Source organism: Homo sapiens, chromosome X, assembly GCF_000001405.40.
Source record: "Homo sapiens chromosome X, GRCh38.p14 Primary Assembly".
Classification (NCBI taxonomy): Eukaryota; Metazoa; Chordata; class Mammalia; order Primates; family Hominidae; genus Homo; species Homo sapiens.
The window spans coordinates 93593556-93658650 of NC_000023.11; the positions used below are offsets into that span (position 1 = coordinate 93593556).

Sequence of the window (65095 nt, forward strand, 5' to 3'; positions counted from 1 at the left end):
TAGAAGCCTTTGCCTTTGAAATCTTCTTGAATAATAATTTATTTTGAGACAGTTTTTAAATTCTAACAAGTAGATATTAATTCATTTGCTCTCTTTTAAAATACAAAGTTTCTCTGGGGGAGCTATCATCTATTTAACCTCCTGGAAGGAGTGATCTGACTAAATAGTAAAATGAGCTCTAAAATGTGACTCAGTATGAAGATAGAGTGGAGAGAGGAGGAGAGAATTTGGAAGCATGAAGAGATTTGGCCTGGATGAATGATATCATTGAAAAGTTTGGGCAACAAAAGGGGAATCAGCTAAACGGGGGATGAAGGGAGAGAGCACCAAGTGATGGTAGAGACACTTTTTTCACTGTACGTATGCACAACAGAAGGTCGTTTTGATATACCCCATTTTCTAATGTCTCCAGAATAAGTTTTCCTTTGATTATGAGCAACATAAAGAAGTGAGCTATTTTATGCATTCATGACATTGGTTTGTGTAAGAGTCAGTTTTTAAAACTAGTTTGAGTTAAGAGCTCTTGATTCACATACAAAAGAATTCCTAGAAGGGGCTAAGATTCTCTCTATGACAGTTATTTTTCCCTTATGTTCGTAAAGATTCTAAACTCCATATGGCTTGCAATCTGATTCATAGGATGAAAAAAAATCGGATAGGACCAATTTTGTCTCCATTTTTAATCATATATTCAACTTTATTCTAAGCCAAAGAATAAACTCATATTGGTAAGAAAATGAGCATCTTAATTTACTACTTTTTTACTGGGGTGGTGGCACTATCTTATGCCACATCTCTATAAGTAGAACTGCTGTATTAAAATTTACATTTGGATTTCCAACAAACAACAAAACTATAATCATCTGTTAAATTATTTAAAATAAATAACGAAATAACATTCATTAGGAGAAACGCACTCACCTAGAGAAGGGCTAAATACTTTGAAGCTGATCATCCAAAGTATTGACAGGAGACAAACAGTTCTGTGATGGATATATTCTTGTTGACCTTGTAATGTGACTGTCACTAAGCCTCCAAATGTAAATATGCTCTTCTTTACTCTTTTTCTGAACAGACAGAAACTAATTTGTCAGCATGTCAGCTTTAACTAGCCTAGATGAAGCTAAGCTAATTTAATAGAAACTGTTCAATAGCTTTGACCGACCTGACAGTGTCAGTTAAAGTGGCTCTACGCCCCACTGTCTTTCATTATTCTCAATTCTTTCATTAGAATGCTTGAATACCAAGTAAAATAATATGCTGAGTAGCCAATAGGCCCTACGTTTTTCTCAAGGACATTCTTTTGGTATCAAAAACTGTCAAGTGGGAAAACATGTACTGTGAAGGTGAGAGGACACTAATTAAATATACATAGCTCTAGCCAAAGAAGCATGAGGCACAGCTTGCAGAATGAAAACACTGCCTGCTTGACTGAGGTCACAGCTGTTTACTGGCCTCAGTTCCTAAGCTGCAGTTTTCTCTGGGATATCATTTAACATTCTTGTATTTAGATTAGGCACAGGCCATCTTCAAGGAATGCTGCACAGTGCCAAGTGCAAATATTCTTGTTCAGTTAAGCGTATTTTATCCTTAGGTCACTGAACTTCTCTACCTCTTTAGATTCATGTACTGTTTTTGAAGTATTAGAAGTTATTCTGACCCATGCTAGATATGTAATGAGAGCAAGAAATAAACTTTGGTTGGGTAAGCCAGAAAATAAAATAAAGGTTGTTCTTTGGCAGTGCTTATAGGGAGGGATAATCCTCCTTATCCATGGGTTCAGCATCTTTGTATTCAACAAACCATGGATCGAAAATACTGTTAAAAAAAAAAAAATCCACAAAGTTCCAAAAAGCAAAACTTGAATTTGCTGCACACCAAGTACTATGTTGAATTCATGCAAATGAAGTGATGTGTAGGAATTATATTAGGTATTACACGTAATCTAGAGATGATTTAAAGTATATGGGAGGATGCACATAGGTTATATGCAAATACTCCACTATTGTATATAAGGGACTTGAGCATTTGTGGATTTTGGTAACCAAAGCAGGGGCCTAGAATTAATCCCTTACAGATACTAAGACATGATTTTGTAATGTAGTGATGCTCTAGAGTCGAGCAAACTTCTTTTGAAACCCTAATAATATTTAATCATGGGAATGTCTATGCCTCAGTTTCCCCATTTTTAACAGGCTAATGGTAATAAGTTACCTTACCTCAGAATTATTGTGAAAACTAAAAGAGAAAATACATGTAAAACTTTTAGCACAATGCCTGGCACGTAGCATGTTCTCTAAAAGCTGTAACTACTAGTATAGGTTGGAATTTAAGAAACAACACTTTGAAACAGGACAGTCTAGATGGCCCTTCCTCTTTCTTAATTAAATCTACCTTTCGCCTCTGCCTTAAACACTCCACCTTTGGTGTGACTGACCTAAAAACAGTTGGTTTGATCATCTTTAAGCATCACAAGACCAGTGGCTTTTTTCAACCTAAAATAGCTCCTAAAATTTGACCATTTTAGAGGCATAGTAATCTGATTTCATTAAGTCTATTACAGAAGAGTGACTTATAGGTGAAAATAAGATATGTCTATGCTAGACATTTTGATTATATTTATACTCTGATTCTCAAGGAACAAAATGTCTTTAAAATAAGCTCTGTATTTAAGAAACAATACAAATTATCAAACACAAAATTCATTTCTGTGCTCTGGAAGCCAAGCATAGCCAAAACACTATTGTATAGATTATGTTTGTCCATTTCCAATTCAGGGTAAACAACACCAACTGTAAGTCAAATAAAGCCAACACTTCCAAGTCCTCTTCCCTAAACTCCCAAATGCACACTGGATATTTTACAAACCATTTGCCTATTATTTAATATATCCAAATATAAACCCTTGTATTTGTGAGGTCAACATACACTGCTATGTTATTTATAAAGTTGATCCCTGGTAAAGACATTCTGGTTGAAGAAGCATATCATAAGAATGTGATGCTTTGACTAACAAAAGTGGCAGATATAATTTTTCATAAAGGATTACTCCAGTTTACTTTAGACAAGTGGTGAACATTTACTCTCTTCTCTGATTCTTGAATTAGGCTTTCTTTTTTTCCCAAAGTATCAATGGTTTTCTTATTTAAGAAGAATAAAGAGTTTTATCTGTATACTCTGAATTTTAAAATATTGCATACATTTTAAGAAATAAGAGTAAATAACCTAGAATATGCCACTCAGAACACTCAAAGATAAATGCTGTTAACATCTTAATCATTTACCTTCCATATTTTTTAAAGATACATTTACATGTAAAAATACATTCACAGAGAGTTTAAAAGAATGCGTTTATTCCATAAATATACATATTTTAACTTTTTTTTCAAATTAACAACAGACTTGAGACATCTTTTCATGACTGTACTCATAAAACTACATCATCACTTTAGCCCTTTACTTTTTCTTTTTTGAGACGGAATTTCGCTCTTGTTGCCCAGGCTGGAGTGCAATGGCGCAATCACGGCTCACCGCAACCTCCGCCTCCCGGGTTCAGGTGATTCTCCTGCCTCAGCCTCCTGAGTAGCTGTGATTACAGGCATGGACCTCCACGCCCGGCTATAGGCCTTTACTTAAAAAGATATGTGGAATACTAAAAAGCTGAACTCATAGTAGTAGGGAATAGAATGTGGTGGTTAACCAGAGACTGAGGGATGTAGAGGTGGTTGGGGCAAGGAAAGACATTGATCATAGGGAACAAAGTTTCCATTTTAAACAGGGGAATAAGTTCTGGTGATCTATTGCACAGCATGGTGACTACAGTTAAAAATAACGTATCGGCCAGGAGCAGTGGCTCGCGCCTGTAATCCTAACACTCTGGGAGGCCAAGACGGGCGGATCACCTGAGGTCAGGAGATCGAGACAAGCCTGGCCAACATGGTGAAACCCCGTCTCTACTAAAAATACAAAAAGTAGCCAGGATTATGCCTGTAATCACAGGTACTCGGGAGGCTGAGGCAGGAGAATCGCTGGAATCCAGGAAGCAGAGGTTGCAGTGAACTGAGACTGTGCCACTGCACTCCAGCCTGGGCAACAAAGCAAGACTCTGTCTCAAAAAAAAAAAAAAAAAAAAAATTATGTATCCTGTATTTCAAAATTTAATGAATTTTAAATATTCTCACCACAAAGAAATAATCAGTATGTGATGTGATGAATATGTTAATTAGCCTGATTTGATCTTTCCACAATGTATTCATGTACCATAAGTATGTAAAAGTATTATTTGTCAATTAAAAATTAATTTTAAATAAATAAATTAGAGAACATGTAAAAACTGCTTCTTATTTTCAAGACTATTGTTTCAAAATATTCTCCTCCTAAATTTCTGATGTAATTTCTACTTTCTGTATTTTAGATAGTTCACATCTCCTTTACTTTTATACTCTAACACTTTGGCTATGGCTAAGGTTTTATAAATCAATACCCAAATATAGGCAGAACCTGAAACTGATTTAAACATCAGTAAAAAAAATTAAAAACTTCTCTGTCATGTATTAAAAGAGCTAATTAGATTTTACTATGTAGCAAGTACCATGCCAAAGTTTTTCACAGATTAATTCGTTTAATCTTTTCAACAGTCATGTAAGGTAAGTAGTATCCTCATTTAACAGATGAGGAATCAGAGTTTAAACAACTTGCCAGCAGCCAGATGGCTAGGAAGTTGTGGAGCCAGAATTTAAACCAAAATAGCTTGAATTCAGAGCCCACATGCATAACAACTCTGCCTTAGTGCAAGAGATAGCTGCACAACAGTATGCAAATGAATGATATATGATCTGCAATATAAAACAATAAGTGGTAACTGAACATGGTGGTGCATACCTGTAGTCCCAGCTACTCAGGAGCCTGTGGTAGGAGAATCCCTTGAGCCCAAGGGTTCCAGGCTAGCCTGGGCAAAATAGCAAGACCCTGTCTCTAAGGAAATAATTTTTAAGAGTCAGTAAGTGGTATTGTGAAGTCCACTGTAGTGGAATTTCAAAGAAGATTCTGTAATGTGTTATAAAGAATAATAACGTATTAGATGCAAGTTTTCTGAAGAAGAAACAGTACCTGTCTCATTCCTACTTTGCCCTCATAGTAATGCACCGTTTCTGCTCATGTGTGAGTTTCCAAGTTACAGGTTGTTTTTTGGTTTGTTTTGCAAGAACAACTAATAGCTGCCAGCTTCTCGACTTATCAACATTGTATATTTTAGGTATCTTGGTTGGCATATAGCAAGCTTAAGAAAGGGGAAGAAAAGGGGTTTATATATTTTGTGTTAATATCATAAGTGAAAATGCTGCTATATACACTGTACATTGAAATCTAAGCAGCTCAACAAGATTAGAGTACACAAATAGTTTTAATCATCCACTTTTAATTTCACTAATAGTTCTCTTTATTTTACTGTAGCTGAAGTGAAATGCCCTATTATTTTTCACACTTGATAGCTAAAAGATAAAGAGACAAGGGAGGAGAAATTTCAATAAGATTTCAAGAAAATGCCTAAAAATTATGACCTCCAATACTTATATTAAATGTTCTAACCCCAGTACAAATGAACACTTTTTTTTCTGGATGAAATCTGATAGCCTCTAGCTATTACTAAAGCTTAGCGGATATTGGATGTATCAAGCATGTCACTGAGATCTGTGAATAACAAAAACAGGATTCAGATATAGAAACATTAATAAAAAAGCCTATAGCAAGATTTTTCTTAAAAAAAAGATAGATGGTATAATTATAAATAAAAAATGAAATATGGGCACAGTTAAAGAAGATATTAGAAAGGTTTTTCAAAAACCTTATGTCAGTAAACTTGAAAAGTTAGATGAAATGAAAAACTTCCTGGAAATATATAAATTACCAAAACTGACTCAAGAAGAAATAAAAGTATGTGAAGATTTAAATTAGTGTGACAGAAATTAAAGCAGTTACTTAAAAACTTCACACAAATTAAGCACCAGGCCCAGATAAAATTTACAAGCAAAACGTTCAAGGAACTTTTCAATATTATGCAAACTCTTCCAAAAAAATAGAATAAGAAGAAATTTTACACAACGTATTATGTGAGGCTGGTATAATCATGACAATAAATTCAAAGAAGGATAGGAAGAGAAAACACAATTATAGGTGATTTCAATTATGACTACAGATGCTATAATCCTAAACAAAAAGATAACTAAATCTTACAGTGTATGAAAAAGAAAACACACCATGACCAAACAAGATAATATATAATATTATACGTAATAATTAGATGATAAACAGTAGTTTCCAATAGCACAAAAATATGCAATAGTTAGGTAAACGTCTAACAAAATACATGCAATAGCTACATGTTAAAAAACACAAAACACTGATGAAACAATCAAAAATACCTTAAAATTGTTCATATGTTGGAACATTCAATGTTTTCCAGATGTAAGTTCCCTAAAAATGATCTGTAATTGCAATGCGATTCTGATAAAATTGTCAGAAAAAATATTTATAGAAATCAACAAGCTTATTCTAAAATTGACATTGAATAGCAAAGGAATTAGAATAGCCAAAAAAAAAATTGAAATTCATTAAGTTGGAAATCTTTAACTGTCTTATTTCGAGACTACCATAAACTAAAGTAATCAAGATAGCATGGTGTTGATGAAAGGAAAAATATATAGATTAATGGAGCATAATAAAGATTCCAGAAATAGATTCACAGATAAATATCCAATTAATTTTTGACCAAGGTGCAACAAATAGTGTTTGAATTATTGGAAAGCCATATCCCAAACAATGACCCTTGATTCATACATCCCACTACATACAAAATTTAAGTCTAAATAGACAACAAACCTAAATATAAAACCTAAATTATAAAACATTTAGCTGAAAATATAAGGGAAATTCTTCATGATCTCGAGTTAGGCAAAGATTTCTTAGATATGACACCAAAAGCAAAATCTATAAAAGTAATGGATACACTGGATTTCATCAATATTTGAACTTTTTTCCTGTATCGAGGTAAAAATAATAAATAAATAAATAAATAAACAAACAGAAAAACAAATAAGTAAAAGATTTTAAAACTTCCACTCTTTGAAACAGAATGAAAAGATAATACAGACTAAGATAGCAAATTTGAAGAACGCATAACTGATAAATGACTGATACCTAAAATAGATAAAGGAATTTAAAAATTAAAAAAAGTATAAAATATAAAGGTGAATGAAAAGTGGGCAAAATATTTGAACAGATACTTCAGCAAAGAAGATAAATAAACATCAAATAAGCACATTGCTTTACTTTGGTTTTACCTCTCCAAATCTCATGCTATAATTTGATCTCTGATGTTGCAGGTGGAGACTAATGGAAGCTGTTTCGGTCATGGGGGAAGATCTCTCATTAATGGCTTTGTTCAGTCCTTTAGGTAATGAGTGAGTTTCCACTCTACTAGTTCCCTCAAGAGCTACTTGATAAAAAGAGCCTGATATCTCCCTTCCCTCTCTCTCTTGCTTTCTCTTGGATGTGATCTCTGCCCATGTGGGCTCCTCTTCCTCTTCTGCCATGAGTGGAAGCAGCCTGAGGCTCTCAGCAGATGCATATGTTGGTGCCGTGATTTTATACAGTCTAAAGAACTATGAGCCAAATAATTTTTTTTCTTTTTAAATACCCAATCTTAGATATTCCTTTATAATAACACAAATAGGACTAAGACAGACACGAAAAAAAAAAGTTCAAAATTTTTAGTCATTAGAAAGAAGCAAATTAGGCCGGGCGTGGTGGCTCACGCCTGTAATCCCAGCACTTTGAGAGGCCGAGGCGCGCAGATCACAAGATCATGAGATCGGGACCATCCTGGCTAACACGGTGAAACCCCGTCTCTACCAAAAATACAAAAAAATTAGCTGGGCGTGGTGGTGGGCGCCTGTAGTCCCAGCTACTCGGGAGGCTGAGGCAGGAGAATGGCACGAACCCGGGAGGCGGAGCTTGCAGTGAGCCAAGATAGCGCCACTGCACTCCAGCCTGGGTGACAGAGCGAGACTCCATCTCAAAAAAAAAAAAAAAAAGCAAGTGCTAGTAAGTATTTAGAGCATCTGGAATTCTGTCAAAGATAAAGCATTGAAACTAGGTTTTATTCAGCAAGTAATGGAGACTGGGGGAAAGAGTTGACCTCTCTAAATTTTTCCAGAGGTGACTGGCCTTTTAAAGGAACAATGAGGCAGTAGGGATGGGAGGGAGATCAGGGTTGATGTGAAAAATAACCAGGGGTTGTTCTGGGTAAATGTGATTTGGCCAGCTGTGTCTGCTAACTGGCAGTTATGGAAGTCAGGATTCTATCCTCCCATAGAAACTGAGAGAGAGAAGCTCCATCTTTCCTGATGATTACATTTCAAACGAATGGCTTTCAGATCCTTGATAAAGACCTTCTAGAGTCTTAGAAGATACATATACATCTCAAAGGGACAGAGAAAGGATTCACAATTTTAAGTCCTTTTCAGCAAATGTTCTAAGAAAGGGAGGTCAAGGGCATATCATCAACTGTTGGCTAAAAAAACCAGAACATTCTGAGCTTTCTCAGGCAGGAATTTTAATGTGGGGCTGGGGTCATCTTAAGGACACAACTTTGCACTGCTAGAAGACATGCTAGAAAGCTGGTCATCACTTAGTGCAGAAGTTTGGATGAAGTCACGTGCCCTGAGTTAGTGCAAAATACAGTCTCTTTGGAAAACAGTTTAACACTTTCTTTTACAAAGTTGAAACATGCACTGTTAGTTGGGCATGGTGGTGCATGCTTGTAATCCCAGCTACTCAAGCGGCTGAGGTGGAAGGATAGCTTGAGCCTCAGAGATCTAGGCTGCAGCGAGCTGTGATTGTGCCACTGCACTCCAACCTGGGCAACAGAATAAGACCTTGTCTTTAAAAAAGTGAAATATACACTTACCATACAACCCTGCAATCCTACTCCTAAGTATTTACCAAAGAGATATAAAACATATTTTTATAAAAAAACCTACATGTGAATATTTTAATGGCTTTATTCTAGCCCAACACTAGAAACAATTGGTAAATGAATGAGTATGATGTGTGGTACATCCAAACAATGGAATACTACTCAGCAAGAAAAATGAACACACTACCGAGGCACACAACAATGTAAACAGACCTCAGATGCATGTTGCTAAGTGAAAGAAACCTGACTTAAAAGGCTACTATATGATTTCATTTAAATCATATTTTTAAAAATGCAAAATGATAGGCTTCTGGTTGCCAGAAGCAAGAGTTAATTGTAAAGGGGCATATAAGGGAATTTTGGAGGGTGATTGAACTCTCTTATATCTTAATTTTGGTAGTGTTTTTGAAAACTCATAAAATCATATATTTTTCATAAGGGTGGATTTTAATTGGTGTCATTTATGCCTCCATAACCCTGACTGAAAAAAGGGTGAATTTACAAATGTTAATTCTACGTTTGTATACATGCACAAACAACTAGAAAGTACAATTTTCTTAAAAGGCAATACTTACAATAGCAACATAAACTATAAAGTACTTGCCAGTAAATCTCACAAAATATGTGCATGGCCTAAATAAAAAAAAGTATTAAAAAGCATTGAAATATATTACATAAGACAGATAAATGGAGAAATATCACATCTTCATTAATTAGAAGACATCCTTGTAGGTATGTCTGTTCTCTCCAAATTTATCTATAATTGAATTTTAATGCAACTCTATTCAAAACCCTAGCAGGGTTTTCCTCTAGAACTTAATAAGCTTACTAAAATTTAAATACAAATAGAAAGAGTAAGAATAGAGATAATACCATACCAGATGTTAGGTATAATTATGATGCTATAATAATCAGGACACTGTGGTATTACCACTGGAAAAGAAAATTTTCCAAAGGAATATAATAGAGATCCAAAAACAGACCCATGCATGCATGGAATGGTGATTTATGACACAGGTAGTGTTTAAAGATAAATTTAGGTGGCCAGGCATGGTGGCTCAGGCCTGTAATCCCAGCACTTTGGGAGGCCGAGATGGGCGGATCACAAGGTCAAGAGATCAAGACCATCCTGGCCAACGTGGTGAAACCCCGTCTCTACTAAAAATCCAAAAATTATCTGGGCATGGTGGCGTGTGCCTGTAGTCCCACCTACTCAGGATGCTGAGGCAGGAGAATCACTTGAACCCAGGAGGCAGAGGTTGCAATGAGCCAAGGTCATGCCACTGTACTCCAGCCTGGTGACAAAGTGAGACTCCATCTCAAAACAAAAACAAAACAAAACAAACAAACAAAAAGATAAATTTGGGCATTTTTAAATGCTAAAGAGTTTATTTGAGCAGACAGAGATTCATGAATTGGGCAGCACCAGACCACAAGCAGTTGGGGCTCCACCAAAGAGGTACGAGGGAAAAACTTTCAAAAGGTAGTCTACAAAATAAGATTTTAAAATATATATATTTGATTATTTAAAGTGAGACCATAGCCTTAAAATCCCAAGTGAGAGGTTAGTTTATGATTGGTTAAGCTTAAGTTTTCTTGCCTTAGGCTATGACCACCTACGCTGAGATGAGCACTTATTTCCTTACATATAAACCAAGAGTACTGGAGCCACCTCAGCCTAGTCATCTCCCAATTAATTTTTTTAAACAGTTGCATAGAAGATCAGTGGGGAAAAAGAAACCATTCAATAAATGGATCTGAAAAAGACTTATCCATGTGGAAAAAATGAAATTGCATTCTGTCCTCATTCTATAAATAAAAATAAATTCCAAATGTATTTCATATGTCATTATCAAAAGCAAAATTTTAAAACTTTTAGCAGAAAATATGAGTAAAGAACTTGGTCTTTTAACCTCAAGCATGTCTTATACATTGCTCAAGAGAGTATAAATAAGTATACATGTAGAAAAAGATCAATATTACCTTGTAAGTTTAAAATTCACATACCAAACAATGCAGCAATTCCATATATACACATTTATAGGTTCACACATATTATACAACAGCAACATTTCATAACTAGTGGTATTTGAGGAGGTTCATTTAATTATTGTTAATTTTAAAAATAAAATTTCATTAAAATATTGCCCTTAAAAATTGAACAGCTGAAGACTCCATGTCAATACGGAGTAAGCATATGTGGCAGTTAGAGGAGAACAGATAAGCATATTCATCATGTCCACAACCCAGATTATCAAATAGTTTATCATACATTTGAGCAATTCTTGCTTTGGCAATGGTTTTGGATATTGTTTTATTTTAATTTTTTTTTATTCTTAGCCACATTGTTTTCAAAATGTGAACTTATATTGGCCAATACTTACATACATGTAGCATAAGAATCAGTAGTGTTCAAAGGCAAAAGGAATAAGGAGCATAATACTGACAATAGCTATGCAAATTTGCTTTGGGATCATCTCCATAAAACCATACATTGAAATAATCTAATCAAAATTCTTATTCAGCAGGTTAAGATACCTCTTTTTCAAACCCACTTTTTTTTTATTTGTTGGGAACAATAAAAATTTCACATTTCTAATTAATAATTTTGTAAAGAACCTCCTGCAAAAAACATCAGCCTCAATTCTGAGTTGGAACTTAAAGAATTTGGGCAGACTTAACATATCTCTGCCTTATCTTCCTTATTTTGACGATGAGAATAACAATAGTACTTACTTCATGAGGTTGTAAGGATTAGATAAGTTATTACATGCAAAGTACTTGGAAGAGTGCCTGGGAATAATTTATATTAGCATTAGCTACTGTTAGTATTATCTCATTATTTTGACATATAAAAAGAAAATTATAAAAAATAAAACAGTCAAATTTTTAAGACCAACATGTAAGAGTTCTATACATTATTTGAAAAATCAGAGGGGTGGAGCAAGATGGCGGAATATATGCCTACACCATTTGTCACTCTTACTGGTACACCAAATTTTAACAATTATATGCACAAAGAAAAGTACCGTCACAAGATCTGAAAATCAGGTGAGAAATCACAGTACTTGGTTTTCATTTCATATCATGGACATATGCATTGAGGAGAGCTGGAGAGACAGTCTTGGATTATCACGATGCCACCCCTTTCTAACCCCTGTCAGGAGCTATGCAGCACATAAAGATAATCTGTGCACTTTTGGGAGGCAGAGCACAGTGAATGGGGAACTTTACATTGAACTCAGTGCTGCTCCGTCACAGTGAAGAATAAGCTAAGCAATGCTGGGCTCAGCTAGCACCCAGGCATGGAGGGAGCATCTGGAACAGGCTTAGTCAGAGAGGAGTCACAATTCCAGTGGTAGGAACTAGAGTTTCTAGGAAAGTCTTGCCACCACAAGCTGAAGTGCTCTGGGGGTTCTAGGTAAACTTGAAAGGCAGTCTAGAACACAAGGATTGCAATTCTTATGCAACTCCTAGTACTAGGTTGGGCTTAGAACCAGTGAACTCGGATGGCATGTGATCTAGGGAGATGCCAGCTGGCATGGCTAAGGGAGGGCTTTACCACCCCTCTGCCAATCCCAGGAAGTACAGCTCGCAACAAGAAAAGTGAATCCTTTCTTCTGCTTAAGGAGAGGAGTGAAAAGAGTAAAGAGGACTTTGACTTGCATCTTGGATACCAGCTCAGCCACAACAGGATTGGGCATTGGGAAAAGTTGTGAGGACCTCATTTTAGGCCCTAACTCCTGAAAAACATTTTTAGACACAACCTGAGCAGAAAGGGAACCCACTGCCTTGAAGGGAAGAACCCATTCCTGGCAGGAATGGTTACCTGCTGAGTAAACAGCCTTTGAGTCCTGAATAACCAACAGCCCCAGGGAGTATGCAATGGGCCTTGGGCTCTGAGACATGTTGGCTTTTGGGGGGTACCTGGCATGTTCCAGGCTGTGGCGGCTATGGTGCAAGCTCCTTCTGTTTGAGAAAAGCAAAGAGAAAAGTAAAGGAGACTCTGTCTTGCACCTTAGGTACCACCTCGGGCACAGTGAGGTAGGACAACAACTAGGCTCTTGAAGTCCCCAAGTCCAGGCCTTGGCTCTTGGACAGCATTTCTGGACCTGCCTTGGGCCAGAGGGGAGTCCACTGCCCTAAAGCGTGAGTCCCAGTCCTGCAAGCATTCAACATAAGCTGATGGAAGAACTCTTGGTCTATAATCAAGCGTCAGTGGTGGTCTGGTAGAACACCCTGTGGACAGGTGGTGGTGGTGGCCATAGGGAGAGGCCTGCAGAAACTAGAAGGAAGAATGGGAAAAACTTTGTACTGTGGTTTGAGTGCCAGTTTAGCCACAATGAACATGTGGTAATTACTAAGATTTTAGACTCCAATCACTGGTTCTCAGAAATATTTTTGGACAGCCCCAGGGCCTGGGGGAGCTCACCAACCTGAAGAGAAGGGTCTTGGCTAAGGCCCAGTGCTGTGCTGGCTTCAGGTCTGACCCAGCACAGTCCCAGTTGTGGTGGCCACAGAAATGCTTGCATCACCATACCACCAAGTCCAGTGGCTCAGCAGAAAAACAGGCTCTATGTTCTGGGTGGAGAAAGGAAGGGAAAAGAATAAGATCCTCTGTCTGGTAAGTCAGAGAATTCTTTGAGATCTTATCCAAGGCCATCAAGATGGAGGTACCTCTATGAGTCTGCAAGAATTGGGCTTGGGGCCCAAGTCCCTGTGAATACCTGAAAAGTCTTCCCAAGAAGGACAGGCACAAACAAGCCCAGACTGTAAAGACTACAATAAATACCTAACCCTTTAATGCCCAGACACCAAGGAACATCTATAGGCATCAACACCATATAGGAAAACATAACTCCAACAAATGAACTAAACAAAGAAGCAGCAGCCAATCTTGAAGAAACAGAGATATGTGACCTTTCAGACAGAAAATTCAAAATAGCTGTATTGTGGAAACTCAACTCTAAGATAACACAGAGAAGGAATTCAAAATATTATCAGATATATTTAACAGAGAAGAAAATAAGAAGAATCAAGCAGAAATGCTGGAGCTGAACAATTGAACTGACATACTGAAGAATGCATCAGAGTCTCTTAATAGCAGAAATGATCAAGCATAAGAAAGAATTAATGAGCTTGAAGGCAAGCTATTTGAAAATACAGTCAGAGGAGACATAAGAAAAAAGAATAAAGAACAATGAAGCAAGCCTACAAGATCTAGAAAATAGCTTCAAAAGAGCAAATCTAAGTTATTGGTCTTAAAAAGGAAGTAGAGAAACAGGCATAGGCAGAATGTTTATTCAATGGGAAAATCTCAGAGAACATTCCAAACCTAGAGAAGTATACCAACATTCAAGTGCAAGAAGGTTGTACAACACCAAGCAGATTTAACTCAAAGAAGACTACCTCAAGGCATTTAATAATCAAACTTCCAAAAGCTGACGATAATAAAAAAACCCTAAAAGCAGCAAGGGAAAAGAAATAAATAGCATACAATGGAGCTCCAATATGTATGGCAGAAGACTTTTCAGTAGAAACCTTACAGGCCAGGAGAGAGTGGCATAACATATTTAAAGTTCTGAAAAAACATTTTTACTCTGGAATTGTATATCCATACAAAAATATCCTTTAAGCAAGAAGGAGCAATTAAGACATTCACAGACAAACAAGTCACAGAGATTTTGTCAGCACCAGAACTGTCTTACAAGAAATATTAAAGACAGTTTTGTAATCTAAAAGAAAAGTACATTAATGAGAAAGAAGAAATCATTTGAAAATAAAAAACTCACTGGTAATAGTAAGCACACAGAAAAACATGGAATATAATAATGCTGAAATTGTGGTGTGTAAACTACTCTTAAGTACAAACACTAAATGATGAACCAATAAAAATAATAACTACATCAACTTTTCAAGACATAGTACAATAAGACACAAATAACAAAAAAAATAAAAAGCAAGGGACAAAGTAAAAGTGTAGTTTTTATTAGTTTTCTTTTTGTATGTTTGCTTGTTTATTTGTGCAATCAGTGTTAAGTTGTCATCAGTTTAAAATAATGGGTTATGAAATATTTTCAAGCCTCAGGGTAACCCCACATCAAAAAACATAAACTGGATACACAAAAAATAAAAAGAAAGAAATTAAAACATAAAAAATCACTTCACTAAAACAGGAAGAAAGGAAAGAAGAGAAGACTGCAAATAATAAAACACAGTAAACAAATTAATAAAATCACAAGAGTAAGTCCCTACTTATCGATAACAACATTGAATGTAAATGGATTAAACTCTACAATCAAAGGACATAGAGTGACTGAATAATGGATGAAAAACAAGACCCAATGATTTGTTGCCTACAAGAAATGTACTTCACCTGCACATCAAGAGTGATATAGAAAAATGTGTATAGCTTTCCTCAGATAATAAATACATGAGACAATCCAAATATCCTTCAACTGTGAAACACATAAATTGTGGTATATTAAAAAAACTGAATATGATAGCGAAAATGAATTACCTCTGTATGTATTAATATGGATGAATTGCAATAACATAATAGTCAAAAAAGTAAACCACAGAGGAATAAATAGATGTGATATTTAATATTATGTGTCAAATTGGCTGGGCCACAGGGTGATCAAATATGTGGTCAAACATTATTCGGGTGTTTCTATGAGGGTGCCTTTGGACATGATTAACATTTAAATAGGTAGATTTTGAGTAAAGCAGAATGCTTTCCATAGCGTGAATTGGCCTCATCCAATCAGTTGAATGTATAAATAGAACAAAAAGGCTGCCCTCTTCCAAGTAAGAGAAAATTCTCCAGCAGAGCAGACTGCCTTCAGACTTCATCTGCAGCATCATCACTTCTTTCTGGTTCTGTAGCAGATGGCATTCAGACTCAAACTGGAGCATAAGCGCTCCTGAGTCTCCGGTCTGCTGATATTTGGACCGAAACTGAAGCATTGGCTCTCTGGGATTTCCAGTTGCTGGCCCACCCTGCAGAGTTTGGGATTACCAGCCTCCATAATTGTGTGAGTCAATTTCTTATAATAAATTACTTTCTATATAAATTCATATCCTATTGGTCCTGTTTTTCTGCAAAACCTGGACAAATAAAATGTAGTATGATTCCATTTATACAAAGTCCCAAAATAAGAAAAATAAACAGTATATTATTTTGGGATATATACACAAGTGGCAATACTATAAACAAAAACAAGCGACTAATTAAAACCAAATTCACGGCAGTGGTTACCTCTTGGGGGAAAGCAGGAGGATATAATCAGACATAGGCCCACAAGGGCCTTCCAGAGTACTGGTAACATTCCATTTCTGAACCTGAGTGTCAAGTACATAGCCATTTTTTTCATTATATTCTTTAGCTTATGGAGATGTATTTCACACAGAGATACCCCAATGCACACACGCTCACATGTGCATGCAAACACACACACACTTTTAAAAAGCAAATATAAGGAAGCATTAAAATAAAACATAGGATAACATTTTTTATAATCCTGGGATAATCCTGAGATGGGGAAGATTTTATTAAACTAGACAATAGATCCCAGAAACTGTAAAGTAAAGGGATAAAGGACTTGAATATATAAAACTGGTAGATTATTTATGATATTATACACTGTTTGTGGGAGTGTAACTTAGTCCAACCATTCTGGAAAGCAGTATGGTGATTTCTCCAAAACCTAAAAACAGAACTACCATTCCACCCAGCAATCCAGTTACTGGGTATATACCCAAAGGCATATAAATCCTTCTACCATAAAGATACATGTATGCACATGTTCGCTGCAGCACTATTCACTATAGCAAAGACATGGAAACAATCTAAATTTCCATCAATGGTAGACTGGATAAAGAACATATGTACATGTACACCATGGAATATTACATGACCATAAAAAGAACAAGATCATGTTCTTTGTAGCAACATGGATGGAGCTGGAGGCCATTAACCTTAGCAAAGTAATGCAGGAACAGAAAATCAAATACCACATGTTTTCACTTATATGTGGGAGCCAAATGATGAGAAAACATAGACACAAAAAGGGAGACAACAGACACTGGGGCCTACTTGAGGGTGGAGGGTGGGGGAAGGAAGACGATCAGAAAAATTAACTATTGGGTACTAAGTTTAGCACCTGAGTAATGAAATAATCTCTACACCAAATCTCAATGACACGAGTTTACCTATATAACAATGATGTGCATGTACCTGTGAACCTAAAATAACAATTAAAAAAAATCTCTGGGGTTTAAGACATCTATCTAATTTTCTTTTTTTGACAAGACTAATCCATAAAATGTGCAACATGGAAGTATTTGAAATATAGCTCACAGTAGAAAAAGAATGGTTTCTTTTATTTGCTAATACACTAAAACCAATAATAGTTTTAAAAACAAATAAAAATAGCATGCATTTAACCTAAAAAAAAAAAAAGAAGAAACCAGGGGAAAGAGAAGAGGGAGATACCTTTACTACAGAGGAACAAAGATAAGAATTACAGTAGGCTTCTAATCTAAAACCCTGCAAGCAAAAAGAGAGTGAAATGAAGTATTGAAAATGTTGAAAGAAAAGAAAAATAATAAGATAAAACTATTTTCAACATATATGTTACAGCTAAACATCAAAGCTTAATATCCTCAAAAATAAGTAAGTGCCTACAAATTGATGAGAAAAAAACAAACCATCAGGAAAAACAAATGAACAAACAACATAAATAAGCATTCTAAAGAAAAATACACTTGGCCATTAAAGATAGGAAAATATGTTCAATCTTACTAGTAATCAAAGGAAATGCAAACTACAATTAGATAGCATGTTTGTTTTTTTCCTTCTAATTGTAAAAACTGTAACAATATTTCAGTTGGCTAGGTTGTACAGAAATGGGAATTTCGACATAGGACTTGTTGGGGTATGATTTTGAAGGGCAATTTGATAGTATCCTTTAAAGTTAAAAGTGGGCATACCCTTAAGCCCAGCAATTCTGCTCTTGAGATTTTATCTTATGAAGAAATGTTTGCACTGTGTCCAAAGATACATTTACAAGGTTGTTCACTGCAGCATTCATTGTTTTTACTTAACTTTTATTTATGTTCGGGGGAATATGTGCAGGTTTGTTATACAGGTAAATTTGTTTCACATGGGTTTGTTGTACAGATTATTTCGTCACCCAGGTATTAAGCTTAGTAACCATTAGTTATTTTTCCTGATCCTGTCCTTCATTCCACCCTCCACCCTCAAGCAGGCCACAGTGTGTGTTGTTCCCCTTTATGTGTCCAAGTGTTCTCATCATTTAACTCCCACTCATGCATGAGAACATGTGGTATTTGGTTTTCTATTCCTGAATTAGTTTGCTAAGGGTAATGATTTCCAGCTCCATCCATGTTCCTGCAAAGAACATAATTGTGTTCTTTTTTATGGTGCATACTATTCCATGGTGTATATGCACCATATTTATTTATTCAGTTTACCATTGATGGGCTTTTAGGTTGATTCCATGTCTTTGCTATAGTGCATAGTGCTGCAATGAACATATATGTGCATGTCTCTTTCTAATAGAACAATTTATATTCCTTTGGTATATGCCCAATAATGGGATTGCTGGGTCAAATGGTAGTTCTGTCTTTAGGTTTTTGAGGAATTGCCACGCTGTCTTCCACAGCGGCTGAACTAATTTATACTCCAAACAACAGTATATAAGTATTACTTTGTCTCCACAACCTTGACAGCATCTATTATTTTTTGACTTTTTAATAATAGCCATTCTAAATGGTGTGAAATGGTATCTCATTGTGGTTTTGATTTGCAGTTCTCTAATAATCAGTGACGTTGAGGTTTTTCTTTTCATATGCTTGTTGGCCACATGTATATCTTCTTTTGAAAAGTGTCTGTTCATGTCCTTTGCCCAGTTTTTTTATGGGGTTGTCTGTTTTTTTTCTTGTAAATTTGTTGAAGTTTTTTATGAATGCTGGATATTAGACATTTGTCATATTCATAGTTTGTAAAATTTTTCTCCCATTCTGTAGGTTATCTACTCACCTTGTTGATAGTTTCTTTTGGTGTACAGATGCTCCTTAGTTTAACAAGATCCTATTTGTCAATTTTTGCTATTGTTGCAATTATTTTTGGTATCTTCATCAGTAAATCTTTGCTCATTCCTATGTCCAGAATGGTATTGCCTAGGTTGTCTTCCAAGGTTTTTATAGTTTTAGGTTTTACGTCCTTAACCTATCTTGAGTTTTTTGTTTGTTTGTTTGTTTTTGTATATAGTGTAAGGAAGAGGCCCAGTGTCAATTTTCTGCATATGGCTAGCCAGTTATCCTAGCATCATTTATTGAATAGGGAAACACTGCTACATTTTCCCAAATAATTGGCTTTGTGAGGGATGGCTGAGAATGAACCTTTTGGGGATTTTAGAACGGAAGGAATAAATAACTTACAGCCCTGTCTTTGACACCTGAGTTCAGGAACAAGTGAGAGAAAGAGATCACAATCATATCTATTCATGATAAATGCTGGAAGACAGGACTTGACTTATATAAGCAGTCATAATGGACTTTCTAATATTTTATTCTTGAGGAAGATAAACCAACTGATCTAGCCACAGTCACAGGTAGATAACTAAAGGCCTCCACACATACACACACCAGAGAGTACCTCCATGGAAAACCAGGTCCCAGAAAGCATTAAGGCAAGTATTTGTTTCTACTTGTCAATCCACCAGTCAGGGAAGTCACTCCACCTCCTCTGGGGAGGAGTGAATGAAAAGGTAAAGAGTGTACTTTCTATGTTTCCATTTAGAAGAAAAGGAGTGGAAAGTTATTCCCTTTCCATATGATACTATGAGGCCTGGGGAATAAGGGTTTCACTTGCAAATCTCTCCAGTGAGTCTTGATTTGGTTGTGTACTCTTCTGTTGGTTGAGCAAGCTTCTCTGGTGGTAGATGCAGATGCAAGTCTACCATGGTTTGGAGGAACTTCTACTTAAATGATTAGTTATCCTCACAACCATTCTGAAAGGTATGTAAGATATTCATACTATTTCCATTTCACAAATAAGGTATTAGGGGTTCAGAGACATACAATAATTTACTGTGTGACAGGGTTGGAACTAGACCAACAGACTCCTGTGTAAAGCTTTTATGCAAATGCATGAGTTATTTCATTCATTCAACTTCCCACTGTCTCACTTATTCACTCTGATTTATTCACTTATTCATTTATTTGTCACTTTTTAATATGTCAGACATGGAAGCACATACTAGATTTATTTTGTATATATTTCAATGCAGAAATTTGTTGTATTAAGTGTTTGTGACTTGACTATGTAGGTTATCAGTTTCTATTATTTAATGAGTTAATGTGTGCTTTAATTTCATAGGCATTGATTTTACACCAGTAAGCTGAGATTTCACACATTATAGAGATTTCTTATGTTAACATTTGTGAGGAATAGTAATGGTAGTTATTTCTCTGGCTGATAGGAGTATTAGCATTTTCTCCTTTCTCCTTTTGTGTGCTTTCCAATTTTTTCCAGGGAACAAATATTTTTATAACATCCATGAAAATATATTCTTTTTGAAGAAGGATCTAGACATAGGAGTCATTAGCATTTAAGTTGCAGATTAAGCTGGGTATATGGATGAGATAGTATATGAGAGTAAATTAGATGAAAAGTGAGCTAATAACAATCTTGAGGAATATTAATGTTTAGGAACCCAGATGAAGAGAAAGCCCACCACACACACACACACACAAATTCTGATAATAAGCTGTCAGAGTGGTAAAAGAAATAGGAGTGATTCTTTTCATCTAAACTAAGGGAAAACAAGACTTTCAAGAAGGGAAGGATTGAGGATATCAATCTCTACAGAGCAGCAGTCAACTATAATAAATACAGGAAATTGCCTATGAGATTTGGTGCTTCTGGGGTCACAAGTGACATTTTCAAGAGCAGCTTTAATAGACTGACTGTAGAAGAGGCCAGGCTGTTGTGAATTGAAGAGTTAAGGGGAAGTAAGATGAGGATAGTAGAAGAGAGTTTTTGTTTGTTTGTTTGTTTGTTTGTTTTGTTTTTGAAAATGTGGCTGTGCCTTCTCTAGAAAGAACTTGTTACTTAGCAGCTATTTAGCCTATCTACATAGAAAACAAATATAAGTTTCCTTCTCTCTCCTTGAAAATTTACAATTAATTTCTAGAATGGAACTAGTTTGCTCATGATGGAGATTTGCTCAGCAAGAATTACAAGGATGAATTAAATAAAATATGAAAATGCCTAACACGAGGCCTGATACACAGGAGAAACCCAACCAATGTTAGTTTTCATAAAGAAATGGATCAAAACAATAGCAGTGGTTATGTCAAAGAAATGATAAATGCTTTTCTTTTCTGTTTTGTCCTATTTTTTAAAAAATATGTTACTTTTATATTTTGATGTTTCACTTTTTTGCCTTTCAGAGAACCCATTCAAACCAGCTGCCAAATTGCCAACACTCAGAGGAATAACAGGGAGTCTGGCTTAACTACATCAGAGAGTTATTTTTTTTAACCTTCTTATCTTCTAGTCATCTCTTGTGATCATTAAGTCCTGGTCACTAAGGTCCCACATCAGTTTTATATTAACTTCGTTTTTCCTTATAATCGTCTCTTGAAATAATAGGATCTCCAAGACCTAGTGGATCAGGTCTGTTCAGGCAGCTCTTCTTTTTTAAATTTTGAGAAGTAAATCTTATTAAGACATACAGCTGGGCCAGGTATGGTGGCTCACGCCTGTAATCCCAGCATTTTGGGAGGCCGAGGCAGATGGATCACCTGAGGTCAGGGGTTCAAAACCAGCCTGGCCAACATGGCAAAACCCCATCTCTACTAAAAATACAAAAATTAGCCAGGCGTGGTGGCACACACCTGTAATCTCAGCTACTTGGGAGGCTGAGTCAGGAGAATCACTGGAACCCGGGAGGCGGAGGTTGCAGTGAGCCAAGATCACACCACTGCACTCCAGCCTGGATGACAGAGTGGGACTCTGGCTCAAAAAAAAAAAAAAAAAAAGACAGCTGAACTCTCATTTATGTTACCATCTGTGTCTATTATTGGTAGAGGTATATTTATTGCAGGTTTATTCACAGTTCCCTGTATACTCCCTTTAATATTTATACATTTACCAATAGAAATGATTAGTACATATTTTCACTTCACATAGTCAAATACATGCTTTAAAGAGTAAGATTATACCAGGCACCCTGTTAAGTGATTTATTTACACTATTTAACAGAATTGGACCCTTGATCTCATTATCGTTGTACTATAAGTAAAGAAACCTAAGTTCAGGGAAATCAAGTAACTTCCTCAAGGTTATACAGCTTGAAAAATGACAGAAGCATGAATTGAATTCAGGTCGGTCTGGCTGACCCTCAAGCTCCTATTTTTAACCACTGCTTATGGTTTCAGGTTGTAAAATTACTTTGGGGAGTTTTCTTTTGTTCTTAAGTTTTATCTTGAAAGTGTTTTCTGAAAAGTTGAATTTTACAGTGAACACCAATATAGCCACCACCTAGGTTCTGCAATTAACATTTTGTAATACTTATCTTACTCCATATCTGTCCACTTACCCATCCTATCTGTCTGCCACTTCTTCTCATTTTTATGCATTTCAAAGTAAGTTGCAGATATTAGTACATATTCCCCAAATACTTCAGAATGGATATCATTAACTAGAGCTTAATATTTGCTTATAGATTTTTTCTATTCAGTTAAAATTTACATACAATGAAATGCATAAAACTTAAGTGTACTATTCCACAACTTCCTCCATAAGTCAAAACACACACCTGTGCCACCCAAATCCCCATAAAGATACAAAACATTACCATCACCCAAGAAGGCTTCCTCATGTCTGTTCCCAATAAAACCCCACCTCCAACCCACAGAGGAAACCATTGTCCTGGTTTGTTTTCACAACCGATTACTTTTGCCTTTTCTATGACTTCATATTAATGGATTCATGCAGTAAGTACTTTCATGTAAGGTTTTTTTTTAATGCAACATAATGTTTCTATGATTTATCCATGTTGTGTCTATCAGTAGTTCATGCCATTTTACTGCTGAGTAGTATTTCATTGTGTGAATATGTCATGGTTTGTTTATCCATTGTCTTATTGTTGAACCTGGGCTGTTTTCATATTTTGGCCATCAAAAACAAAGCTGCTTTAAAATTGTGCAAGTATTTCAGTGGTATTCAAAACATGTTACTTAGCAAGGCTCATGGTCTAGAAAGAGAAAATGCAAACATACTTAGAAAACATGTGTGAGAGAGAAATATAGACTTGGGGGTTAGGAAAACCGGGACATTGGTCTTCAAACACAAGATGAGCTGTCACAGGAAGAAAGTGAATCAGGGCGATGTGCTTATTCAATGCTCAGTCTCTGTAGCCCTGTTATCTAACTGTAGGGGCTTACCTTCTCCAAATCTTAGTTTTCTCATCTGTCAAGTTGGGTTAAAAGTACATCTGTCCCATAGTTTCTATGAGCATCAAATTAGATAATGCATATGAAGTGCTTCACCATTTTTTTTTAGGTATTTTTTTAAATTATTATTATACTTTAAGTTTTAGGATACATGTGCACAACGTGCAGGTTTGTTACATATGTATACATGTGCCATGTTGGTGTGCTGCACCCGTTAACTCATCATTTAGCATTAGGTATATCTACTAATGCTATCCCTCCCCCCTCCCCTGACCCCACAACAGGCCCTGGTGTGTGATGTTCCCCTTCCTGTGTCCATGTGTTCTCATTGTTCAATTCCCACCTATGAGTGAGAACATGCGGTGTTTGGTTTTTTGTCCTTGCGATAGTTTGCTGAGAATGATGGTTTCCAGCTTCATCCATGTCCCTACAAAGGACATGAACTCATCATTTTTTATGGCTGCATAGTATTCCATGGTGTATATGTGCCACGTGTTCTTAATCCAGTCTATCATTGCTGGACATATGGGTTGGTTCCAAGTCCTTGCTATTGCGAATAGTGCCGCAATAAACATACGTGTGCATGTGTCTTTATAGCAGCATGATTTATAATCCTTTGGGTATATACCCAGTAATGGGATGGCTGGGTCAAATAGTATTTCTAGTTCTAGATCCCTGAGGAATCGCCACACTGACTTCCACAATGGTTGAACTAGTTTACAGTCCCACCAACAGTGTAAAAGTGTTCCTATTTCTCCACATCCTCTCCAGCACCTGTTGTTTCCTGACTTTTCAATGATCGCCATTCTAACTGGTGTGAGATGGTATCTCATTGTGGTTTTGATTTGCATTTCTCTGATGGCCAGTGATGATGAGCAGTTTTTCATATGTTTTTTGGGTGCATAAATGTCTTCTTTTGAGAAGTGTCTGTTCATATCCTTCGCCAACTTTTTGATGGGGTTGTTTGTTTCTTTCTTGTAAATTTGTTTGAGTTCATTGTAGATTCTGGATATTAGCCCTGTGTCAGATGAGTAGGTTGCAAAAATTTTCTCCCATTCTGTAGGTTGCCTGTTCACTCTGATGGTAGTTTCTTTTGCTGTGCAGAGGCTCTTTAGTTTAATTAGATCCCATTTGTCAACTTTGGCTTTTGTTGCCATTGCTTTTGGTGTGTTAGACATGAAGTCCTTGCCCATGCCTATGTCCTGAATGGTATTGCCTAGGTTTTCTTGTAGGGTTTTTATGGCTTTAGGTCTAACATTTAAGTCTTTAATCCATCTTGAATTAATTTTTGTATAAGGTGTAAGGAAGGGATCCAGTTTGAGCTTTCTGCATATGGCTAGCCAGTTTTCCCAGCACCATTTATTAAATAGGGAATCCTTTCCCCATTGCTTGTTTTTCTCAGGGTTGTCAAAGATCAGATAGTTGTAGATATGCGGCATTATTTCTGAGGGCTCTGTTCTGTTCCATTGGTCTATATCTCTGTTTTGGTACCAGTACCATGCTGTTTTGGTTACTGTAGCCTTGTAGTATAGTTTGAAGTCAGGTAGCATGATGCCTCCAGCTTTGTTCTTTTGGCTTAGGATTGACTTGGCGATGTGGGCTCTTTTTTGGTTCCATATGAACTTTAAAGTAGTTTTTTCCAATACTGTGAAGAAAGTCATTGGTAGCTTGATGGGGATGGCATTGAATCTATAAATTACCTTGAGCAGTATGGCCATTTTCACGATATTGATTCTTCCTACCCATGAACATGGAATGTTCTTCCATTTGTTTGTATCCTCTTTTATTTCATTGAGCAGTGGTTTGTAGTTCTCCTTGAAGAGGTCCTTCACATCCCTTGTAAGTTGGATTCCTAGGTATTTTATTCTCTTTGAAGCAATTGTGAATGGGAGTACACTCATGATTTGGCTCTCTGTTTGTCTGTTATTGGTGTATAAGAATGCTTGTGATTTTTGCACACTGATTTTGTATCCTGAGACTTTGTTGAAGTTGCTTATCAGCTTAAGGAGATTTTGGGCTGAGATAATGGGGTTTTCTAGATATACAATCATGTCATCTGCAAACAGGGACAATTTGACTTCCTCTTTTCCTAATTGAATGCCCTTTATTTCCTTCTCCATTTTTATTTTTAAAATTCCTGGAGAGAGACTTCTATGATGCTATGTTGATGAACTAGCTTGATCTGGGATTAGTTATAAACTCCAAAATCAGGAGAATTAATACACAATAATTGAGGAGTGACTTTGTGATTAATCCATAAACTTTCCTAATTAGTTTGTCCAAAGTTCAGTTTCATTTATGACCACCTACTATACCCTAGACCCTAGTCTAAGACCTGAGTATGTCACAGTGAATAAGGAAGACATACCTCAGCCTTCCTGGATTCTTAATTGGAAAGATACAGACAAATACTTATAAATGAGAGGTGGTTAATTAAAAAGCATAGAGGAGGCTTTGGAAAGCACATTATCGGTATGACCTAATGTTTAAGTCTCTCATAATTCTAAAAGAGGCAGTTGCCTTACTTAGTACTGAACAAAAACCAGGCCAGGCATTATTTTCTTGTCTGAGAATTACACATAAAACTGTTTCATCCTTCTTTGAATGCACATGTTTCTTAATGCATATTCAAAGAAGCCATATGCCTGGAGCCATGTCAATAAGGTACATTCTAAACCTAAAACATTCTAAACATGTACATTCTAAACCTAAAACAGTTAAATCTCGCTAATACAATATTTACATATGAATAGAACGTCAGAGTAGAATACCATCCTATTCTACTAGAATTAGAATACCATACCTAAGGAAGAACAAAATATACAAATATGTAAATATAAATACATAAAATATATTTACTCATTTTTAAATATATGGTCATAAATATAGCCATATTTATTTATTACTTCCCATTCTAATATAGTCTTGAGTTTTGGCTGCTGAAAGTGAGGGAAGGAGGAGAAAATAGGGTAAACTGTTGTTAATTAAGGGATCTTTAGAGCATGAGGATTCTTATCGCTTCTTTGTCACTCATGTGTTTTCAGAGGCTTTCATTAACCCTTCAGAATCCCAACACTGCTCTAACATGATTTTGAGGAGAATGGCAAAGAGAAGAGGGATGAAGTGAAAATAGGACAAAATGAGTAAATACATTGCATATATTTATATTAAAATATTTGTATATTTTGTTCTCCTTTAGATATGGTATTCTAATTCTAGTAGAATAGGATGGCATTCTACTCTGGTGTTCTATTCGTATGTAAATATTGTATTAGTGAGATTCAATTGTTTTAGATTTAGAACATACAGGTGGGCTAATTGCCTTATTGACACGTCTCCAGGCGTATGGCTTCTTTGAATATGCATTAAGAAACATGTGTGTTCAAAGAGGGATGAAACATAATTTTATGTGTAACTCTCAGAAAAGAAAATAGTCCTTGGTCTGGTTTTTGTTCAGTAGTAAGAAAAGCAACTTCTTGTCCTGCCCCTACTCCATCTGCTATCCTTAGCCCTTGCACACAATCACACAAGTGCATCTTTCCATAATGCATAGAGTCTATTTCTCCCCTTTTAAAATATATAACAGAAAGAGGTTTTTCATATTCATTCCACTTTGTTGAAATTTTCTTTTGTTCTATTTTTTTGTTACAGGTCTCCATAGTCTATTCAAAATAATTCCATTAATAAGCAGGTCTTTCGTGTCAAGCATGTTTATGGGGAAAAAATTGTAGGAACCTGATTTATCTATTGGAACCCTTCTAAAAGACTAGAAGGGTTTCAATCTTGTTAAAGATTTTTTCATCAGCCAGGCAGATCTAGACCAATCAGAAGGCAGAATATATCACCTAAGGAAGAGCATCAACTCATTTGTACCATTTTAATAAGACTAATTTTAAAGTAATGCAAAAAGGACTCAGGACTTCAACTTATTTTCAATAGTACCTCCACTTGTTAGAGTCCTTCAAAGTCATTAGTAAAATCATACATAGTGTATTTTTGAGGCTCCCAATCTTTTGAGGTGAGTTACTTCATATTTCTTAAAACAGCTACCATTTATTTAACATTAACTTTAACAGGCTTTTTTGTATGTGTGCATTATTTCATTTTATCCTCACAATATTACTATGATAGGTGTCCTTAAAATTTACAATTTAAAGATGGGGATACAGACTCAGATAGGTGAGATAATGTTCCCCAAGTCATATGGTCAGTAAATGGTGGAATTGGAAAGTTAAACTGAGATCTCTCTGATAATAGGGCCTGAGCACCTGGCCACCATATTGTACTGAATAAATGAGATTCCTGGGTTCCTCTGAAGTCTGACCATACACATTCAAATGCAGAAACAAGAACATACAAACAAAAACTTCCAAGGTGTGGTGGAAGAGAGAGGAAAATGCCTGATGTTCTCTGAGCTCTACTTTCTGTAAGCACTGTCAAAGAGGTAACAAGTCCTGGAGGGGAATGGCTGTGGAGTGTGAGTTAGATGCTTGACACAAGAAGTTAAGCCTCAGCAAAGATTCCTATATCTAGGTTTGGCACAAAAATCAACTGTGTATCCCTATACCTGACAGATTCATTCAGGCTGAGATAACAGTCATCTCTGTGGTAACTGCATGGTCAGATAACTGAAGACAAAAATCTCTCCCCTAAAATATTAGTGTAGTGTGAGATCCTAAAAGTGTAGCATGGATTCTATAGGGTAGAGAACACTGAAAACGAGAGTTTAAATTTCAATCATTCCTCTAAAATGGAGACTAAGAAGCAGAAATTATACTATTATAGAAAATGAAGTGATATTTCCAGCACACTTGAGTCCATCCATGCCTTCTACACTTCTTCCTGCACTTGATGTCACAGTCTATCCTCAGTTAACAACACTCTATGTGAAGCACTTAGCAGCACTTAGCACAGAGCTTGGCACATAAGAAGTGCTCCATAAATGTTAGGTGAGTGCATATTAGATGTATAGAAAATACCTTTCATTTTGAACTAAATGTATGGTTCATACGAGCTGTTTAGTATATCCATTATATAATTCAAATGACATTATTTAAATTAAATAAATTATTTCAGTGTAATATTACAATTCTGTATATTTTAAAGGCAGAATTTTAAAGCAATGGACAACTTTTCATTATAATTTCAAAACTGGTTTTTCTTTCCCAAATTCACAAATTTGATGTCACATCTAGTATGAATACGTAATTTCTTATTATAAAGATTTTTATTAATAGGAAACTCTTAGCAATGAAATTTGGATTCATTTACATGTCTAGTTTTTAAACATGCTAAATTCGACTTGGTCAACCTAAAATGCATATATATGTATGTATATATATGTATGTATGTATGTATATATATATGTATGTATGTATATGTATGTATGCATATATATGTATGTATATATGTATGTATATATGTATGTATGCATATATATGTATGTATATATGTAAAATGCATATATATATGCATTTTAAGTTGACCGAGTCGAATTTAGCAAGTTTAAAAAATAGACATGTAAATGAATCCAAATTTCATTGCTAAGAGTTCCCTATTAATAGAAAATGTAAAAGAAAGCTAACAGCTTAATGTCATATAGTGTGCAGCAGACTTACATTCTGGCAACATAAAAATAATTATGGGGCAACTACGTATGTTTGTGCTGTTATGCTGTGTCCACATTATTTTAGACTAGTGTGTTATATGAGCTGTAGAGGTGTTCATCTCTTAGAAACTATGATGACAGATGTTATTGTATGCATATTCTTCTTTCCTATATATTTGTGTTTCAGAATTTTAAGATAACTTGAACATAATAGTTGGGTTACAGTACTTCTTTTCTTTCTTGCCAGAAAGATTTCTAAACTTTCTGGTCCATTATTAGGTCCTTTTTAAGTCAAAAAGAAGCTGGTTAGAGTTTTAAAACAATGAATATTAGCAATATGCAACAACAGAGGAAATGCCCAATATATTGTGATATAAAAGAAAATACATATATTTTTTAAATAAAATGTTTGAAAGGATTAATTTGAGTAAATGGAAAAGTGCTATAATGGAATTTGTATAAACTTGCTCTTCTCTATCTGTTTATATGTGACATTCTCCCATCCTTAAGAGTAGGTACCATGGATCTACTATATTACAGCAAGGTTTTTGCTTCCCAGGTTGGAATTTATCTCTAGAACTTTTAGTCTCTTTCATAGGTAACAACACTCATGAAGGTTTAACAAACTATAAATGTGGACACAAAATATACAGAATAACAAATCTTGTTCCTGTAATTTATGTGTACAGAGAAAATTGCCAGATTTATGTTATGCTCTATTTGCAATTTATTGTACACATAAACCAGTTTGGATAAATTCTTACCTACTTTATTTACCAAACTAAACCTTCACAGGCTGGTTTTACTCAAATAGAAATGAGGGCTGAAAACCACCACCAACAGCCTTACGGTAGCTGATGATTAAACTGAATCAATTTCTTTCAAGTTTTAACTTTCATCCTCTGTGATAGCTTTTTTAACCATATAACCACTAGAACCTTCATATTCAGTATTGAAACATGTAATTGAATTATCTTGTATATGTGCCACTGTTTCAAATTTTAATATTCTGGCAATTATGTGCAATGAATACTTTCAGAGGGAAATTATGCTTAGGTTATGAAAATCTCAGAATATTATTTATTCACAGGTATTTATTCCATAATATTCAGTTATTCTTTATTTTTAGAATAAGTAGGCTAACCCAAGCTAGTTTATGAATACAATAATAAAGCTAAGATAAAACAGACTTTTTTCAGTATCTGTGTCTAGATATTTAGAGAAAATATATGGAAAAATTCTTGAAATTCATCTAACTTAAATTTTGTGTCAACAGACTGCAACAGAATTTTGTTGTACTGAATATTGATTAAAATAAATGAGCCCTTGGCTAAGACTTAATTTTTTAAAATCATATGGACATTTTTTGTTGTTGTTGAAAGAGATGTCCTGGAATAAGAGTTAACCTTTAACAGTGACAACTGTCAACAGAATTATCTAGGAAATGAGACAAGCCTGATTTCTCCTGTAAAATTTGTAATATCAATCTATGTATTTCATTTTCCCCACAGGCAAATGAGCTGACAGTGGGGACTCTGGGGAGATTCAGCTGCAGGACTTAGATGAAAGGTGCTCTGGTGATCAGAGGAGCTGGCCAATGAGAGAGAGAAGCAACTGGATCAACACAAAACATTCTGGGCACACTAGAAATTGAAGCATTATTTTTTAAGACAAATAATACTGTAGACTACCTAAGGCAGGATGAACTACATCACGTTTGCTTATGCAGGCTTTCCAAGTTACATCAAAGCATCCTGCACTGCTCTTCTTACACGGACTCCTGGAGACTCCCCTTTTATCAGTACAGAGCCCAGCACAGAATCCTAAGTGATTTAATAAACAGGACTCTCAAATTCTATCTCTGCTCATGTGTGTTTTCTTGCACAGCATGTGCACACCCTAATTATAGCCTGTCAGATTTTACTATTTGTTTGCTTATCTTCTTATTCCACTAAAGGATTTTCTAAAGACAGAGTCTTTTTCTACTTTTTATCTGCTAGGCTCAGACACATTCATGGCATTGAGGAAGGGCTCCAGCAATGTTTTCTGTATACATACTGAGTGAAAGAAGCTAATTCCCTCTTTGGAAACACACTTATATTCTGTAATAAAAAACAGAATTTAAACCACAAAGAATATTTTATGTTTCCTAGTTTAATATTGAATTAGATGTTTACATCAGTTTTTATTAAAATAATTACAACAAATAGTACAGAAATGTAATATTACCAAAGAAAAGTGTAAAATGAAAAGTGACTACTAACAGCAAACCCTACCTTCTCACTCAAGAAATTACTGCTAACAGTTTCTTCTGGATCCTTTCAGATATTTTTGTATTTCTATTTAACTTTTTATGCATATATCATTTGCTTTCTACCTCCCTAGTTAGATGCTGAACTCATTAAGTTCAGGGACTGCAGCGTCTATTTCTTTCATATTCCATATACTGATTAACTCTGTGCTGGACACTTAGTAAGTACACAATAAAAATAACTGTACTTGTGATTATTCTGTTGACTCGGTTAATTAAGAAAAGATGAATTGCAAGCCATTGCAATCCACGTAGAATATTATACAAAACGAGGGCAACATTTAAGACTGAATAAAAATGTGAAATCTTTAATGACATTGGTTGAGTAATCTCAGGGTCACAGCACTAAAGTTATGCATTTATTAAATTTTTGGCATGCAGTCAACATTAATATATTTGTGCAGAGAAAGTACGTGACTGTATTCTGTGGGGTATACAGATGCACAGCCACTTTTGAAGCAAGCATTATTATTATCTCCATTTCATAGATGAAGAAACTAAGATTTAGAGAGGTTTAGTGTTTGACCAAGTTTATACAATTAGAAGGTAGCATAGCTGGAATTCAAATTCGGACAGTCAGACTCTAAATAATATTACTTTATTTTCCCTATGTGATGCTACTACTCACACAAATATACTGGGACTTTTTGTATCAACAGTACTAGATGACTGTAATATTCTTGGCTAAAGTTCATCTCCCCAACAGACTCACGAGAAGCAGATTAATAAAGATGATTTCTTGCACTTGGAGGTTAAAATCATGCCAAGCTCAATCACAGCAAGATCAAGTGTCTGCCTATCAAGTATTCTTTCCTGTGGATACCAGGTATTCAAGTTCATGATAGCTGCTGAAATAGATAAAAACAGTAGAAAACCATAGCAGGAGTAGGGAGAATAATCTTTTTGTACAAATATACTTTCTTGATCAGGGTAGACGTTCTTTATTTCTTCTTGATTTTTAGGGTGCCTTTACGTTTTCTTATTAAAGATTATCTAGTGATTCTTCCAAAAATTACATATACAGAACCAAGGTCCAATAAGATTGAAGAAATGTTACTACAGAGAAATTACAAGAATATTGTGACTTTCATAGAGGCTGACATATGCAGCACCATGCCAGAATGCCTGGTTTAGTCTTATAAAAGTATTTAGTTATCTCCGTCCTATGAAAGAAGCCAGGACTGTCTCACTCAGTTGGATAATAATTACTTCCTAGAACATTCTTCCTCTGAATAGTAGGTATCTCCATGAGTGTTTCTCTCTAAATATGATAGTTGTCTTTTTTCTGAAAGCCTGTCACTTTAAGTGTTGGTCTTCTTCCTGAAAGCCAGTCACTTGCAGAGAGGCAAAAATGCAAAAAACAGCCAAAGTGATATTTGATGAGACTTGTTTTACTGGCATGCTTCTAATCTGAAAATCTTCAACTTGCATGCAAGTCTCTATGCATATTTGTACGTGGAGACTTTGAAAAAGATTTTCAGTATCAGCTTCTAGAAGAAGATTCATTTCCTTCCAGTATATCTCATAAAAAGGAATACTTCTGTGAAATAGAATATATGCATCATGGAAGCATTCAAGAATTTAGAGGAGATATGTTATTGTTACTAATTATTAACTTATATCTACACAGTGATATACAGCACATAATAGGATAGAAGTAAAATATTCAGTTGTCTTGAATTGTCATGGCCTAACCTGACGCAGAGGAGGGCAAGGATCCACAGATAAAAAACACAGTGCCACCTATCCCACACCCAATTGTCTTAATGGATCACAGCAAATAAGACCCACTGGCCACATTCTTTATTCAGTGTTAATAGTAGGTAGGAGAAAAATATATTTTGAAAAGAACATATTTATCACGACATATTTCATGAAAATGTTTCATTCAACAGGTATGCTACTTGCCTAGGGAAGATCTCTTATCACAGCATGTCTGTATTTTCATGTAAGTGATCAAAATCATGTTTTAGGCTTGTCAAACAATTAAAAAAATGGAAATATACTTGAACCAAAATGTGTCTAGAAATATGCAAACTACTAATTCTTAATACCCTGCTCTTTTTGTTAACATGTAAATTCCCAGCCTTCTAAAAAGCATCCTACTGTCATTAAACTCAGTTTAATGACAAGAATTATTTTCCTCAATGTATGTATTCAGAATTTAACTCCAAAAGCAAAATTAATAGTATAAAGATTATGGACACAGAGTCATGATCCTAACTCTATGTATACCCTAGTTTTAAAAGTGATTATCTTGCTCAAGATGCCATAACTAATAACTGGAGAAGCAGTATTTGAATCTACGTGTCATCACTCCAAGGCCAATGGGCGTCCTGGAACACCAAGTTGTCTTCCAGAGATTAAGAAGAAAAGGCCATAGTATTGGTTGGGAGCCAAGATGGCTGAATAGGAACAGCTCCGGTCTACAGTTCCCAGCATGAGCAACGCAGAAGACGGGTGACTTCTGCATTTCCATCTGAGGTACCAGGTTCATCTCACTAGAGAGTGCCAGACAGTGGGCTCAGGACAGTGGGTGCAGCACACCATGCGTGAGCCAAAGCAGGGTGAGGCATTGCCTCACTCAGGAAGCACAAGGGGTCAGGGAGTTCCCTTTCCTAGTCAAAGAAAGGGGTGACAGATGGCACCTGGAAAATCGGGTGACTCCCACCTGAATACTGCACTTTTCCAACGGGCTTAAAAAACAGCGCACCAGGAGATTATATCCTGCACCTGGCTTGGAGGGTCCTACGCCCACGGAGTCTCGCTGATTGCTAGCACAGCAGTCTGAGATCAAACTGCAAGGTGGCAGCGAGGCTGGGGGAGGGATGCCCGCTATTGCCCAGGCTTGCTTAGGTAAACAAAGCAGTTGGGAAGCTTGAACTGGGTGGAGCCCACCACAGCTCAAGGAGGCCTGCCTGCCTCTGTAGGCTCCACCTCTGGGGGCAGGGCACAGACAAACAAAAAGACAGCAGTAACCTCTGCAGACTTGAATGTCCCTGTCTGACAGCTTTGAAGAGAGCAGTGGTTCTCCTAGCACGCAGCTGGAGATCTGAGAACGGGCAGACTGCCTCCTCAAGTGGGTCCCTGACCCCTGACCCCCGAGCAGCCTAACTGGGAGGCACCCCCCCAGTAGGGGCAGACTGACATCTCACACGGCCGGGTACTCCTCTGAGACAAAACTTCCAGAGGAACGATCAGACAGCAGCATTCGCAGTTCACAATAATCCTATGTTCTGCAGCCACTGCTGCTGGTACCCAGGGAAACAGGGTCTGGAGTGGACCTCTAGCAAACTCCAACAGACCTGCAGCTGAGGGTCCTGTCTGTTAGAAGGAAAACTAACAAACAGAAAGGACATCCACACCAAAAACCCATCTGTACATCACCATCATCAAAGACCAAAAGTAGATAAAACCACAAAGATGGGGAAAAAATAGAGCAGAAAAACTGGATACTCTAAAAAGCAGAGTGCCTCTCCTCCTCCAAAGGAATGCAGTTTCTCACCAGTAACAGAACAAAGCTGGAAGGAGAATGACTTTGACGAGCTGAGAGAAGAAGGCTTCAGACGATCAAATTACTCTGAGCTATGGGAGGACATTCAAACCAAAGGTAAAGAAGTTGAAAACTTTGAAAAAAATTTAGAAGAATGTATAACTAGAATAACCAATACAGAGAAGTGCTTAAAGGAGCTGATGGAGCTGAAAGCCAAGGCTCAAGAACTACGTGAAGAATGCAGAAGCCTCAGGAGCCGATGCAATCAACTGGAAGAAAGGGTATCAGTGATGGAAGATGAAATGAATGAAATGAAGCGAGAAGGGAAGTTTACAGAAAAAAGAATAAAAAGAAACGAACAAAGCATCCAAGAAATATGGGACTATGTGAAAAGACCAAATCTACGTCTGATTGGTGTACCTGAAAATGACGGGGAGAATGGAACCAAGTTGGAAAATACTCTGCAGGATATTATCCAGGAGAACTTCCCCAATCTAGCAAGGCAGGCCAACATTCAGATTCAGGAAATACAGAGAACGCCACAAAGATACTCCTCGAGAAGAGCAACTCCAAGACACATAATTGTCAGATTCACCAAAGTTGAAATGAAGGAAAAAATGTTAAGGGCAGCCAGAGAGAAAGGTCGGGTTACCCACAAAGGGAAGCCCATCAGACTAACAGCGGATCTCTCAGCAGAAAATCTACAAGCCAGAAGAGAGTGGGGGCCAATACTCAACATTCTTAAAGAAAAGAATTTTCAACCCAGAATTTCATATCCAGCCAAACTAAGCTTCATAAGTGAAGGAGAAATAAAATACTTCACAGACAAGCAAATGCTGAGAGATTTTGTCACCACCAGGCCTGCCCTACAAGAGCTCCTGAAGGAAGCACTAAACATGGAAAGGAACAACCAGTACCAGCCACTGCAAAATCATGCCAAATTGTAAAGACCATCAAGGCTAGGAAGAAACTGCATCAACTAACAAGCAAAATAACCAGCTAAAATCATAATGACAGGATCAAATTCACACATAACAATATTAACTTTAAATGTAAATGGACTAAACGCTCCAATTAAAAGACACAGACTGGCAAGTTGGATAAAGAGTCAAGACCCATCAGTGTGCTGTATTCAGGAAACCCATCTCACGAGCAGAGACACACATAGGCTCAAAATAAAAGGATGGAGGAAGATCTACCAAGCAAATTGAAAACAAAAAAGGGCAGGGGTTGCAATCCTAGTCTCGGATAAAACAGACTTTAAACCAACAAAGATCAAAAGAGACAAAGAAGGCCATTACATAATGGTAAAGGGATCAATTCAACAAGAAGAGCTAACTATCCTAAATATATATGCACCCAATACAGGAGCACCAAGATTCATAAAGAAAGTCCTGAGTGACCTACAAAGAGACTTAGACTCCCACACAATAACAATGGGAGACTTTAACACTCCACTGTCAACATTAGACAGATCAACGAGACAGAAAGTTAACAAGGATATCCAGGAATTGAACTCAGCTCTGCACCAAGCGGACCTAATAGACATCTATAGAACTCTCCACCCTAAATCAACAGAATATACATTTTTTTCAGCACCACACCACACCTATTCCAAAATTGACCACATACTGGGAAGTAAGGCTCTCCTCAGCAAATGTAAAAGATCAAAAATCATAACAAACTGTCTCTCAGACCACAGTGCAATCAAACTAGAACTCAGGAATAAGAAACTCACTCAAAACCACTCAACTACATGGAAACTGAACAACCTGCTCCTGAATGACTACTGGGTACATAACGAAATGAAGGCAGAAATAAAGATGTTCTTTGAAACCACCGAGAACAAAGACACAACATACCAGAATCTCTGGGACACATTCAAAGCAGTGTGTAGAGGGAAATTTATAGCACTAAATGCCCACAAGAGAAAGCAGGAAAGATCCAAAATTGACACCCTAACATCACAATTAAAATAACTAGAAAAACAAGAGCAAACACATTCGAAAGCTAGCAGAAGGCAAGAAATAACTAAAATCAGAGCAGAACTGAAGGAAATAGAGACACAAAAAACCCTTCAAAAAATTAATGAATCCAGGAGCTGGTTTTTTGAAAGGATCAATAAAATTGATAGACTGCTAGCAAGACTAATAAAGAAGAAGAGAGAGAAGAATCAAATAGCCACAATAAAAAATGATAAAGAGGATATCACCACTGATCCCACAGAAATACAAACTACCATCAGAGAATACTATAAACACCTCTATGCAAATAAACTAGAAAAGCTAGAAGAAATGGATAAATTCCTCGACACATACACCCTCCCAAGACTAAACCAGGAAGAAGTTGAATCTCTGAATAGACCAATAACAGGAGCTGAAATTGTGGCAATAATCAATAGCTTACCAACCAAAAAGAGTCCAGGACCAGATGGATTCACAGCCGAATTCTACCAGAGGTACAAAGAGGAGCTGGTACCATTCCTTCTGAAACTATTCCAATCAATAGAAAAAGGGAATCCTCCGAACTCATTTTATGAGGCCAGCATCATCCTGATACCAAAGCCGGGTAGAGACACAACGAAAAAAGAGAATTTTAGACCAATATCCTTGATGAACATTGATGCAAAAATCCTTAATAAAATACTGGCAAACTGAATCCAGCAGCACATCAAAAAGCGTATCCACCATGATCAAGTGGGCTTCATCCCTAGGATGCAAGGCTGGTTCAATATATGCAAATCAATAAATGTAATCCAGCATATAAACAGAACCAAAGACAAAAACCACATGATTATCTCAATAGAAGCAGAAAAGGCCTTTGACAAAATTCAACAACCCTTCATGCTAAAAGCTCTCAACAAATTAGGTATTGATGGGACGTATCTCAAAATAATAAGAGCTATCTATGACAAACCCACAGCCAATATCATACTGAATGGGCAAAAACTGGAAGCATTCCCTTTGAAAACTGGCACAAGACAGGGATGCCCTCTCTCCCCACTCCTATTCAACATACTGTTGGAAGTTCTGGCCAGGGCAATTAGGCAGGAGAAGGAAATAAAGGGTATTCAATTAGGAAAAGAGGAAGTCAAATTGTCCCTGTTTGCAGATGACATGATTGTATATCTAGAAAACCCCATTGTCTCAGCCCAAAATCTCCTCAAGCTGACAAGCAACTTCAGCAAAGTCTCAGGATAGAAAATCAATGTACAAAAATCACAAGCATTCTTATACACCAATAGCAGACAAACAGAGAGCCAAATCATGAGTGAACTCCCATTCACAATTGCTTCAAAGAGAATAAAATACCTAGGAATCCAACTTTCAAGGGACGTGAAGGACCTCTTCAAGGAGAACTACAAACCACTGCTCAATGAAATAAAAGAGGATACAAACAAATGGAAGAACATTCCATGCTCATGGGTAGGAAGAATCAATATCATGAAAATGGCCATACTGCTCAAGGTAATTTATAGATTCAATGCCATCCCCATCAAGCTACCAATGCCTTTCTTCACAGAATTGGAAAAAACTACTTTAAAGTTCATATGGAACCAAAAATGAGCCCACATCGCCAAGTCAATCCTAAGCCAAAAGAACAAAGCTGGAGGCATCACACTACCTGACTTCAAACTATACTACAAGGCTACAGTAACCAAAACAGTATGGTACTGGTACCAAAACAGAGATATAGATCAATGGAACAGAACAGAGCCCTCAGAAATAATGCCACATATCTACAACTATCTGATCCTTGACAAACCTGAGAAAAACAAGCAATGGGGAAAGGATTCCCTATTTAATAAATGGTGCTGGGAAAACTGGCTAGCCATATGTAGAAAGCTGAAACTGGATCCGTTCCTTACACCTTATACAAAAATTAATTCAAGATGGATTAAAGTCTTAAACGTTAGACCTAAAACCATAAAAACCCTAGAAGAAAACCTAGGCATTACCATTCAGGACATAGGCATGGGCAAGGACTTCATGTCTAAAACACCAAAAGCAATGGCAACAAAAGCCAAAATTGACAAATGGGATCTAATTAAACTAAAGAGCTTCTGCACAGCCAAAGAAACTACCATCAGAGTGAATAGGCAACCTACAGAATGGGAGGAAATTTTCACAACCTACTCATCTGACAAAGGGCTAATATCCAGAATCTACAATGAACTCAACAAAATTTACAAGAAGAAAACAAACAACCCCATCAAAAAGTGGGCAAAGGACATGAACAGACACTCCTCAAAAGAAGACATTTATGCAGCCAAAAAACACATGAAAAAATGCTCACCATCACTGGCCATTAGAGAAATGCAAATCAAAACCACAATGAGATACCATCTCACACCAGTTAGAATGGTGATCATTAAAAAGTCAGGAAACAACAGGTGCTGGAGAGGATGTGGAGAAATAGGAACACTTTTACACTGTTGGTGGGACTGTAAACTAGTTCAACCATTGTGGAAGTCAGTGTGGCGATTCCTCAGGGATCTAGAACTAGAAATACCATTTGACCCAGCCATCCCATTACTGGGTATATACCCAAAGGACTATAAATCATGCTGCTATAAAGACACATGCACACGTATGTTTATTGCGGCACTATTCACAATAGCAAAGACTTGGAACCAAGCCAAATGTCCAACAATAATAGACTGGATTAAGAAAATGTGGCACATATACACCATGGAATACTATGCAGCCATAAAAAATGATGAGTTCATGTCCTTTGTAGGGACATGGATGAAATTGGAAATCATCATTCTCAGCAAACTATCACAAGAACAAAAAACCAAACACCGCATACTCTCACTCCTAGGTGGGAATTGAACAATGAGAACACATGGATACAGGAAGGGGACCATCACACTCTGGGGACTGTTGTGGGGTGGGGGGAGGGGGGAGGGATAGCATTAGGAGATACACCTAATGCTAAATGACGAGTTAATGGGTGCAGCACACCAGCATGGCACATGTATACATATGTAACTAACCTGCACATTGGGCACATGTACCCTAAAACTTAAAGTATAATAATAATAAAATAAAATAAAAAAAGAGAGAGAGAGAGATAAAGGACATTTTTAATGGGCCAAGGATTGAACATAGAACTTCTTTCCTTAGTCAAAATTAATTTGGGGGAAAAACACAACATCAATGCTCTAAACCCTTTTGATAATTAAAAACAAAGTATTCTTCCTTGTTTACTTTATTCAGAGCATGGGCTGGTTATCACACACTTTTGCCAATATGTAACTTGACAGTTTCACTTTTCTACCTGAACAACTTGAGAATCTAATGATCATTTGAATTCTTCCTTTTCCTAGAAGAAATGTGATCTCTGTATTTGAATACCTAAGCCTGTCACTTTTGAAGATGAAAAATTGAAAGTAATCAAAATCAAATAAAACAAGGTAACAAGATAAATTTTTCAAATAGGATAAATATTCTTAAACGTCTATACTTCAATTCTATTAACATTTTGCTAAGAATATACTTGTGCCTATGTATAGCAAAAAGTATTAATCTTATTCATGCATGAATTTTGATTTTCCTAAAAAATACAAGCTATTATCTACTTGAGCAGCTGGAATATAAAATTATTAGTAACTTTCTCTTTGCTTAGAAACTTAAGGACAGGGACTGTTTATGGTAGGTAATGATAAAGTTGTTTACTTTGGAAAGTTACATTTGTAATTCTCTCATATTTGAATATTCTTGTAAAGTGTCTTAGGTATGCACTTTACAATAATTAATTTCATTGTTTCATCTATCACCATAAATGACTCTTCCTGATGTCAACCTAGATTCATCACAGGCTGTAAGAGGTTAATTTCTTTACTGAAAACCCACCATAAATATTACTGATCTGTGTGTATATTCTCTGTAGATAGAGGTAAACAAAATGAGCTAGATTTTCCATAGAATCACTTTATATATAGGACTAAGAAAATATATTTTAGAGGCTAGGCAGCAAGCTGGAAAGAATAGAGCTAGTATTTCATTAATCCCCTTAGTCTACTGAATAATAATACTAATACTAGTAATAATACCAGCTTATTAATCATTCACTATATAGCAGAAAACCAGTGCTAAGTATTTTGTACATTATCTCAGTTATTCCATGCAGCTCTATGAAACAGATGGCATTATTATTCCCATTTACTGATGAGAATCTGACTTTACAGAAAATAAATTAAGTTGCTCTGCATACCTTGACATTAAATTTAGGTTTGTCTGACTCCTAAACCAGTTTTCTCATATATATGTGTAGTGGAGGCATTATCAGAGAAGAAAACACAACAATGATGCAATTTGTTTATCTTTTTTTTGTGAGCAAGATTGCCAGGTAAGTCAGAGTTAATTTGCAAGTAGGATGCCAGGGGATGGGACAAATATTGATAAAGAAATGGAAATTCCTGGAAAATACAAAATAACCAGTGAATAGAGGGCTATTCCTTATCTAGTGGTAGACAGAATAGAGCCTCAACACACACACACACACATACACAACACACACACATACACAACACACACACATACACAACACACACACATATATACATATGTGTGTATATATGTGTGTGTGTGTGTGTGTGCATGTGTGTGTGTATGTGTGTGTGTGTGTGTGTGTGTGTGTATCTATATATAGAGAGAGAGACAGAGAGAAATCTTTATAAGGGTAGGGGATATTAGACCTTCAAGAGTCATTGAGGGTAGCCTCTCAGAAGGGTAGTTGTAGGTGGCAGACTGCATAAAAGTTATGAGAGAGAAAATGTTTTCTAAAGATGGGGATGGGGTGGTGGGAAGAGTTACTGTGAAGAAAAGGTAGGATACTGGTTTGTCAGGGTTCTCCAGAGAAACAGAACCCATTGGAGATATATTAGAGAGGGAAAGGAAGAGGGAGAGATTTATTATAAGGAATTGGCTCACATGATTATGGAGGCTGAAAAGTCCCAAGATCTGCAGTCAGCAAGCTGGAGACCTAGAAGAGCACATAATGTAATTTGAGTCTGGCAGGCTCAAGATCCCAGAATAGCTAATGACTGGGTTTGAGTCTGAAGGCAGAAAAAACCCAATGTTCCACCTGGAAGGCTGTCAGGTAGGAAGAGTTTCCTCTTATTAGAAGGAGGGTCAATCTTCTTGTTCTATTCAGGTGTTAGGGTGATTGGATGAGTCCTACCCACATTAAGAAGGGCAATCAGCTTTACTTAGTCTACTGATTCAAATGTTAATTGCACCTCCAAACACACTCACGGACAAACCCAAAGTAATATTTGAATGAATGTCTGGGTGCCCCATAAGTCAGTCAAGATGACACATAAAATTAATGAACACACTGGCTATACTGATTACAGTTCATTAAAATGATGGTTTTTAGAAATAATCCTCTTAAAACAACAGTTTCAGGAAGGACATAGTTATGTGGGAAATTTGAAACAGTTGGCTGATAGACTTTAACATAATGGGCTCAAGCATGGCACGATGTTAAGGCCGTGACATTAAATATCTCCCCCAAAGAATTACTGCAACAGAGCTATGTATAATAACAACTGAGTGGTAGGTGTACTAGAGTAGTATAGGTAGCATACTCCTTAAGTTTTGCTTCCAGGAAAAAGCCTTTCTCCCACCTCCATCTCCTTCACTCCAGTACTACTTAAGCAATTGACAGGAAAAAAAATTACCTAAAATATCACAGAAGTTAGAAATTTCTGTGATGATTCTGAAGGGAAGGCCTATAAGGAAATGAGAAGTCTCATTAAAAGAAGTATTACCAGCTACAGTGTTACATGTTTAGCCCAATTTCCTGTTTAGTGGTCTCTAAGATAAAGTAAAAATGCAAATAATAACTTTTTTTAGGAAGAAACACAGATCCTCACACAAGACTGATAAAATGAACAAAGGCTAAGAATAATAGGAGATTGGTGGAAAAAATAAAAGATAGAATAAAATAAGGACTTTGATATGTTTTGGATCTGTGTCCCTGACCAAATCTCACATTGAATTGTAATCCCCAATTTTGGAGGTGGAGCCTGGTGGGAGGTGATTGAATCACGTGTGCGGTTTCTAATGAATGGTTTAACACCATCACACTGGGTACTGTTCTCCTGAAGGTGAGTGAGTTCTCATAAGACCTGGTTGTTTAAAAATGTGTAGCACCTCCCCTAACCTCTTCTTCCTGCTATGGCCATGTGAAGTTCTGGCTCATCCTTTGCCTTCCATCATGATTGTAAGTTTCTTGAGGCTTCCTCAGAAGCTGAACAGATGGCCAGCATCATGCTGCTGTAAGGCTGGCGGAACCATGAGCTAATTAAACCCCTTTTCTTTATAAATTACCCAGTCTCAGGTAGTTCTTTATAGCAATGTGAGAATGAACTAATGCAGAAAGTTGGTACCAAGGAGAGGGTCTTTGCTATAAAGATACCTGAAAATGTGGAAGCAGCTTTGGAACTGGACAACAAGCAGAGGTTGGAAGAGTGTGGAGAGCTTACAAGAAGACAGGAAGATGAGGGAAGGTTTGGAACTTCCTAGAGACTTGTTAAATTGTTGTGACCAGGCCAGGCATGGTGGCTCACACCTGTAATCCCAGCACTTTGGGAGGCTGAGGCAGGTGGATCACTTTAGGTCAGGAGTTCAAGACCAGCCTGGCCAACATTGTGAAACCTGGTCTCTGCTAAAAATACAAAAGTTAGCCAGGTGCAGTGGTGCATGCCTGTAATCCCAACTGCTCGGGAGGCTGAGGCATAAGAATCGCTTGAACCCAGGAGGCGGAGGTTGCAGTGAGCCGAGATTGCACCACTGCGCCACTACACTCCAAACCTGGGTGACAAAGCGAGACTCTATCTCAAAAAAAAAAAATGTTGTGATCAAAATGCTGATAGTGATACGGACAATGAAGACCAGGCTGAGGAGGTCTCAGATGGAAATGAGAAACATATTGGCAATTGGAGCAGAGGTCACTAGTGTTATGCACTGGCAAAGAGGTTGGCTGTATTATGCCCCTGCCGTAGGAATCTGTGAAACTTTGAACTTAAGAGTGATGATTTAGGGTATCTGGCAGGAGAAATTTCTAAGCAGCAAAGCATTCAAGATGTGCCATGGCTGCTTCTAACAACGTATGCTCATATACGTGGGCAAAGAAATGACCTGAAACTGGAAATTATATTTAAAAGGGAAGCCGAGCATTGATGTTTGGAAAATTTGCAGCTGGATATGTGGTAGAAAAGAAAAACCCATTTCCTGGTGAGGAATTCAAGCCAGCTGCAGAAATTTGCATAAGTAAAGGGGAGCCAAAGGTCATTAGCCAGGACAATGGGGAGGCATCAAAGGCATTTCAGAGACAATCATGGTAGCCCTTCCCATTATAAACCTAGAGGCCTAGGCAAGAAAAATAGTTTCACAGATGTGGGACACTGCTCCTCACATCCCAGCTGCTCCAGTTTGAGCTGTGGCTCAAACAGGCTCAGGTATAGCTTGGGCCGCTGCCCCAGGGGGTGCAAGCTGCAAGCCTTGGTGGCTTCCATGTGGTGGTAAGCCTGAAGGTGAACAGAGTGCTGAGGCTTAGGAGCCTCTACCTAGATTTCAGAGGATGCAAGGAGAAGCCTGGATTTCCAAGCAGAAGCCTGTTGCAGGAGCAGAGCCCTCATGAAGAACCTCTACTAGGGTAGTGCAGAATAAATATGTGGGGTTGGGGCCCCTACACAGAGTCCCCACTGGGGCACTGTTTAGTGGAGCAGTGAGAACAGTGCCATTATTCTCCAGACCCCAGAATAGTAGATCCACCAGCAGTTACACCGTGCACCTGGAAAAGCTGCAGGCTCTCCACACTAGCCCATGAAAGCAGTTGTGGGGGCTGAACCCTGCAAATTCACAGGGGAGGAGCTGCTCGAGACTTTGGGAGCTCACCTCTTGCACCAATGTGTTCCAGATTTGGGACATGGAGTCAAAGGAGATTATTTGGCAGCTTTATGGTTTAATGATTACTCTGCTGGGTTTTAGATTTGTGTAGGGCCTGTAGCCCCTTTCTTTTGCCTGATTTCTGCCTTTTGGAATGGGAGTATTTACCCAATGCCCTATACCTCTATTGTATCTTGGAAGTAACTAACTCATTTTTTATTTTGCAGGCTCATAGGTAGAAGGGACTAGACTTTTCTCAGATGAAACTTTGGATTTCGCACTTTTAAGTTAATACTGCAACGATTTTAGACTTTGGGGAACTGTTGGGAAGGCAAAATTGTATTTTGAAATGTGAGAAGGACGTGAGGTTTGGAAGGGGCCAGGGACAGAATGATTGGCTCTGTGTCCCCACTCAAATCTCATGTTGAATTGTAAACCCCACTGTTGGAGGTGGAACCTGGTGGGAGTTGATTGAATCATGGTGGTGGTTTCTCATGAATGGTTTAACATCATTCTTTTGGGTGTTGTTCTTGTGATGGTGAGTCGTTTCTCATAAGAGCTGATTGTTTAAAAGTGTATAGCACCTCCCTCCTCTCTCTCTTCATTTTGCTGTGGCCACGTAAGATTTGCTTGCATCCCGTTTGGATTCCACCATGATTGAAAGTTTCCTGAGGCCTCTCCAGAAGCCATCATGCTTCCTGTACAACCTATGGAAATGTGAGGTAGTGAAACCTTTTTTTTTTTTAAATAAACTACCCAGTTTCAGGTATTTCTTTAGAGCAGTGCAAAAACAGACTAATATAGATTTTACGAAAAGAAAAACCGAGTTCAAGAAAAGTGAAAGGCAGTCAAATTATAAGTTAAACATATGGCCAAGAGCCATTCATTTATCATTATTTTGCAATTCAACTATTAAAAGAGAGTAAGAATGAAACAGCAAACTTGCCATTTCTTTATTTAAGGAATGCTTTATTCACAGAATTATACATTTTCACGTTATACATATATATATGTCTGTGTGTGTGTGTGTGTTGGAAAAGGTTGAACAAGTAAATCTTTATCTGTGCTACACCAATGCACAAAGGAAAACCAGCATTATATAAATAGTAATTTAGTGTAAGTTTGTTACTGGAACAATTAGTTTTAAAAGTTAATTAGCTTTATACAAAGAGAAAAAGTCTATAGAGACCCAAAACATCAATAAAGTAAATAAACAATTCATTTTTAAAATAGAATTGCAAGCTGTAAATGAAAATTAGAAAATAATTCAATTTATAATACTATCAAGAAGAATAAAATACTTAGGAATAAATTTAACCAAGGAGGTATGATACATGTATGGCGAACTGCAAAACATTCCTAAAAAATTATAGAAATCCTAGATAAATGTAAAAGCCTTCCACATTTATGGAATAGACAAATTAGTATTGTTAATATGGCAATACTCCCCATATTGATATGGAAAGTCAATGAAATTCCTGTCAAATTTCCAGGTTGCTTTTTGCTCTTTTTTTTTTTTTTTTTTTTTTAACAGAAATTGACATGCAGATCCTAAAATTCACAGTGAAATTAAAGAAAACCAGAATAGCCAACATAAGAACGAAAGTTGGAGCACTCACAAGTTATTACTTCAAAACTTACTACAAAGCTACAGTAATCAAAACTGTGTGGTACTAGCATGAAGAAGGACATATGAATCAATGGAAGGAAATTGAGAGTCTAGTCTAAATAAAAGAAAAAAATGTTAAAGGCAGCTAGAGAGAAAGGCCAGGTTATCTACAAAGGGTAGCTCTTTGTATCCCATGTTCTCCAGCTGACAGAGGTTTCAGTACTCCCTGGAGCAAAGCTCTCAGGGAGATGAGCGGGATGCCATCTTTGCTGTTTGGGCTACAGTGAACCTCTCAGCATCATTTCTATATGCTGACAGTGAACACTCTGGAAAAGGAAATAAATCCCATTTACAGTAGTCACACATAAAATTAAACTCTAAGGGGTTACCTTAACCAAAAAAGTGAAAAGTCTCCATAACAAAAATCATAAAATAGTTATAAAATAAATTGCAGATAACACAAAAAATGGGAAGATATACAATGCTCCTGGATTGAAAGTATCAACATGGTTAAAATGTCAATAATACCCAAAGCAATTTACAGTTTCAAAGCAATCCCTATCAAAATACCAACAGTTTTCACAGAAATAGAAAAAAAAATCCTAAAACTTTTATGGAACTACAAAATAAATAGCCAAAGCTATGCTATGCACAAAGAACAAAAGTGGAGGAATTATATTACCTGACTTCAAATTATACTACAGAGCTGTAGTAATCAAAATATCATGGTACTGACATGAAAACAGACACATAGACCAATGAAACAGAATAGAAAACCCAGAAATAAATCCACACACCTACAGTAAACTCATTTTTGACAAAGATGCCAAGAACATACACTGGGGATAAGATGGTCTCTTAAATAAATGATGCTGGGAAAAGTGAATATCCCTATGCAGAAGAAAGAAACTAGATCCCACCTATCACCATATACAAAAGTAAAATAAAGATAGATTAAAAACTTAAATCTAAGACATCAAACTACAAAATTACTAGACAAAAACATTAGGGAAAATTCCTAGGACATTGGTCTAGGCAGAAATTTCTTGAGCTTTACCCCACAAGCGCAGGCAACTATAATAAAAATAGACAAATGGGATCACATCAAGTTAAAAAGCTTCTGCACAGCAAAGAATACAATCAACAAAATGAAGAGATAACAAGAGTAAATAACAAAATGAAGAGATAACAAGAGTAAAAAAAAATGGAAAACTACCCATCTGGCAAGAGATTAATAACCAAAATATATATTAATAAGAAGCTCAAGCAACTCTGTAGAAAACAGTCTAATAATCCAATAAAAAATGAGCAAAAGGTTTTAATGGACATTTCTCAAAAAAAGACATACAAATGGCAACAGGCATATAAAAAGGTGCTCAACATTACTGATTATTAGACAAATGCAAATCAAAACTACAATGTGATATCACCTCACGCCAATTAAAATGACTTATATCCAAAAGACAGAGAATAACAAATGCTGGTGAGGATGTGGAGAAAAAGAAACCCATATATGCTGTTGGTGAGAATGTAATGTAAGTTAGTACAATGGAGGTTCTGGAAAAAAAAAAAAAAAAAAAAAAAAAAAAAACTAAACATTGAGCTACCACATGACTCCACAATCCTACTGCTGGGTATATACCCAAAGGAAAGGAAATCAGTATATTAAAGGGATATCTGCACTCCTATGTTTGTTGCAGTACTATTTACAATAGCCAAAATTTGGAAGCAAACTCAATGTCCATCAACTGATGAACGGATAAAGAAAATGTGGTACATATACTCAATGTAGTACTATTCAGATATGTATAAAAAAAATGAGACCCAGTAACTTGCAACAACATGCAGAATATTGGAGATCATTATATTAAGTGAAATAATGCAGACACAGAAAAACAAACATCAGATGTTCTCACTTGTTTGTGAGATCTTAAAATCAAAACAATTAAACTCATGGACATAGATAGTAGAAAGATGGTTATCAGAGGCTTTGAAGGTTAGTGGTGGGGGGGCTACAAGGGGAGGTGGGGATGGTTAGTGGGTACAAAAATATAGACAGAACAAATAAAACCTACTATTTGATAGCATAGTAAGATGATTACAGTCAATTGTGACTTAATTGTACTTAATTTAAAATAACTTTAAAAGTATAATTGGATTGTAACTCAAAGGATAAATGCTTGAGAGGATGGATACCTCATTACGTATAATGTGCTTATTTCACATGACATGCCCGTGTCAAAACACCTCATTTATCCCAGAAATACATACCCCTACTCTGTACCCAAAAAATTAAAAAATAAATAAATAAAAATTTAAAAAGAAAGATAAGTATATAAATAATAAATAAAATTTAGAAAAAAAAGAAAGTAAAAAACAGTCAACAAAACAGAAAATTTTTGCAAATAATATACCTAATAAAGGGACTTGTATGCAGAATATACAAAGTCTTACAACTCACCAGTAAAAAGACAAATAAATAGTTGGCAACAAATCTGAATAGACATTTCATCAAAGATATTAAAATTATCTATAAGCATGTGAAAAGATGCTTAATATTATTAGTCATCAGGGACATACAAATCAAAACCACAATGAGATACCACTTTACATTCACTAGGATGACGGTAATAAAAAGGACAGAAAATAGTCAAATTACTGTAATTAGCGTATCCATTACCTCAAACATTTATCATTTCCTAGTGATAGATGAATGTTCTTTGAACATTCAAAATCCTCTCTAACTCATTACATATTGTATACATGTATCAAAACATCACCCTGTACCTCAAAAATATGTACAATTACCTGTCAATTAAAAATAAAATAACACTTTGTAAAAAGACAAAAAATAACAGGTGTTACTAAGAATGTCATGAAATTAGAATCTTCATACGTTGCTAGTGGAAATGTAAAATGGTGCTGCTGCTTTGGAAAACAGTCTGACACTTCCTCAAAAGGGCAAACATAAAGTTATCATGTGACCCAGCAATCCCATTCCTGGGTGTATTTATATTCAAGAAAAATAAAAACATATGTCTGAATGAATGTTCATAATAGCATTATTCATAAGACCCCAAAAATTGAAACAACCCAAATATCATTAGTTGGTGAATGGATAAACAAATCATGGTATATAAATGAAATGGAATATAATTTAGCCATTTAAAGGTGTAAAGAATTGATACATGCTATGATACAGATAAACCTTGGAAACATACTAAATGAAAGAAGCCAGTCACAAAAGGTCATATGTTATATGACTCAATTTCTATGAAATGTCCAGAATAGGCAAATCTATAGAAACAGAAGGAAGATAAGTGGTTGTCTAGGGTTTGGGGCCAAGGAGAAGGAATTTGGAGAAAATGGGGTGTGACTGCTAATGGATAAAGGATTTCTAAACAGGGTAATGAAAATTTTGATTGTGATCATTGAACCACTCTGCAAATATACTAAAAATTATTTAATGTATACTTAAAAGTAAACTGTAATGTTTATTAATTATCTCTCAAAGAAGTCACCATTTTCAGAAGGATCAAATTGCAAAATAATTAAATAATTACTTTTGGAGGTTGGAGAAGGGTGAGAAGTTCTTGATTTCTTTTATATATGATATTGTGGAAAGGAATAAGGGAGAAATAGAGAGGAGAAGGGTGATTCCTTTTACTTTAGTATTATTTAAAATATAAAGTCATAGCCTTGTCTCAGGGATTTACCAAGTATAAAAAATATATCCAATTACTGACAAAAGAACTTGATGTCTTAGAGTGAAGAATGTATAAAAAGTTATGAACTATGTTCAACATCAAAATTTATTCTACTTTGATATCTATGCTTGGGATGTTTGCATTGTTTCGGGCTTTGTAGTGAGTGTACTGCTGCTAATTTATTTTGAATCTTTAAAAAGACATAGCAGTCTCTTTTGGATGGTCAATTCCTCAGCTTGGATTTTAAAAACCAGATTAATTTTATTAATAAACTTATTTTATCCAATTTAGAAGTAAAAACAATCCCCTTGCCTGAGACTTCCAATTAAATTTTACAGATTACAGTACACTTAACTATGCAAAACACGCTGTAGAAAAGCAATAGCAAGCAAAAGTTGACTTCACAATTTGTCCAAAAAGTCAAAAGCAAGAAAGAACGTGAAAAAAAATTAAGATAGAGAAGAGTGATGGTAGACAAAACAAGGAGAAAGTAGAACACTAGAGAAAGTGAGAGATACACACTGAAACAAGGAGACAGGAAGAGACATAAAAAGAGGCAACTGTAAAGATAGTCTAGGCCCTGTATTTCAAAATCCTTTTTTTGGTTTACAGAAGGAAATGCACTTATTCTATGTATATCTGAATAATACAGACTGAGAAATACATAGTATAATTGTTTCATCTGGAACATCATGGCTAGATACCCTGTGGCAAGGGTGAAGTTTCTGCTGAAGGAAATGCTGGCTTTTGTTTTTCAATTTTCCTTTTTTTATTTTAATTTTTATTTTTAGTTCTGGGGAACATGTGCAGGATGTGCAGGTTTGTTACGTAGATAAATGTGTACAATGGTGATTTGCTGTACCTATCAACCCATGACCTGGGTATTAAGCCCAACATGAATTAGCTATTTTTCTTATTGTTCTCCCTCCTCTCACCACAACCCCCAACAGGGCTCAGTGTGTGTTGTTCCCTTCCCTGAGTCCATGTGTTCTCATTGATCAGCTTTCACTTATAAGCGAGAACATGCAGTGTTTGGTTTTCTGTTCCTGCATTAGCTTGCTGAGGATAATGGCTTCCAGATTCATTCATGTCCCTAAAAAGGACATGATCTCACTCCTTTTATGGCTTCATAGTATTTCATACTGTGTATGTACCACATTTTTTTTTATCCTGTCTATCGTTGATCAGCATTTGGGTTGATTCCATGTCTTTGCTATTGTGTATAGTGCTGCAATGAACATACACATGCATGTATCTTTGTAATAGAATAATTTACATTACTTTGGGTATATACCCAGTAATGGGATTGCTAGGTCAAATAGTACTTCTGGGTCTAGATCTTTGAGGAATCACCACACTGTCTTTCACAATGGTTGAACTAATTTGCATTCTCACCAACAGTGTAAAAGCATTCCTATTTCTCTGCAAGCTCGCCAACATCTGTTGTTTCTTGATTTTTTAATAACTGCCATTCTGACTGGTGTGAGATGGTATCTCACTGTGGTTTTTGACTTGCATTTCTTTAATGATCAATGATGTTGAGCTTTTTTCATACGTTTGTTGGCAGGATGAATGTCTTCTTTTGAAAAGTGTCTGTTCATGTCCTTTGCCCACTTTTTAATAGGGTTGTTTGTTCTTGTAAATTTGTTTCAGTTCCTTGGGGATTCTGGATATTAGCCTTTGTCAGATGGATAGATTGCAAAAATTTTCCCCCACTCTGTGAGTTGTCTGTTTTCTCTGATAGTTTATTTTGCTGTGCAGAAGTTCATTAGTTTAATTAGATCCCATTTGTCAATTTTTGCTTTCGTTGCAATTGCTTTTGGCAATTTCATCATAAAATCTTTGCCCATGACTTTGTCCAGAACGGTGTTGCCTAGATTTTCTTCTAGGGTTTTTATACTTTGGGGTTTTACATTTAAATCTTTAATCCATCTTGAGTTAATTTTTGCATAAGGTGTGAGGAAGGGGTTCAGTTTCAATTTTCTGCATATGGCTAGCCAGTTTTCCCAGCACCATTCGTTAAATAGGGAATGCTTTCCCCATTGCTTGTTTTTGTCAGGTTTGTCAAAGATCAGATGGTTGCAGATATGCAGTCTTATTTCTGAGTTCTCTGTTCTGTTCTATTGCTTTTGTGTCCATTCTGGTACCAGTACCATGTTGTTTTGGTTATTGTAGCCTTATAGTATAGTTCGAAGTCTGGTAGCATGATGCCTCCAGCTTTGTTCTTTTTGCTTAGGATTATCTTGGCTATATGAGCTCTTTTTTGGTTCCATATGAATTTTAAAATTTTTTTTCTAATTTTGTGAAGAATGGCCATGGTAGTTTAATGGGAATAGCATCGAATATATAAATTACTTTAGGGAGTATGGCCATTTCAACAATATTGATTCTTCCTATCCATGAGCATTGAACATTTTTCCATTTGTTTGTGTCCTCTCTATTTCCCTTGAGCAGTGGTTTGTAGTACTCCTTGAAAAGGTCCTTTACTTCCCTTGTTAACTGTATTCCTAGGTATTTTCTCTTTGTAACAATTGTGAATGGAAGTTCATTCATGGTTTGGCTCTTTGCTTGCTTGTGTTAGTATATAGGAATGCTTGTTACTTCTGCTCATTGATTTTGTATCCTGAGACTTTGCTGAAGTTGCTTATCAGCTTAAGGAGATTTTGGGCTGAGACAATGGGGTTTTCTAAATATACAATCATGTCATCTGAAAACAGGGACAATTTGACTTCCTCTCTTCCTATTTGAATACCTTTTTAAATTTCTCTTGCCTGATTGCCCTGGCCAGAACTTCCAATACTATGCTGAATAGGAGTGGTGAGAGAGGATATCCTTGTCTTGTGCTGGGTTTCAAGGTGAATGCTTACAGCATTTGCCCATTCAGTATGACTTTGGCTGTGGGTTTGTCATAAATGGCTCCTGTTATTTTGATGTATGTCCCTTTAATACCTAGTTTATTAAGAGATTTTAACAAAAAGAGATGCTGAATTTTATCAAAGGCCTTTTGTGCTTATATTGAGAAAATTATGTAGTTTTTGTCTTTAGATCTGTTTATATGATGAATTACGTTTATTGATTTGTGTATGTTGAACCAGCCTTGCATCCTGGGAATGAAGCCAAGTTGATCTTGGTGGATAAACTTTTTCATGTGCTGTTGTGTTTGGTTTTCCAGTATTTTATTGAGAATTTTTGCATTGATATTCATCAGGGATATTGGTCTTAAGTTTTCTTTTTGTTGTTGCTGTTGTATCTCTGCAAGGTTTGGGTATCAGGATGATGCTGGACTCATAGAATGAGTTAGGGAGAAATCCCTACTTTTCAATTGTTTGGAATAGTTTCAAATGAAACGTATCAGCTCCTCTTTGTATTTCTGGTAGAATTCAGCTTGATGTTGCATAAGCATTTGATAAAATTCAACATCGCTTTGTAATAAAATCCTTCAAAAACTGGAGATAGAAGGAACATATCTCAACATCATATAAGCTATATACAACAGACCCAAAGCTAGTATCATACTGAATGGGAAAAAATACTGAAAGCCTTCATACTAAAATCCACAACACAACATGGATGCCCACTTTCACCACTGTTATTCAATATTGTATTGGAAGTTCTAGCTAGAGACAAGAGAAAGAAATAAATAGCATCCAAATGGGAAAGAAAAAATGAAATCATTTTTATTTGCAGACAATGTGATCTTATATTTGGATAAGTCTTAAAAATCCATCAAAAAAGCTCTTAAAATTGGTAAATTCAGGATAGTTGCAGGACACAAGATCAACATAAAAAATCAGTCGCATTTCTATATGTCAACAGCAAACAATCTAAAAAAAATCAAGAAAGTAATCCCTTATACAAGAGCTACAAGGAAAATAACATACCTAAGAATTAACTTATTCAATTAAGTGAAATATCTCTACAAAGAAAACTGTAAAACATTGATGCAAGAAATTGAGAAGGACACAAAACAATGAAAAGATATTCCAAGTTCATGGGTTGGAAGAATCAATATTGTTAAAATGTCCATACTACCTAAAGGAATCTACAAATTTAATGCAATCTCTATCAAAACACCAAAGACATTTTTCACAAAAGTAGAAAAACAGACCTAAAATTAACACAGAACCACAAAAGACCCAGGATAGTCATAGTCATAGCTATCCTGATAGAAGAAAAAAACTGGAGGAATTGCATTACACTATTTCAAATTGTACTACAGAGCTATAGTAACCAAAATGGTATGGTGCCAGCATGAAAACAGACACATAGACCAATGCAAAAGAATAGAGAACCCAAAAACAAATCCACACATCTGCAGTGAACTCATTTTTGACAAAGATGCCAAGAAGACATATTGAGGAAAAAAAAAAACAGTGTCTTCAATAAATGGTGCTGGAAAAAATGGATATTCATATGCAGAAAAATGAAACTAGACCCCTATCTATCACTACACACAAAAATCAAACCAATATGAACTAAAGACTTAAATACAAGGCCTCAAAATATGAAACTACTGAAAGAAAACATTGGGAAACTCTCCAGGTCATTGGAATGGGCAAATATTTTTTGAGTAATACAGCACAAACAAGCAATTGAAGCAAAAATGGACAAATGGTATCACATAAAGTTAAAAAGCTCCTGCACAGCAAAGAAAACAACAAAGTGAAGAGACAACCAAGAGAATGGGTGAAAATATCTGCAAATGATCCATCTGACAAGGAATTAATATCAAGAATATATGAAGAACTCAACACTATAGAGAAAAAACTAATAATCTAATTTTTAAAATGGCAAAAGATCTGAGAAGACATTTCTTAAAAGAAGACATATGATATGGTTTGCATCTGTGTCCCCAAAAAATCTCATGTGAATTGGTAATCCTCAATATTTGAGATGGGGCCTAGGGGGAGGTGACTGAATCTTGGGGGTGGATCTTTCATGAATGGCTTACTGCCATTTCCTTGGTGCTGTTCTTATGATAGAGTTCTCATGAGATCTGGCTGTTTGAAAGTGTGTAGCACATCCCCCACCTCCTTAATCCTACCCTGGTCATATGTCTGTGTTCTCCCTTCTGCCATAATGGTAAGTTTCCTGAGGCCTCCCCAGAAGTTGAGCAGATGCTGGCATTATACTTTCTGTGGAACCATGAGACAATTAAACACATTTTCTTTATAAATTACCCAGTCTCAGGTATTTCTGTATAGCAGTGGAAGAACAGACTAATATAGGTAATTAACAGGGCATTGATATAAAGATACCGGAAAATGTGGAAGCAGTACATGTGGGTAACAGGCAGAGGGCAGAACAGTTTGCAGGCCTCAGTAAAAGACAGGAAGATGAGGGAAGGTTTGAAACTTCCTAGAGACTGGTTGAATGATTATGACCCAAATGGTGATGGTGATATGGGCAGTGAAGGCCAGGCTGAGGAGGTCTCAGATCGAAAAGAGGAATCTATTGGGAATTGAAGCAATGGTCACTTTTGTAATGCTTAGCAAAGAGATTCACTGCACTGTGTCCCTGCTCTAAGGATCCGTGGAATTTTGAACTTTTAAGTGATAATATAGGGTATCTGGTAGAAGAAATTTCTAAGCTGCAAACTGCACAAGAAGTAACCTGGCTGCTTCTAGTGGCCTATGCTATATTTTTGAGCAAATAAATGATCTGAAATTGAAACATATTTAAAAAGGAAGCAGAGCATAAAAATTCAGAATATTTGAAACCTGGCCATGTAATAGAAAGGAAAAACCAATTTTCAGGGGAGGAATTCAAGAAGGCTGCAGAGATTTGCATAAGTAAAAAGGAGGCAAGTGCTAATAGCCAAGACAATGGGGAAAAGGCCTGGAAGGTATTTCAGAGACCTTTGCAGCAGCCCCTCCCATCAGAGACCAGGAGGCCTGAAAGGAAAGAATGGTTTCAGGAGCCAGGCTCAGGGAACCATTGTTCTGTGCAGCCTAGGGACATTGTTCCCCATATCCCAGTTGCTCTAGCTCTAGCTGTGGCTCAAAGGGGCCCAGGTACATCTCAGGCTGCTGCTTCAGAGAGTGAAAGCCATAAGCCTTGGTGGCTTCCATGTGGTGTTAAGCCAGCGGGTGCAGAGTGAAAGAATAGAGGCTTGGATGTCTTTGCCTAGATTTCAGAGGATGTAAGAAAAATCCTGGATGTCTAGGCAGGAGCCTGCTTTGGGAAAGGGGCCCTCATGGGGAAACTCTATTAGGGAAATGTGAAGGAAAAACGTGGGGTTTGAGCACCTACTTAAGTCCCTACTGGGGCACTCCCTAGTGTAGCTGTAGGAAGAGGGCCACCCTCCTCCAGCCTCCAGAATGTTACATCCACTGGCTTGCAACGTGTGCCTGGAAAAGCTGAAGCCACTGAACACCAGCCCATGAGAGCCACTTCAGGGGCCGAACCACTGTGGCTAGGATGTTAGACATGGAGTCAAATAAGACTATTTTGAAGCTTTAAGATTTAGTTACTGCCCTGCTGGATTTTGGATTTGAATGGGACCTGTTGCTCCTTTTTTTTCGGGGGGGGGTGCGTTATTTCTCCGTTTTGGAATGGGAATAATTACCCAATGCTTGTACCCCCATTGCAACACATTTTTGATTTTCCAGGCTCATAGGCAGCAGGGACTAGTCTTGTCTCAGATGAGACTTTGAACTTTGTACTTTTGATTTAATGTTGAAATGAGTTAAGACTTCAGGGGATTATTAAGAAGGGATAATTATATTTTGCAATTTAAAAAGGACATGAGATTTTAGGGTCCAGGGGAGAAATCATAAGGTTTAGATCTGTGTCCCCACCCAAATATCATGTCCAAATGTAATCCCCAATATTGAAGGTGGGGCCTTGGCTCAGGTGATTGAATCATAGGGTGGATCTTTCATGAATGGCTTAGCACCATTTCCTTGGTGCTGTTCTCATGATAGAGTTCTCATGAGATCTGGTTGTTTGAAAGTGTGTAGCACCTCCCCGCAACTTGCTCCTACTGTGGCCATGTGATGTCTGTGCTCTATCTTCACCTTCTGCCACAATTGTAAGATTCCTGAGGCCTCCCCAGAAGCCAAGCAGATGTCAGCATCATGCTTCCTGTACATCTTGTGAAACTATGGGTCAATTAAACCTCTTTTCTTCATAAATTACCCAGTCTCAGATGATTCCTTATAGCAGTTCAAGAATGGACTAATAGAACATACAAATGGCAAACAGATATATGAAAAGGTGCTCAATATCAGAGACATGCAAATCAAAACTACAATGAGATATTATCTCATCTCAGCTAATGTGGCTATTATCCAAAAGGCAGGATATAACAAATGCTGGCAAGGATGTGGAGAAAAGGAAACTCTAATACACTGTTGGTGAGAATGTACTTTAGTACAATAACTATGGAGAATAGTTTTAGTTTGCTCAAAAAACTAAAAATAGAGCTAACATATTATCCAGCAATCCCACTGCTAGGTATGTATGCAAAAGAAGGAAATCACTATATCCAAAAGATATGTGCACTCTCATGTTTATTACAGCACTATTTACAATAGCTCAGATTTGGAAGCAACCTAAATGTCTATCAGCAGAAGAATGGATAAAGAAAGTGTGGTACATATACACAACGGAGTACTATTCAGCCATAAAAAGAATGAGATCCTGTCATTTGCAACAACTTAGAGAGAAGTAGAGGTCATTATGTTAAGTGAAATAAGCCAGGCAGAGAAAGACAAACTTTGCATGTTCTCACTTACTTGTGGGGGGTAAACATTAGAACAATAGAACTCATGATAGAGAGTAAAACAAAAGGGAAGGGTTTTGAGGTGGGGCAGGTAGTGGGAATGGTTAATGGGTACAAAAATATGGATAAGATCCCCCATTTGGTAGCACAACAGGGTGACTGCAGTCAACAATGATTTAAAGAGTATAATCGGATTGTTTGTAACACAAAGAAAGAGTAAATGCTTTAGGTGATCAACATCCCATTTACTCTGATGTGATTATTACGCATTGTATGCCTGTATCAAAACATTTTATGTACCTCATATATTAATATACCTATTATGTATGCACAAAAACTTAAAAAAAGAACTGAAAAGTGAGAAGCAGACATACTTTTCGACCATAAAACCAGACCCTCTCTGCTGTTTCTCAGAAATAATTGGAAAAGGAAACTAGGTTGTGATTAGGCTACCTGGTCAGATAGTTAGGTTACTTGGGGAAAGGAATGCTAAGACTAGTTATTACGGTATTAAAGGGAAAATTAACCATTGAAGTTCAGAGATGTTGGAAAATCTTTGTTCTTTAGTAACAGTTAATTATTCAAAAAATGGAATGAGAAAGAAGCATGGTTTTGTGAACCTCCTGCTAACTAGCTCTTCTGTGACTTTGGATAGGATTTAGATGCAAAGAGCCCAAGATTTCTCACCTATACAATGAGGAAATAGGTAATCGTTAACATTCTGTTAGTGTCAGCATTGCTAAAATAAATATTTGTTCTTAAGATGACCATTCTGAAAGGAACAACTCCTGTGTGTATGCTTTAATACATTTTTAAAAAATGCAATTCTAATGTTGCATAGCTCAAATATGTGCCTATATAGCATTTGCACAATTTTGTATGTTTCTTTTACTTTAGCTGCACATAATTTTCTCCTTGACCCATATATATCCACCATAATTCTAACATGTTTCTTTTTCTCCCACTTTGTTTTCTTTTGATCACAACTGTAAGTTCTGATCATGATATCAAATTTGAAATGCCAAAAATTATGAATATAAATTACTCCAAACCCTGGGACATATAGATAAACAGTATCTACATTTTTGTGTATTACACGTAACATATATACAGTCATGCAACACATAAAGATGTTTCAGTCAATGATGGCACACATATAAATGGTGGACCCATAAAATCATAATGGAGCTGAAAAATTCCTATCACTTAGTGAAGTCATAGCCATCCCAACATTGTAGCATGACACATTACTCATCTGTTTGTAACCTGTTTGCTGGTGTAAACGAACCTACTGCACTTCCAGTTGTAGAAAAGTACAGCACATACAATTATATACAGTACATAATACTTGACTATAATAATTAATGACTGCTACTGGTTTGCATACTTACTATACTTCCTATCATTATTTTAGAATTTATTGCTCCCACTTATTAAAAATAACTATAAAACAGCCTCAGGCATGTCCTTCAGGAAGTATTGTCATAGGAGATAACAGCTCCATGTATAGTATTGTCTCTGAAGACCTTCCAGTGGGACAAGATGTGGAGGTGGACGACAGTGATATTGATGACCCTGACCCTGTGTAGCCGAGGCTAATGTATGTGTTTGTATCATAGTTTTTAACAAAAACACTTTAAAAAGTAAAAAATGAAAATAAAACATTTAAAAATAGAAAATGCTTAAAGAATAATGATGTAAAGACAATAATTTTGTCTACTGTGCAATGTATTTGTGTTTTTACCTAAGTGTTATTATGAGTGAAAATATTTTTAAAAATTAAAAATTTATAAAGTCAACAGTTACAGTAAGCTAAGGTTAATCTACTATTGAAGAAAGAAAAGTATTTTTTATAAATTTAGTGTAGCCTAATTGTACAGTATTTATAAAGTCTACAGGAATGTACAGTAATGTCCTAGGCCCTCACATTAACTCACTAAGCACTCACTGACTCACCCAGAGTGACTTCCCATTCTGCAAGCTCCATTGACGTTAAGTGTCCCACACAAGTGTACCATGTTGCAATCTGTTATGCTGTATTTTCCTCTACCTTTTTTGTGTTTTGACATATGTAAATACATAACTACCTGTTATTTTATTACAATTGCCTACAGTATTCAGTACAGTAACATGCTGTATAGGTTTGTAGCCTAGTAGCAATGGACTATACCATATATCCTAGGTGTGTAGAAGACTATACCATCTAGATTTGTGTAAGTATACTCTATGATGTTCACAGAACAACAAAATCATCTAACACTACATAGTATCCCTGTTTTTAAGCATACATACATATATTTCCATATTCTGTGACATTTTTCATTAAACAATTTATCCTAGGTATCTTTCAGTGTCATTATAGATCTACATTATTACTTTAAATGGTCTTCAAATTATTCAACCTTATAAATAAACCGTAACTTATAAACTGAGTTTTCTATTGCTGGACATTTACATTGTTTTCAATATTTCAATATTATAAGCAATACTGAAATGAACAGTATTAAAATCGTTTTTTCTTCACTATTATTTCCTTAGGACAAATTCCTTGAACATTTGTTGGTTCAAAGAGTATGCACATTTTTCAGGTTTTCGTTAAGTATCATCAAACAGTACTCCAGCTATGTGTACTGTTTTACCCTTCCACTTGCAGTATTTGACAGTGCATCATCATTTTAATTTTTTTTTTATTACTAGGACAGGTAATTTTTAAAATTTTTTCTGAATTGCCTATTCCTTTCTTTTACAAGTAGTTTTATATTTATACTTTGTTTTACAAATGGTGTTAGTATGGTCTTTACTTGCAAATATCAAAACAGATCCTGAAATTGAATGAGGAATGTAACTCAGTCTCTTTTACCTTTCTTTAGATATAAGTTACCATTAGGAAAACTATCACAAAGCAAGTTGCAAGATACAGAAGACAGGCCAAGTAAAGAAACTTAAACATCAAGAAATTTTGATATATTTTGTAAAAAGTGCCTAATATATTTTTGCTGGATAGAAATACACAAACACTTTGTGTGAGCTACATTTAATATCAAATATGTGATTCTGCTCCAAAAAATAACTATTCTCTTTTTGCATATAAATACTACTATAATTAAAGTTTGCCAATAGCATTTGTGATCTCGTTTCCTCATAAAAATATCTTGAAATAAAAATCATACTGCTGGGTTAATACTTCTTCAAACCTGTACCTTAATACACGCATTTGTTTTGTTGGTTCTTGTAAAGTTACTTCATCAGTAATAATTATACATGAAGAAATAGTTACACTATCTCAACAAACCTAATTGCAACCTTTGAAAAGACTCATTTCTAAAACTGTTGTTCAGAAAATCAACCAGAGATTTCTCTATGCTAGAGAAATTTTCTGAAGGCTTTCCCATGTACTGCTTAGAGATTGTTCCTTTAGTATACATTGAAATAAGTCAGGTTTTATTTTTCTAAAGCTTCATCATCTAGGCAGATTTTTTTAAATAGCCATGTTCTTTCTCTAGGACTTCAGACTACTTAAATACTACTTAAATACACAGAAGAATTTCAATTAATTGGCAACCTGCTGACACAATTATTACGCTGTGAAAACACATTTCTTCCAATATTTACAGTTATATTACATTTGTTGAAATGCTTTCTTTGTACCCTGAACCCAGGAAAAAAAATTAACAAAATAATAAATAGATGTGATTTATTTTTCCTCGTCCATTTTTTTCATTTGCCTTTCAATGTAAAGACTGCAGAATTATATTAAAACTTGAATTACACCTAACTTATTCTAAGTAGTGCATCCTATTTCCAGAGTCCTTGTTTTCTATTAGACTAAAGAAACTGTTTTTTTTAATGCAAGCCAGGCTGGTGTGAGTTAATACCAATTCCAGGAGGTCAACATTATAATATTTGGCCTGAAGTTGTAAATAGTGGTAATAGTTTAAGGAAAATATTTTGAGAAAGACCTCTACTTTCCTCAAATGTCATTTCTCACCGGGTACAGTGCAAATGTTTTAAATAGGTGCCATTTGGTATGTCATCCATTGCCTTTCACCTTTTGTATTCTCTTAAACTTCTACAAGCAATGAAAAGAGAACCCTAGGACACTGTTGGTGGGAATGTAACTTAGTACAACCACTATGGAGAACAGGTTGGATATTTGTCAAAAAACTAAAAATAAAGCTACTATACAATCCAGCAATCCCACTGCTACATATATATCCAAAAGAAAGGAAATCAGTATATCAAAAAAATATCTGCATGCCCATACTTACTGCAGCACTATTTACAATAGCCCAGATTTGGACACAACCTAAGTGTCCACCAACAGATGAATGGAAAAATAAAATGTGGTACATATATACAATGAAGTACTATTCAGTCGTTAAAAAGAATGAGACCCTGTTATTTGCAACAACATGGGTGGAACTGCAGGTCGTTATGTTAATAAGGTGAAGTAAAAGACGAACTTCATAAGTTCTCAATGATTCGTGAAAGCTAAACATTAAAACAATTGAACCCATGGAAATAGAGAATAGAAGGATGATTACCAGTGGCTGGGAAGGGTCATGGAGGGGCGCAGGAGAGTAAGGATAATTAATGGGTACAAAAATAGATAAAATGAATAAAATCTAGTATTTGATAGCACAACAGGGTGACTACAGTCAACAATAATTTATTATAAATTAAAAAAATAAAGGATTATTATTAAACTCTTTGTAGCACAAAGGATAAATACTTGAGGTGTTCAATACTCCTTTTACACTGAGGTGATCATTATGCATTGCATGCCTGTGTCAAAGCATCTCATGTATCCCATAAATATATACACCTCCTATGTTCCAACAAAAATTAAAAATTAAAAAAAGGCAGTGATTTTGCCCCAGAGAAATGGATTTCCTGATAAAAATATATTTTTTCAAAACCAATTCAATAAATTACTGACTGGTCTCTGCATCCCCTATTAATACCCTGGCCAAAACTAAAAGAGGTTTTGAGGAAAGCATTCCAAACTGGAAATAGTTTTTAAATTCCTGTCTTATAGTTTCACTGGTGTTATCAATGAAATATAAACATAGAAATGGGGGTCTAGGGTTCTAGAAAGGGTCCCATTATATTCAACATTACTAAAGAAAAAAGTGTATATCCTAGACTTTCACAGGCAACAGATTATGTAGAGTACTGGCCCTTTGGAGGAACAGATAAAAATTCAAAGTGACATTGAAAGAGTAAAGATGTAGTGATGATATAAAAAGGTAAGTGTTTACCAGAAATCAATTGAGAGCTATTGATTCAGGGAGAAAAAAACAAGAAAGGGCAGGAATAATTACATGACATACATGAAAGGTATGTTTCACGCATTTCATGAAAGATGTATACATGAAAGGATCTTTTTCTCTTGAAGCCAGCCTGGGTGAATTAATACCAATTTTAACATCTTTAGTTTCATGACATTTTGCCTGGAGTCCCAAGTAAAACTCACTTATTGTAATTGTGGCACTAATAATAGTAATTATTATTTGAATGTTTACTGTGTGCCAAACACTATGCTAAGTGTTTGAAAAATAGTATGTCATTTAAGTCTTACAATAACTCCATGAAATAGTCATTTAACAGTTCCATTTTATAATTATGATCAATGAGGATTAGAGAGTTAAGTGACTTGCTTAAGGTCACACAGCCAATAAGTGACAAAATTGAAAAGCAGTACAAAGTGTCTACAATGCCCAATTCTCTTACATTTCCCTTTGGGCTCTCCTCAAGGATGCTAAGGAGCCAATTGCTTTACCAGCTTCTTTTCCCTTCTTACATCTATTGATTTAAAGGCTGTCTATTGCTGCTAACTATAAGAAAACAGATGGGTAATAATAAAATATAACAAGTTGGAAAGCTAAAAGAAATCTTCAAGGGTAATGTATTACCCTGCATTTAATTGAAATATAAATTTACTAAGCCCATCTTCATCATATTCCTGGGTATGATGGATGTGAACTGCAGGCTAACCCCTACCCAATGGTCTCCCTAAGCTATAAATCTTGACAAAGTTACCCAGACATGAGCTACAAGTAGATTCAGTGGAGTACCACTACTAGATAAGATGAAATTCTTAATTTTCCTCTTTAGATGAGCACCTCAACCCCTTGCCTTCAGTTTGTACTTATTTCTTCTTGGCTGCTTTCCTTGGCCCTATCTAGTCCTGAGTATGGACAAGGAAGGCACTTTTCTAAGTGGTATAGCATGGTGAAGAGGTGGTATTACATAGCAGTTAAGAACAGGAACTCTAGCCAGACTGCCAAGTTTAAAGCCTGGCTTTGCCACTTACCAGTTGTGTAAGCTTGGGAAAATTACTTAATCTGTACATACCTGGTGTACTGTAAACACTATATAACCATTTGTTCTTGATAGTATTAAACTTTCATGCATTACAAAGGAAGACCTTGTAATTCCTTTTTTTTTTTTTTTTTTTTTTTTTTGTCCCTACGGGCAGTTCTGGCCACTGGCAGTGCTACTACTCCCTTCCCACCTAGTTTTATTTCCTATTGAGTGGTCACAGATTAGTGGTTAACACAATGGGATATACCACTTAGCAATTAAAAAAAACAACATCAACCTATTGATACAGGTACAACTTGGATGAATCTCAGGATTATTATGCTGAATGAAAACAGGACAATTTCAAAAGGTTACTTACTGTATAATTCCATTTATATAACCATCTATATTATTTTATCATTTAAATAATAAGAACAAATCAGTGGTAGTCAGGAATCAGAGAAAGTACGAGCTTAGTATAAGGGTGTATCTTTGTGGTAATGAAAAAGTTCTGAACCTTGGTTGTAGTGGTAGTTACACAAATCCATATATGTGATAAAATTGCTTAGAAATACACTCACACACACACGCACACACGAGTGCATGTAAAATCTAGTGCAATCTGAATAAGGTCTGTAGATTGTACCGATGTTAAAATATTTCCTGGTTCGGGTATTGCACTATAGTTGTGTAAAATGTTACCATTAGGGGCAGCTGGGTGAAGGGTACACAGGACCATTCTGTTCTATATTTGCAACTGTTTATAAGTATTTAATTGTCTCAAAATAAAAAGTTAAGAAAAACTAGTGATTAAGAATGCTTTTACTTGTGGGTAAACCTGGGCTAATTTACCTATTTGGCCAAAGTCAGTATTCACCAAGCTAGTATTTCTGGAACAATACTTAGTTAGGAGAGTGGTTGATAGTTGTGCTGCAGAGAAAGTTTTCTGAGATCAATACAGTTAGAGGA

The 65095-nt window shown here is 36.2% G+C and overlaps 3 annotated features.

The window, feature by feature from the left end:
- Positions 33793-34294: an enhancer, noted in NCBI's record as "H3K4me1 hESC enhancer chrX:92882347-92882848 (GRCh37/hg19 assembly coordinates)". NCBI's record gives its function as "activates a minimal SCP1, AML or CMV promoter by ChIP-STARR-seq in primed H9 embryonic stem cells {active_cell/tissue: H9 hESC(primed)}" and the evidence as "EXISTENCE:reporter gene assay evidence [ECO:0000049][PMID:30033119]".
- Positions 43150-44136: an enhancer, noted in NCBI's record as "OCT4-NANOG-H3K27ac hESC enhancer chrX:92891704-92892690 (GRCh37/hg19 assembly coordinates)". NCBI's record gives its function as "activates a minimal SCP1, AML or CMV promoter by ChIP-STARR-seq in primed H9 embryonic stem cells {active_cell/tissue: H9 hESC(primed)}" and the evidence as "EXISTENCE:reporter gene assay evidence [ECO:0000049][PMID:30033119]".
- Positions 44137-45122: an enhancer, noted in NCBI's record as "OCT4-NANOG-H3K27ac hESC enhancer chrX:92892691-92893676 (GRCh37/hg19 assembly coordinates)". NCBI's record gives its function as "activates a minimal SCP1, AML or CMV promoter by ChIP-STARR-seq in naive and primed H9 embryonic stem cells {active_cell/tissue: H9 hESC(naive and primed)}" and the evidence as "EXISTENCE:reporter gene assay evidence [ECO:0000049][PMID:30033119]".